Genomic DNA, 72,089 nt, shown 5'->3' with positions numbered 1-72,089 from the left:
GTAAGGATTTTTATTTCTAAAATGTTGGGTTGACAGTGATTAAAAAATGAAACCCCACTGTAAAAAGGTTATCATTGAAAGGTCATATGTTTTTTCTCCCTCTGTTCCTGTGTCTTGTCAAGTCGGTTGTCTCGGCGAGACACACACAAACAGCTTGAAAGTCCCTCTCTCTGAGGGACCTTCTGTTCATAATATATTCAGCCTTAACACTGTAGCTGCTTGAGCTAACGTTAGCTTCAGAAAGTGACAGGACAATCTCCTTCACAACCCTAAATGATGGAGCTCTCCGTTTTGGAACTTTTAAGGTGATCATGGCGTTTACATGATGGGATCAGAAGTTGAACTGAGAGATTCTAAAAACCTGCTTCACCAGCTATCTGTTGTTTACTCTCAAAAACTGCTGTGCTACATGCTAACTAGTCTTAAATGGACATGAGGTGACCACCAAGATGGAGTGGTGTTTCTTTCTTTATAAAATCATCTTTGGCCTAGCGCGAATGTACAGACAGTGGCATGCAAAGAACCTGACAACAGACAGTAGTTTCACCAACTGACAAAATTAACATTAATTAACTGACTAATTTTACTGCCTAATTATATCTCGTGAAATCTGCAGTCACAGGCTTAGACTTTCAGATGCTACAGCCTCTTAGGACCCCTTTTAATTATGTAAGTTATATTTTAAAATGTGGCTCTTTCGATTAGAAAATTGCAGCCTTTAAAACTGCGATTTTAATACAAAAAAGATGAAGTGTTCTACCCTACTTATGGGACTTGTTTAAAATGACAGTGAAATAAAAATTATTTATAAAATGTTGTTATGGTCATTTTCGGTAACAGTAGTAGTAGTAGTCGTCATTGTTGTAGTAGAGGATGGAAGGTTTTGTGCTCATGTTAAATATGGAGTCTAGTAAATGAATAATTTTTATATGTTAACCTGCCACCTTCTATTGTGTGGCGTGAGCATTTGCTTCCACTGGCAAAGAATTGATTTTATCTTTTGTGTGTGTTAATGAGTGTGTGTTTGACAGACACTTTTAATCACACTTTGAAAATAATTTGCTTGGGATTCCATAGGATGAATTTGTAATTTTCACGAGCTTAAGCATACTTTAGTAGGCCCCGAAACTCTGCATTCAATTAGGAGGAATCCTCAGCAAATCCAGGTAGGCTTTTCAATCAGTACACGCCTCCCCTAAAGGAAACCTTGTAATCTACAAATAATTAGTGAAAACTCACCCATGTTCTTATGCAAAATGACATGGTATGTATATGCTATCAAAATCTGCACCTTATACTGTATATATTTTGTAAGCAGATATAATGTAATATGTGTGGGAGAAAGACATATGCAGGGAAAAAATAACTGGAATCTAGCCAAAAGCTGAGTTACTCAATGCCTGTAAATGTAGTCAAAGTAATATTAACTCAAATGCACTGCTGCATGACATAACTTTATTTCATTAAGCTGTCTGTGCTTCTCTATTTAGAATCAATTTTGCATCTGTTAAATGCTAAATTCCCTGTTTACTGCAAATAATGTAATTCCCTTAAAATACACATAAATCATCAAGTTTTGGGTGAGAGAATATCTGGAGTTAAGGTTATAGCACTTGCTGTATTTTGCTGTATTTCCTTTGTTTACATGTCACACACTGCAGAAAAATGGAAACTCTCCAACTGGTGTTGGAGAACAAGCTCATCTTCAGTGATACTTATCAGTTCACCTGTTCAATTCATAACTTAAGAACTCACCTATTTATATGGAAATGTTTTTTTTTTTCCTGCCTCATTCTAGCTTCTACCCACATAGTCATAACAGTCTATCCTGAAAAGCCTGACATCTTCTCCATGAAGCTCCACCTTGCTACTGTTTTGAAAGCTCTGCTCTTTTGACTCAGACTTACGAATGATTTTTCTATTCAAACTTTCTATTCATTTGACCCATTCACAATTAAAACCAATCAAAGGTTCTATATGTATACCTGTGTTCATTTCTAAACTTCCACTATATCAACATGAATACAGCACATTCAGAAAGTATTCAGACCCCTTCACTTTTTTTCACATTTTGTTATGTTGCAGCCTTATGTTGAAATCATTTTAATTCATTTTCTCACTCATCAATCTACACCCAGTACCCCATAATGACAAAGCAAAATCAGAATTTTAGAATTTTTTTAAAATGTATTAAAAAGGTAAAAACTAAAATATGTCATTGGCATTAGTATTGAGACTCTTTGCTATGGAACTTGAAATTTAGCTCAGGTTCCCCCCATTTCTCTTGATCATCTTTGAGATGTTTCTACACATTGACTGGAGTCCACCTGTGGTAAATTAAATTGATTGGACATGATTTAGAATGGCACACACCTGTCTATATAAGGTCTCACAGCTGACAATGCATGTCAGAGCAAAAACCAAGCCAGGAGGTCGAAGGAACTGCCTGCAGAGCTCAGACACAACACTGTCGAGGCACAAATCTGAGGAAGGTTACAAAAAAAAAAAAATGCTGCATTGAAGGTTCCCAAGAGCAGAGTGCCCTCTGTAATTCTTCAATGGAAGAAGTGTGAGACAACCATGACTCTTCCGAGAGCCGGCCGCCCGGACAAACTGAGCAATTGGGGGAGAAGGGCCTTGGTAAGAGAGGTGACCAAGAGACTGGCTGAGCTCCAGAGATCCTGTGTGGAGATGGGAAAAACTTCAAAGTACAGCTTTCCCAACCAGAATAAAATAGCATTTAAAATTAATCCCTATTCAGCTTTTAATGGGAATATAAAAACCTGACTTTTAAGTCACGTTACTGTCACTGTGAAATCATTTGATCATGAAAATTGGCTGAAAAGAGAATTAGAGGAAAAAACTACAGACAACAGCAGAGCAGATCATAAAACACCTTTTTTCACTGTCAAGACATTTATAAGTTAAAGAGCCATTAAGTGGTTTCAACAAAAATGAACAATTAAAACACTCAGAAAGGCAGGCACAACTACAGATACTGTGGTTGTAGGATAGTGTGAAACAAGGAAAGAATAAATAAACATGAGGTAATTTTATCTGGGATAACATGGCAAAGTCATAGCATTGGAAATAGCATCTGTAAACAAACCTGCTCCAGATGTCACCTGATATCCTATATTTGAGTCAGTACAGACATACTATGTCTAGTCTTGTCATTATTATTCCACACACTAAATGACAGTCACAATAGAATGAATGACCAGACTGTGCTGGAAAGAGTTTGGAGAGAAACAGGTGACATAAAAGAAAAATCAGTCTCTACGGTTAGTTATTATCTGCATCTATTTAGAGATTTTTAAAACCATTCTGCGTTTAAAAAATGTATTCGTAATTTAAAGTTTCTGACCCAGAGTTAAAAGAAAATTATTTTTGCTTCAACTTTGCACCTGAAATTAATTTCCTCATTGCTTAGTTTCAGAGTTATGACATGGCCACACTTAACAGCTCTATAGTCATGTTTTTATCACAACACAGATGTGTTGGCAAAATTTAAATTAAATCTGTATTTTGCAAGCCTGGAGAAACCTTCACTCCCTTCAAATTATGCGCACTGTATTCTTTATGTAAACAAACACTGGATTTTGATAATGTGCCCTCCCCCCGGCCCCAAGAGTGTCATAATTTGTCAAGGTGAGGAGCCTTTCACACGCTTGATGAAGGGCTCCATTAACTGTTGAGGTTTGCGGAAGGGAAGGAAAGGTGAGTGGAGCAGAGAATACAGCCGAAGAGGAGGGAAAATAATTGTTGGGAACAGTTTTCATTTCATCAGGCCCTGGAGTCCAAGGAGACAGAGCCACAGTGATGAAGTGGGAGGGAGTGGGTGGGTAGGTGGGGGATGGGCTGGGTGTGGGATTAGGAATTAATTGCAGGGGGAAAATTATTACTGAGCTGTGAGCTGAGGGAGAGGGGAAGGAAGAGATGAGGTGTGAGCAAGGCTCAGGATGGAGCTTTGAGATCAGGCATGACCATTGTAAGAGTGAAAGGTAGAGCCTGGGACTTTTCTGAGGAAAGGTATGTGCAAACACTTCTGAAGATAATGATTATACAAAATGAACAAAGGACTTTTTTTTTTCTTTTTTAAAACTTTTCTTTACTTATACTAATATAGGTCTTCTTACACATGAATAATGCTTATGTTAGCATCAAGAGGACATGATAATTTAGTATTATTAAGACTTAATGTACTGAGTCAGTGCTAAAGACTAACTCTACACAGCTGCACTGCCCTGTATGGGTTGAAAGTCTCTTGAATCTCTGATCATATCCCACATCACAGCTTTGAATACACCCAGGTGTGATGTTGGAGGGTGTAAAGGCTCCATTCTCCCCTGGCATTAAAATGTGATCTGTATCTGAATCAGGACATCTGATCAATGGGCATTAGCATTTACACCTGGTACCAATAAACCTTCACGTTATCTCAATTCTACCAGCATTATGATTGGATCTCAGTAAATGATCTTCTCAACAAACATGATGCCATCAAAGTTAAGGGAATCAGTGCCATAAATGAGAATCATTCATTTTTAAAAACCACCTTTTGTGAGGGACACAGCTCAAACAATTATCCTTTAACATTTCCTTATCAAGATAGGACATTCAGACACAACACATGTTAATGCCAGGTGCAAATGTGGTAATAGTGCCACACTACATCAGTGCTGCATACGCTGTGGAAAAGGCAGAGTATCACCTCTAGTTGGCACAGCAAGCCAGATTGCTAGACTGGGTGAAATTATTTTGTAATGTTCATTCTTCAGGGATAATGAAGGAAAAAAGACGGAATAAAAACGATAGATGATATACAAGCCACTAAGAGCTTCTTGAAATTTTAGGCTTGTTCTCAGCCTATTTCAGTCAATCAAAGGATAAGGAAAACTTGACGAGAGCACTTCTTGTGGTCGATGACTCAGTGCAGGCCTAGTCTGAGGGAGAAATTCAATTACGCACAGTTGCCATCATCTTGGCCTTCATTTAACTGTCATCGTGCACTTTCACGGGGAAAATTCAAACATTTCACCTCTGCTGATTGATGGCAGGTATTTGGGCGACTGGAATTGCTGTTCTCACCTCAGCTGTAAAACAAGCCACCTCAGCAGATAGTAATTGCTCTGTGCTCTAAGGTTCATCAAAGCATTAAGTTATTGGCTTGGTTAAAGTTATTAGTCACATAGAGGTAGAAACTGAGCTGAGAGGATCCCTCCATGTGAATAAAGACTAAGAGAGGACATGAGTGATGCTCAACGTCAAATCAACTGTAACATCACATATACAGTGTGTGAGAATATCAGGGCTGCTAGCAGAAGTCCTGCTCTTCTTTTCATGATTAGCTAACGTTAGCAGTCGACAAGAAAAATTACTGTAAGAAGCAAGCCTAACATGCAGTTAGGTTCCTCCTGGTGAGAAGCTGTCAATACACTGTTACTTTGGGGATGGGAGTTTTCCCAACCCTAAATCGATTGAGCTTTACATTACATTTATTTTTCTGGGCAAAACCAAAGTAAAACTAAATAAAGATAACAATAAAAATATGCTTCTGTCAGAATACGACTCAGCTTATTTACCTATAAAGGTAAAGACTGATGGTTTGGTGAGGCTTTGTGGCAAGGGCTCATGAATTGGTATGAATTCTTGCATTAAAAACATTCATTCATGAATGTGATAATAATTGATACATTATCAGAAATGTACAAGAATTAACAGTATCTTATGCATGCTTAAATGCTAAAACACTACATTATTCATTGCAGGAATTGTCTTCCATTATCGTGATGACTGAGTCTTTACAGGGTGAGTTCATCCAAACTCAACTGTCTTACTTGCAGGAAGAAGCAGTTGAGCTTGAGTGGGAGTGGGAGCATGAGATATCCTTCTATGCAGAGTCAAAGAGCTGGGGTTTATAATGAACAGAAAATAGTTCTCTATAAAAACTATTAGATCTTCGTTGTTGTGTTTTTCAAATGTAATATTCCAATGCTTTGAGCACCACAAACCCAATGTCATTTAGCTCCACTGTTTCACTTTGGTGCCAGTGTTCTCAGAGGTGGAGATCCCAATCTTACCAAATCAAACACAAACATTCAGCATGGCTCATAGTGGTGATTTTTTGCTTTTATATTCATATATATATATATATATATATATATATATATATATATATATATATGGGTTAACTTACTTTTCAAGCATTCTCATGTATACCTTTTACCTTAACCATACAAGACTTGGAAGGATGGATTCAGCAAATCATCTACACTGCACAAACTTGTTATAAATTGATTTTTTTAAACTGTATGTGAGTAACTGCATATTCATGAGAACTGATCATTAGCATAACTGACACCCCAAAATTGGTAATCTATGTCTTCAGGGAAATGAACATATACAAAAATTTCACCCAAGAGTAAAAAGAACTTCACAGAGCACACCTGGAAGTCTTTCTGTCGGCAATCAGAAGACAAAAGCATAGAACGTTTGGCAGTGAAAGTGATGATTTTAGGAGACCCTAAGATTCAAAAGAATGAAAAATATTACTATAGCTGTCAACACGGTGTAAGTGCACGGCTTTACCATGACAGAAATGAAAAGAAATGGTATGACATGAAGTCAGATGCCAAGTTATGTTTTGCTAAAGTTAAAATATCTGTGATTAAAATGGGAAGTGGTCATAGAGATGTCACAGTAACAGAGATGGATGAGAGGATATATTCAGTACTTTCCATTATACGGTAGATGATGTCAGACTGTCAGGTGCTGAAACTGGTGGATGTTCACCTCATCCGTGACTTGCATAAAATGTGAGGCAGCCGTTTGAGTATATGACAATTTAAAGGCCCAACAATAATGGTGACATTTAAAACATTCTCTTTTATCGTATTTGACCTTAACCTCATGAATGTGTATCAATAAATTAACACTGACACAGCACACATAGCTTTTCCTAATGTGGCTACAGCATGCTGCCTTTATTTCCCACTGTTCAAATTTTCTAAGTTCTATTCGATATCTGTACATGTCTTGTAAAAAAGGTCAGATTATTTCAGAAGATTTGAAATACAAGAAATTTGGTAAATGCCACAAGTTTTCCTAAATTACTTCTAGGTGCCACTCACCATGAATTGTTTCTTTGTTTAACTGTATCATTTCTTATACCTACATTAGTTACATAACTGTGAACAGTGACTTTATGGTAATTTTCTCACATACTTAGTGCAGTATTTGTGCACAGACTTTGTTTTGTATAGTAGCCTATGGCTTGTATTGCTTTTATCGCATCCTTGAAAAAGTTCTCCAAATAAAGGGGATGAAATCTGTAACACTCTACAGTCCTGGCACTAAAAAGGCTTGTGCTACATGCCTGTCTCAAAGTCATTTAGGCTTATTTATCACCCGATTTTACCAGTTACACTGCCCTCAAACTGGAAGCCATTGTCTTGAGCGTTTTAAGAATGCATACATTATCATTATCCCTTTTTGTTCCATCAAGGTAAACTGTTGGTCTCTGGGAAAATTTAAATGTACTTAAATCTAATAATTGAGACAAGGAACATCCTAGTATGCGTGCTCGGACATATGCTTAGAAATTGTGACTGTCCAGATTTAAGCAGCATGTCTGCTAACCCTGTCGGCAGGTGAATAAAGGTGAGACTCCACAATACGACAGGAGGCAACTTTCCTGGCAAGAGAGTCAGGAACAAAGACATAAGTGTAAAAAGGAGAAAAAGAAATGAAAAAAGTGATATTCAAACGGCTCTAAAATTATGGTGTAATTTCTTGAATATTGGGTTGACAGACACACCTTCTACAGCCCATTACAATAGCTCTTTCCTTAAAGCATTTGTATGGCTTTGGTTACCTTGGATACAAAAGGTTGAAAAGGCTTTGTCCCAACCAGCACAAGGACACATTTTATTGTTATTGATGAGGATATTAATCATATGTCAAAAGGTTGATAAAGGCCAATAAATTAATTGATTTATCATTCTGATTTGGCTGTTTGATGGAGAACTGTGTATAGGACTCTGACATTGTCCCTTTTATTTCAAAACAAGTGCAGCAGCTAAATTGATGGGTGATTAAAATGGGACAAGATTGATGGTTTCATATCAGCATAGTTGACCGTGACCATGTAAGAACATTTTATGGGCTTGAGAATCCTTTTTTTCTAGATCTTATTCTTCCCCTTTAAGAGCTATTTATGCTAAAGATTTTGCCTTGACCTTGTTGCTCTGTAACACTGTTTGTCAAAAATTTTAGATACTATCACCCAGTGTCTAATAGGGCCCTAACCCACAGGTCAAAAAATTCAAATACACATGATGTGAAACTCGAAGTCACTATACCCTTGTAAATGTGAAATGAACTGTATTTAAACATCTCTTTATACAACTGCATCCAGATTTGCAGAGAGCACTTTAACCAGACAACAAGCCAGCTTTAATTTTGGCCTGTCATCAAGTTACTCATGGACCACAGTAAAGTAAAATAAAGAAATTATCGGCATTTGATCAGCTTTGTTTTGTCCAATACTGAGCCATTAACATGCACACGGATCTCGATACCAATCCTTATAATCGGGTCAGGGCATATCTAGTATTAGCGCAGAAAGTTGTGCCTTATACTCCAGCGAGGATCCGGAAAAATGAAGTGATCTATTGCGTGCCCTGTCAACCTCAGTAAACTATTCTGCTGTTGTTCTCTTTATTAACACAGACAGCTAGCAAGCCGTGCTGAAGACAGACATGCAAATGCAGCTGCCTTACAGTGACATTAACACAACAACGACTGTAAAGTCACCAGTGAGTTTGTCACTCAAGTGAGGCAAGAAAGGCACAATGTCACCAAACATCAAGTTTATGATTAGGCTACGTGGACTATGTTCAGATTTATTACAACAAATTAGGGGTTTGTTCTCATCCATTAAACCAACCAGACTGGGTATCACAGCACTTATTCTAATCCGAAAACTGTCACCTGTTTGCAAATCATTACTTTAGATTTACTTTGATTCCTGAGACCTTTCCCCCCTCTCCATATCCTCTAGTCCCTCCATGTGTTCACTGTAAACTTTGGAAAAAACGTGATTATATTGTCAACAGTGCTGCTGAACAGTTCATTTCCCACCTATCAATCCTCTCCTGTGGTGCCATAGAGCAATATTGTCCTGTTTACATTCCGAGCAATATCACTGAGCAAAATGTGCCAACCTGACAGTCTTATCCTCTGAAAACAGACATATCCTGTTGCAAATGCATGAAGGATATGTCACTAATATATTCCTATATCCATTTAATCTCTATCAGTGTTCTAAAACTCACAATATAGCATAGTCTATTAGTACTTACAATAAAATTGCATCCCCTTACCTACTTCCTATAGGTAATTAGTCAACCTCCATGGAAAGTATTTCTATTTTAATAAACATCAAACTTCCAGTTATTCAGGAAAAGGTCCTTTTAAAAGGATCTTTTAATTCCATCCTCACGTCTGTGCTTGTCAACACCTCGTGGACGAGCACACCTTTGTTAATTACCATAGAAAATTCAACACCACTCTGAAACGATGATGGATCACAATATGCATCCTTCAAGGCAATTATTCCTTTGTAGCACATGTAATTAAGTAGCGAAATATGATGTAGTGAATTAATTATGATTAATGAAGCTAATTTGAATGGACAGATTAAGTGCAGTGTTTTAATGCGCTCATATTTTACCTTTTTTATGAAAGCCAACTCGGTCTGAACGTCCTCGCTGCCTCTCACCACACATTAGTCTCTGGAGACCTGAAGGTGACGGGAGAGAGATGGTGCAGTTGACAGCCCTGCAAGGAGTTGAATTTAATACTCAAAATGTCTGGGTATTTCATAAGCACAATCCCACACTGTCAGTGTTTGGACAAACATTGATATTTTGTATGATAGCACCAGTGGACAGTGTGAATACAGAATATCAAGTAAGCAAAAATACCCTTTGCATTACAACTTTGCGGGCCGTCTGACCTAAAATAGTAGAAGATTTTTTTTCTTTGACACTTTGTAATACTGTTGTTTTCAAAGGGTTCTTTCATCATCACCTTCACTATTATGATTAATAGTTAAAGATTATTAAAGAAAGGCAATACTTTAGATGTTTTTTGTCTTTTACCACGTCTTGATCTGAACTGTGAGAGCTATCATGGTGTAACACACAGCTGCTGATGCTGCCTAATCAAATGGCCAATGAAAAAGTTCTGCAAAATAGTGATCTGTAACTCACAATGATCATCTTTCATTTCCTCATCTTAAAATTCTCATTTGAGTCATTTGAAACACTGAGGATGATAATGGCAAAGACAATGACAACAACAATTAATAATACACTGAGGTAAAACAACCATGGCGAAAAAAAAAACCCAAAAACTTTTTTAATTATAGAAAGTAGACAACCTAAACGCCAGTTAACACATAAAATGCATATACAGATATATAGAAAGAAATCCTTTTGGGACAGATGTCCCTAATATGGAAAAGTAATAACTAATTCAAAGTAAAAGGAAACCTCTAAAGGTGAGCAGATCCTTAAAAGCCTTAATTGATGTTGCTGTACTACAGAGAGAGACTGCAAATTTTGGGTCCAAAACTACATAAAGCTGCTTCAATGACTAGTGAGTTTTTAAGATTCTTTGGAACTGAAACATTAACGCTACAGTATAGTCACATTTTGGTCCTCAAACACGCCTTTGGACAAGCACTAGGATCTTACCAGAGCCTGACAGGTACTGGACTTTACAAGAGTTAACAAATCTGGTAATGATGAAACATAACATGAACAAAGACTTTTAATAACAATCCCTGAAATTAGGTTACCGAAGAAGATATAGAGATATGTACCATACTGGGCATTTAGCAGTTGAAAAGTTACCTTGTCAGTTCTCTTTAGTGGACAAACATGTTAACTAGCACATCTTTGGCATTTAATTGCACTTTCTTCTTACTTGTCGGCCAACATACAGTACATACAGTATACATACAACACACGCATAGGTATAGTGGTATATGCCAATACCAATAAATCTGTGATAAAATAACAGATTCCAATAATATTGGTTGGCCTCTAGTTCTTACAAATTATTCTAAAACCAGCTGGAAGCCTGTCAAGGACTTGTCTTTGCTCCAGTTCAAACTGTGGCGGTGGTTTTCTGCACAAGCTCTGTAGACTTTTTGGGAGGACTTGAGAGTCTTCACTTAGCGACTAAGTGCTCAACCCTACTTGGAATAGTCAGGGCTTGTAACGATTGAAATGACACTTATAAATTTGCAAACCAAATATTAAAGCTACTTGTAGTTGTGTTTTCAGCTTCTCAGTTACCACAGTAGGATCCATCCCACATACGTAGGCACAGAAACACCTTTTAAATGGGACTGCATCTGCCCAACCACTTATTCAGTAATGTCCTTGTGTTGCCAAGCTCCTCTAGCATAAGACGTGCACCAGTGGTTGTCATTAATAATATTGAAAACTGACATTTAAACAAACATTTCCATCAAATATGTTCTTGCAAAGCAGTGACTGAGATCCAGTGGTTAGACATATCAGTTGAATGGCTAACAAAGCCTGTCAGACTAGTAACGTTTTGCCAAGAAGAAAACTGTATCAGTAGTTAGATTGAAAGAGCAAGTTGTCAACAGCTTATTCAAATACGACTAACATGTCATTCTTATGAAGTTGTCTGATCTTGACAGAGGTAGGTTTATATACATATATCTATTAAAAGCCTGTCAAAAGAGACAACATATAAAAAAAGTGGTGCTATTAAAAAGACTTGCTTTTATGTACAGTGTAACAGTCCAGTGTAGTGAAGGACCAGGATCTTTTTTTAGCTGGTGCAGTTAAATCAGCAAAATCTGCAATTCCAACTGGAGGTTAACTGGTTCACACTCAGAGTAAAAAAAAAAGTCTTTTGAAGTTCACATTTGGTAACAGCTAACAAGTAGTCTGCCTGACACTATGTTCATGTTTAAACAAGCAAAAGAAGAAAATTGTAAAAAAAAAAAAAAAAAAATAGTGTAAGTCGCTATAAACCTCTACCCATGCTGATCATACAAAAAATGGTCCTTTCTTTCCAATTCCTACCTTTTGAGAGACTAAATACCATTCAGTAATGGTTTTCTAGGTATGGTGATAGAAATTAAGCATGAAGTCCGTTATATGTCCCCATGTTTACCTGAAAAATCTTTACCAAAAATGTGAGATGAATCGTCAGACGGGTGGCAGAGCTTTTTGTATGCATCCATTTGTTTAATTCCTGGTAGCATGGAGACAAAGGTCAAACAATGTCTGGAAGACAATGGCCTTTACTTCAGTATTTCTCTTTCAGTCACGACTGTCGCTCTGCTCTTCCGCAGTCCTGCAACCATGTGTTTGTGTGCCTGCATGCCATTGTCGAGCTGCGTGTCAATGCTGCAACCTGTCTGACACTCCTGTCAGTAGTTTGCTAATGCCGTCCACTATAAATGACAGGTAGACGCATGGGGTTGTGAATTAGAATTCACCTCTAATCACTCTCTAATTCAACTCCTGTCACTCTGGAGGCTTGCTCACAGCACTGTTTCTGCCACATAAGCACTTTGTAGGTGAATGCTGATGTGAGGACTTAGAGCACAAGAAACCCCTCCAAGCACAAGCACACACACACACACACACACACACACACGCGCACACAGCTGCAATTATAGACTGAGAGTTCACATTCACTTGAACGGTGTAAACAAACACCCGTCAACTACGTGCACAGTCACTGCTTTGACCCATTGCCAAACAAACGTATAGACATTTATGTGTGATACTATTTATCATATATATTTTATTAAATTTTATTATATATTAGTCTGGTTTGCTCTTCTGTGAAACACAATACATAAACTATTGAGTTTCTTATTTTCTTTCTCTACAAACCTTTCTTTCTTTCAACGGCCCTACATCCTACATCCTTTTTGTGCAGTGACATTTTTCAAGCCAGGAAAGTGGTTTTGCATTTTAAAGCAATTTCAACATTCATTTCAACACTCGGGGTTCTATATTTAGTGCACTGTGGTGCTAAGAGCTGAGGCAGAGTTAGCATGTATTGTCTGCCAAGCATACTAAAGCATTAACCTGCTCTGTGGTCATTTAAAAACTGGGCACAGGGCAAAGTTGACCCACAACAATGTATTTGCTATATTAACATACATTAGAGTGATTAGTACACTGATAATGGCAGTAATGTAATAATGTTGACAAACAATTGTCAGAAAATTATGCTGAACTCAAAAATCGTCTGAAGTCATTGAAAATAAATGGAGTAGAACAGCTGCATTTACATTTAGTGATACTGTGACAGTGCATTTTGTGATACAAAAACAGCTGAAGAGAGGTCAGTTCACCCAAATGATACATCTATAGTTTATACATTCTTTTTAAAATTTTCCCTTAGTGATAGATATAGCCAGATTTTGGTGTTGCCGCTTGGCAGTTTCTGTCAATCGTTCTCCAAAGGACTCTTTCTTTAATAGAAACTAGGTCCAATGAAAACCTGCTCTCAGTGAGGTCTGGAGGTAAGAACTGAAAAGATAAGTTGATTTATCAATTTGTAGATCAGCTATTTTGATGATTTATCCATTATATTTGTAAAACTATGGAAAAAAACGTTTCCTAAATTTTTTTTAAATGTACAACAGATCCCTGTAATTCACCACAGTTATCATGTGTGGTCTTCATTTTATTATATTTTAGGCTAATAAACTTAACTATGTAACAAGATAACAAGGTGCTCATAACAGCTTGTGGTTGTCAGACCTTGATAGAAAAACAGTAAAAAGATGGAGTAAAGAATTTGATGCAGAAAAATGCTTGTGAGACTTGCAAACTAGTAACAAGAGAGTTGTAGCAGTGTAGTGTGTGTGTGTGTGAGTGTGTGTTTTGAGAGAGAGAGAGAGACATTTACAAAAACACACAGATGGGTGTAGGCAGGTTGCTGCAGTAACTGTAAGTTATTAGTCACCAAGGACTGAGTCTAAACTCCATTTGTCACCTTGAGATGCTAAACAGTGAGGTAAACACAGAGCCAGGATGTGCTCTAGTAGGCATCATCAGTTAGATTACACTACATTATAGGCTTAGAGGGACGCCACTATCATTACAATGCAAAATGACAGTTACATTTCATCTCCCACGAGCCTCAAGATACCTCCTCCAAGGGCAGAGCAAAGGTTTTGTTGCATAGTTTATTCAAATGAGTCATCATTGGCATTCCAAGTACCAGCCTTACATTTTCCTTCTGCTCTGTATCAACCTTACATCACACGGTGTGTGTGGGATTAACTCAGGGCATCTTTTGAAGAGATTAGACTAAAGTTTCAGTTATCTATTCAAATGAGACTCTGGACATTTTTGTAAGCAGGCATTAGCTAGCATGGCGACAATTATCATTTTAAATGTTTCTTCTTCTAAAATAATCTGCCAAATCAATCAAATCACAGGGCCAATTAAATAAAAACTAACCACATGTGAAGCAGCACTCACACCTCTTTAGAGGGAGTTCCTTGCTGTGCCGTTAACAGTAAGACTTTGCACCTGCTGGCAAGTACTAAACATGAAGCAAGAAGCATGGGCCAAAAACCCTGTTTACTAATTAATATAATTTAAGCAATCTGTATATTTTAAACATTTGCATGGTTTATACGCTTTGGCCTCTTGTGCCACAATGTCAAATGGCAGTGCTGTGCCCATTGTTAATTGTCATCAGGTGACCAGATACAGCAAAGTAATTGAGCAGTATCAGTTACCTCTGGGACTGCTTTGACATTGGCGGTAACAGTCTGAAATTGCCTCTCGCTCTGCAGTGAAAAATTCGTCTGTTGCCTGTGTTATTTTCAATATGTTAAATTATTTTTAAAAAAAAATACTCCACATAGTCACTGTGAGAATGACACTTTGAGTTTGATTAAGCCTCACTTTTGTAGAAAACCTGCTGATAGCTTGCCAAATGTCAGTCTCCTACACTTAACTGCAATTTTACTAGTTTTCACTCATGTCCAAGAGGACCAGTTCCACCTCCAATACACAAATTACATTCGGGACAGTCAAGTGTTATTTATAAAGTATACATCTGCATCCATGTGGCCTGAATAGTGGAATATGTTTCGCATTAACATCTTCCTGTCTGCTGCCAACAAAATCAAAAACTTGCATGTAAAAAGTGTCATATGGGTCAAAGGCTATATTTTCAAGCATCTTAAAGTGGGGAAATTATTGCCTGAATTCAGTCATTGCAAATGCTGCTATTGATGATAGCTGACAGGGCAGTTTCCAAAACTTCATCCGTTGTAAAATACTGTGTGGGAGTCCATGCAGAAAACTGCATATTATATTAATTGCATATTATTCCAGTCAGGGAAGGGCGATAAGATGTAGAGCTATTTATTAGTGATAACAACAGAGTAAAGATAAATGTGTAAATACGAAGTAAGATGTAAGACTAGTCTGTAAAATCATCCATTTGACATAATAATAACACGATGGTGCATTTCCCATTTAAATGCTCACACAGCAGCATACAGGAAAAAACCATCACTGACAGATATTTTATCTCTGAAACAGATAAAACATAACTTGCAGATAACACCAGACCTTGTGTCCACTAGGCTACCATCTGTGGATTAAAATTGCTGACAGGAGATTGGGAAATGCAAGGATGAGGCAGTTCAGTAAAGTGAAGGAAAAGCTCTGCAGGTGGGATTTGTCCCTATGATAACATTTCACCTTTCCATGTCAAGAGAAAGACGCAGGCCTTTACCAAAACCACAAATATCCTTGCCACAAACACAAAACAAAAATCCTCTGAAAATGGATGCTGGGCACCTGAGGTTTTCAGAAGTGAGCCAAACTTAGGTGCATCCCCCTACATCCCTGCTTTAAATGAAAAAAAGAAACAAAAAGAAAAGTGCTGGTGCTGGGTGAAAAGGGCAAATGGACATTACACAAACTTTAGACAGGAAATATATCCAGCCAAGGTGACAGAATGGTCAAAAGGGCACTGTGGAGGCACTTGATGAGCAAGGCTATTAACGCTGAAAAAGTTTCAAAATTCAAGCATCTGGACATATTTGACCCGCTGTAGTAATTCATTGTTCAACTTATAAAATTGTACATCTAATTTGTATATGTATGTGTATGTAGCATTCTAGAGAACTTAAATTTATGAATAATGAATTACTATAACATCCAATATTGTTACTAGATTATTATTATTTGAATAGTTGTGCTAGGGCAACAATCAGTTGTTTAGATATTTAAAAAAAAAGGCAATTTTCAGAACCCAAGAGCCCTGATTTCAAATGCATCATTAACAGTAATTTATCACAATGTAAAATCTGTTTACTGAAAGTATTGTTGGTGACCATCAAATTTCTCCGCCTTCAAAGACAACTGCCGTCGGCAAGTTTAGTCAGCTGCAACTAATTAATGTAAATTCTGTGAGCTTACCAAAGTACAAAATGAAACTCTTGGCTGTTGTCTGATTAATACAACATGCCTGTATGTGCACTGTTTATGTTTGGCAAAAGATAGTTTCCTTCGTAAAGAAGCTTTACACTGTATTATTTTCTTTCAGTCAGAATCTCAGTTAAAGTTTTCGGTATACCATATTGTTCTTTCAGGCCCATCATGTTAGAAGCTCTAAATCATGACTCCCTGTATTCAGCATTGTTAAGCCTATTGTCCCACCAGTCTGTGACGCTACTGTAAACTGAAGCAGCTAAAATGCAGAGTTGTCAACAATATCACTCATCAGTCGGATATTAAAGTGTTGTCAGATGTGCCTCGCCCGCAGTTTGTGATTTTTACAATAAATGCAAGATGCAAGCTTTTTCTTACTTTGAAAAAAAGTACATGACCTGAACAACAACCAATTATATTTTTTAATGTAGAAATATGTTTGTGATTATGCTTGGTGTTATGCTTGTGTAATACTATGCATACCAGCAGCACTGGCCTGGAGTTTAGCTAATTGAAAATAATAGCAATTTAAATCGCAACACTGGCTAGAAAAATTGGAATTTGATATTATCCTCAAATCATTCAGCCCTGAGTTCTACATATGCATACCCATATTTACGAGGACTCAGTTCTCCTGTTTCTTTGTCCAGGGCCCATTATGTGTTATTACTGCATATTTTCACAAAACCAGGAGGAATAATACATCTCCCAGCTAGTTCCTTTGTTCATGTGTTATGTGCACTGACTGAGATGTCACTGATTGGATTTGGGCAAAATTATAAGTCCCTGCCAACTGCAGCATTTCAGATCACATCAACAGATATTTACTGTTCAAATCAAGGTGACATATTGAATACTGATTGGCCACTGGAGGCATCATTTGTGTGAGATGCCCCATTTGCTGTTGCCTTGTGGATTCCTGGAGAGAGTTAATTGAACATTGCTTCAAATAGCATTAGCACTGAGTATTTTGCTGCTTAATGACATTAAATTTACTCTGATTGGATGTTTAGGGACCATGGTGTGTTGATCACCAGATTTTCCTCTCTTTTAATGCCATTGTTTGTTCTCATATACACACATACAGTACCACACACACACACACACACACACACAATGTATCAAGTACATATGATATCAGTGTAAGAGCCTTAAGAAAGCTTTCAGTTCTTACCTGACAGATTATATTTTTCAATACATTGTTTGTATGCTGAATCTAGAGAATACAAGATAACAATAGTTTAACAATATCTGGAATCTGCATAATAATTTTGATTACCTGTTTATCAGAATACAAAACTTGTCTTTTGCCTATGATTTGACATGACAGTGCACAAAAATGAATGAAATGTAGCAGTGTAAATGATAGTGTTAGACACTCTTGACTGTCTTTATATCAGGATAAAGAAGGGGTAATTTATTCCCTCAGAAGCTGAGTATGCCATAACAGAAATAAGTGGAGAAAGTTAATTGGCTGTCTCCTGGCCAACTGGGATCTCTATGCACTTTAACATGCAAAGAATCACTAATTATAGGACACAATGCACTGCTATCTCCTGGCTCACTGCATACTTTGCAGGTCAGACAATCAGATGCTCCCTGTAAAATCACAGCAGAACACATCATAGAGGAGAGGCTGTAATTAGCCTTCACTCTCCAATGACATGAAAGCCTGGATGTTTGAAAACATGCTGACTGATACTATTAGACAGAAAGATATCAACCCTGTCTTCTAAAAAATACATTCATATGCAACTAATCTGCATTTGCAAAGAAGTTTTTTGTAATGCCACCTGGAGTATGTTTCAATGTGTTGCTCTGTTCATCCACCACTTTGGTCCAAACTGAAATGTCTCAATAACTGTTAACAGATTGCCATGAAATCTGGTACAGACATTAATTTCCTCTTCAAGATGAATTGTAGTCACTTTAATAATCCCTTAACTTTTCATCTAGCTTCATTATCAGGTCAAAATTTGGATTTCTCCAACACTTTTGGTGTTAATACACTTTGAGTAAATACAAGATAATATACAATATATTTGTCAGGAAAACATAAACAAAGTTGGTTGCAAGTATTGATAACTACTACTCTCAACAAGTCCTCCAACCTGAATGACAATATGGGTCATTTGTTCCTCTACTCTGATACAACCCATAGGAGCATATACAGAAATAGCGCCCTGACAGAGGCAGGCATACCGGACCTTTGTGGTCATGGTAACAATAATAAAGATGTGGTCAAGTTTATGGAACAGTTACAGTTTACTTAGATTTAGGCAAACTACTTGTTTAGGTGTGGTAAGGATTAAAATAAGTACTTCCTCAAGGTTAGATGACCTCTGTCGTCATGGTTACAATAATAAACATGCAGTTTAGGAACTGTCATGGTTAAAACGAACGATTATTGTTTTCAAATTGGTAATGAACAGCAATCTCCTGTGTCCTGTGGTTTGTGGTCCCATCCATCCACCGCGACCTCCTACTTATTCAGACTTTGTCGCTCCTTTTACTACAGCACCTTACTTTCTGCTTTGCTATTTACTAAGGACACTGGAGGTTACCTAAAAAATAAAACATAACTATGGGTCGTAATAAGCTGTTGCCACAGTTGACCTAGGGGCTTGTCTTTCGGCTGGACTGCAACAGTGGTACCAGCCCTATAAACGCGAACGTCTGTGACTGACTAGTGAATGAGTAATAAACTTACACCATTGGTCAGGGGCCTAGTGTTCAGATTTCCCCATTGGCTGTTGCTTTTTCAAAAGGAATTGGCGGAAACAGTTTCTATTGCATCATCAGGGGGCATTTACAGGCAGTGTTGCCAACTTAGCATTTTTATTGCTAGACTTAAAAACTTTTAACATCCCTTTAGCAACATTTTTTTTTCCTCATAAGTACCTAGGGACAAATCTAACACCGTTGTGGAAAAGCCTTAACTAATTTTGGTAGAAGAGAGTCGCCAGCATTGTCCCGCGGGCATGAGGTCGGGCTTTCCCTCCACAGACACACCTCTCTATGCGTTTCATTCAACTAACCACATGGCAACTGAAGCAGACGTGAATGAGCTTCTAAGTTTCTCTCTGAGTGATCATTTTACAAGTTAATAGAGCTGAAATCAAAGCAAAGCCGTTGTCTCTTAATTATGTGTCTGGTGATTTTGTTAGATAATGTCGCTTTTATAAAATCAGGACTTTAGCAGAGCAGAGCAGCAGCTTGGAAATGGCTTGGAAGTAACGGCTGGTTAACATGTAGTCTTAATGGGCCACATTTCAGTCACTATTTCATACTTGTTCTGATGTCTGACAACAGAAAAACATGTAAATGAGAACAGCTTTATTGGGAATTTGTCTGTGCTAAAATACTGTATATGTCAGCACAGAGAGTAGGAGAAAAGCAAACAGATAAAGGGTGGTCCCGCCATATACTAGCTTTAGAAGTAGTCTTGTTTAAAGCAGGACAGTATCAATGCGGTTGTTGTTTTAGTGAAGTCAGTACAGTCCCACAAATGTTAATGTGCCTTTATCTAACCAGTTAATGGGATTGTTGTGATTCAAGACGACTAATGTAGCCAACAACCTTTCATCCATGGAAATTATTGACTGAAAACAATAATTTTTCACTTTTATAACAAGTTGATAAACTTTAGATTTGACATAAAGTTTAGCAAGATTAGAAATCACAAGATCAACTTTTGAACCAAAGAGACTACAACAATGGAAAGCTTTAACATCTCCAGTTCCATAGAAACTAAGCGAACTCCATGTGCTGACGATGGTGATATGTGATGCAAATTTCTGCAGCATTTTAGTGATGGATTACATTAAACCTAAAAAATATGAACAAGAGTTTACCACAAAAAAATCTATGACTTATGCAAGCAAATATTTTAATCACAGTTGTGGGGTAAAGTTTCAGCTTGAAAACTGTAAACAAAAGCGAACAGACGACAAATCTAATAACACTTTCATCAATTAATTTTTGGAAGTAATGGATGATTTCTACGTTGTATAATTAGCTGTAGTAGAGTAAATGCCATTTCATCTTCACCATAGTTTGGAAGAAGAAACTTCACGGAGAGAGGTCATGGTTTTGCTCTTGACCTCTGTTATTCACAGACTTTTTAATGATCGGAACTAAAATAAAGTCTCTTTGAAGACACTGAAGCATGGCTCTTCTTATTGGTGTTGTACTTGGACAATAACGAGGTAATGTTTTCTTTTAATCTTGATTAATCTATTGGCAAAAATAATATGTAAGAAAAATGGGATATATGATTCTATTAAGAGTCACTTAAGGGTCTCAAGAGATGATTGAAAAGATTGATTCATTAAGTTAATATTTTAAGTTATAACAGGAAATATTCAAGAATTCAGGAGTGAATGCCTTGTATATGTCCATTACAGCTCTTTCAATTTGTTCTCTCTATGGAAAACACTCCCACTCTATTTTATGTGAAGTTATTTACAGTACAAGACATTATGTTACTAACTATAGCTGGATCATAGGAAATGAGAATCAAATTTGATGCATAATTATGTGTAATTTATGAAGATATTATATTCATTTTGATACCCTCAGTCATTCTGCAGCACAACGCAAACTACAATGTGTGCCCGCACACACACAACCACAGTTTTGTATACTCTACCGAAAAAACTGGAACAAGGCTTTAGACTGTTTCTCTATATAATGCAAATATTTTTTTTTATAATTTAGATTTGAACCAACTAATTCAACAAAGGTTTGACTACATAAAGGCAATGGGTGATGAAGAAATTTGTAATTAGAAATGAATTTGAAATAAGATTTATAATAAAAGAAGATGTAAAAATAAACATTGAATTTACTTATATTTTGAATAACATATACATTTTCAAGCACCCCCCAAGCTCTTTAAATTATTTCCCAATCATTAGAAAAAGCCATTTGGGCACAAACCTGGAAGTGAATTGTCGTAACATTAATTTATACTAGATGCAACCCAATAACACAGGGTAAGACCATATTAGTGGCCCATTTGATCTGGTTATCATCTAACCTAGCCACTTGTTTGGTAGACCTGTGTCATTAATTTGCCTCTTTTAGTTACCTAGATTGCCACATACTGTTGAAGGAAACAATTTATAATGACAACACAACTCAGTTGAGGATGGAGACCATCACAACCTCCAGCTCAACCTCCAGACAGGACCATAATGTTGCAGGTCAGCGTGGTTATACCCAGCTGGGAGCATGTAGCTGAAATACATATCATAACTAGACAGAATAGCAAGGCTACCCAACCCAACAGACAGAAAAGAGCCATATATGTAGGGTTGTGCACCTTTCCAGTAAGTGCTTTGTCTCGTTTATTTTAACAGTTGGGCTTTTAATTCCTCAGCTCAGCCCAGTAATTGCATTTGGACTCCATGTGGAGCCAATCTGACTTCTGACCCCTCAACATCACTTGCTCTGTAGAAAGTGTAGCATGAGCTGGCACCTAGATTTTGGCCCCTGATGCAGCCTGAGTAAAATTACAGTCTTCAACCACCTGAGTCTGCTTGAAATGTCAGCAATTCACTGGCTCATGAAACGGGTGGGGGAGTGCAGAGTTAAATGTCAAGTAACGCTTTTTAAACTAATTGCCTTCAGTGTCTTTGGAGAAGCCACTGTGGGCTGCAGCTGATTAGAAAAGGCAGCTTCATGAATCTGACCAGCTGATGAGCAGATGGGTATTGTTGCACTCTCATGGAAAAATCTGAGTGGTTTAACAAGATTGTAGCTGTGAAGGGCTAACTGTGGTGCTGATTTTGTGTTACAGCACATTCACTTTAAAAGATGCATGGTTTGGTTTTACATGATTTTGGTAACAATTTTATTTTTCTACAGTAGGGATTAAATCATTTTTGTCATGCCTTATGTAGTGTGCAATGTCCACGTGAATGCACTGATAATTTACTCTTATTTGTACAAAAAAAAAACAAATCCAGTGTTTTCCATCTGAATTTTCAACCATTTCTCAGGGCATTTTTGAGTTTCATACACAAATCCTATGTTCATCTTGATGAAGGAACAAGTCACCAAAGGGCATGATGTGGCTCATCTAACTGTTTTTGGACAACAGAGGAGGTCAATGGCAGACAATAAATTATATCAGGCTTTAGCTATACATGCAATACTCGTCAGTGGGATCAATACATTGCTGTTGTTTGGCTTTTAGTTATGATAATAAATACAATAAGATGACGTAAAATATCACCAGATGCATTCTTTAACCTCTAAAAAGTACTGTATGATGTCAAACAGGTTTTGTTTTGTTTAAAAAAAAACAACTTCAGAATACTTTGACAGTTACATGTATGAGATATGTGTTTTGTACTATTAAGAGGTTTTGTTGTGACGTCCAATCTCCTTTTGTATATTTGGAAAGATACCAATTTCATGATTTTTTATAAAAAGGTTTTATTAAATTACTTTGTAGAACTTTCTCAGGTGGGTTTCATTTTTTTTATTTGAAACAGAAAGTCAGTGAATTTAAATTAGCTTCTAATTAGCTTTTAAACTTCTTGCAAATAAAGTTTGGGTTATGTTTCTTTTGTAGTGTTTTTTTGCTTATTAATCTCTGGAATAAGGGCCGTCCATTCTAAAACGTATAACTATAACGGTATCACTGTAAGCATCTTCCCTGATGACCGATCACGTTCTGGAAACACTGGCACAATGCTTGCACTGTGCGCTCCAGCTGGGTTGGATATCAAAACACTTACCACAGAATCTAAGGGTGAGTCTGATGGCATCCCAGAGGTCCTTGTTCTTGTTAGCGTCTTTATAAATTGTTTTATCAAACAGGGAAGGGTTTGTTTTTTTTTTAACCCCAATGATTAGTTTCTCCGCCATGACTTCTGCCATGTTGAACGTGACGCGCTGTAAATTCTGATGTATTTTGGTTGGCTGTCAGCACTGTCATTCATCAAATCGCTCTGAAAGTGATCCCAATGATATCGTTTGCCACTGACATTGTAAATATAGTTGTGGTGTGGAATTATGTGTCCTGTCCAGGGTAATAACAAGGTGCTAAAGGACAGGACAGAAAGAACTAACATCAGACAGAGGGCAGAACAAATTTGGCAGGGTCCGGTACAAGACAGGACAGGACACAGGGGACACAGTGGGGGAAACCTGGAGCTAGACAAATGCAGTACAGGACAGGACACGTGGCAAGTGCAATGTAAGGGCAGTGTAGTTCAGCAGAACAAATTAGAGCAGAATAACAGGACACATAGCAGAAAGCTATTTAACTTTTATTCATGTTGTAGAGGTTCAAGTGTTTTAGTGGAGTATAAAAGCATGCTTTTAGTGGCTACATTACTAGATCCCCCTTTTGGTTTGCGCAGATTTTCTGCTTTTCCAGACAGGGAGTTGTGTTCCTGTGACTTGTAATATGTAGCGCACAGACGGGGCAGAGAGGTAGGCACTCCTCACATGTGAAAAACATTTTTTTTCCTTATCTGCGCTGTATTTTACCCATATTTTTTTTCTTTCTAAAAATACGATTTTGTGATTTAATCTAAGGGCCTGTCTATAGATACGTTGTTCGCAGGGCTGTACCCATCTCTGGATCACCACTTTGCAACCTGAGTGTTCATGATAAGCCAGCGGGGATTCAGCTGCATTATCAGATGAAGATATTTTGTATTTGGTGTTTGGCTGAACATCTTACTATCACCTTGTTCCTTTAACAGCTAATCCCTCTCCCAATTTAACTAGAATGGGTCACTTTGGCTTTTAAAATTTTCCTCTAAATTATTTTATTTTGAAATTTTATTTTGTAAAGTGTTTGTAGGGCTGAAGTTGTTACTCGATTAAAACAACCACAGGCATACAACTGGAACTTCACCATCCCCAGGCCAGCTGGTGGTAAGCAACCTCACCCACACATCCACAGCCCCACAGAACAAGGAAACCGAGCACAAAATACACAATTGTAAGCTTAAATACCTAAAGACTCCTTCACCTGTTACAGCAAATACAGTTTTGCTAAATACATCATTAATAAAAATGAGATGTTACATATTATTGCGACAATATCTACCATTAATATATGACTAGTTAAAATAAATAAATCATTCTCTGCCATGGTCCTTTCATACTACATATCAATGTTGATATGTAGTGCTTACATTATGTTAGCTGGGAACAGCCCAAGTGGTAACGTATAACAACAATAATGTTACTATAAAAGTCCATTACTGTACAAAAAGTCAAACTATACAAGTCAAACTTCAGCAGAGGACCAATGTAAAATAAAGAACTTCTGTTAAGGAAAGTATCACATTTTAAAAGCAGCCTTCCATAACTAGACTAACATTTTCTAAATAAAATAAATCAGTGAATTTTAATTCCAAGAACACCTACTTCATGTTTGTGAAAAACAAACGTCCACTTGAGCCTACATGATGTCATTTTATGGTGCAATTTTCAGAGGAATGGAAAATGATTCACTAATTTAACAGTGAACAAAGTCCAGGACTGCAATCTCTTTTGGTTTCTCACACAGATCTGAAATGAATACCAATTTAGGGCCTGGAATGCAAATTCAAACCACATGAAATACAAGAGATTGCTTCTTTCAGCAAAGAAAAACAGGAAATGATTTATTTTTGTGCAAATAAATTCACTGAGCTTAATTAACCAGTGAGTCATGATTTGGGTTAAGCCAAACTCTCCCAAGCTTTCAGAACAATCTCATTTTCTAGGACAACTGATTATTTTTTTTCCCTCCCTTTTCACTCAAATGATTAGTTTAGTGCACATCTGACTCATGATCTCCTATCTTGACTTAATACAGAAATCATAAATACAGAGGGGGAATTAAAATTTCACTCAACTACACTAATAACAGTAAGTAGAAATCAGTACAAGATACAGTCCTGTCCAAAGCATGCTACATCAAAATAAAACACCGAGTAATAGAAAACAGGAATTCTTAATTGAGTTTTATGATGGAGCATCAGAAGAAACGGCTTTGGCATTGTATTAGATCTGGTGTTTAATATGTGCAAAAAAAGATTGAGAAAGTTGAGTAAATTTATATTTTGCAGTCACAAGATGTAATAGAGTTTAACTTGGTGTAAAATTTTCTAACAGCTGTTCTCGACTGTACTTAAAGTGGACATGAAGCAACTGATGTGTTTCTGCCATGTAAAGCTACTTATATGTATGCATTAGAGGGATATGCTGTACCTACGATAGTTACATGTGCAATCAGAAATATTCAACCACCTCACCTCAAAAGACAATAGTGATGTGGATGAAAGATAATGACCATAAATGACAAAAAACCTCATTAAAACAGCGGTGTTCTTCTTTGTAATAAACCTTTATATGCAATCAAGACAGTGTCAGCGGAGTCTCCTTCATCCTCTTCACATCATCAACACCATCAAATAGACTACATCACCAAAGAACTTCAATCAGATTTAAATCTGGTGACTGAGAAGGCCACTCCAGGACCTTCCAGGATCTTTTTCTCAACCAAGCTTTGGTTGACTTGGAGGTGTGCTTGGGATCATTGTCTTACTGGAAAGTCCAATCGCCACCAAGGTTTAAATTTGTCAACAGAAGGCATTACGTTCCTTTTTAAAAAGGCCTGGTATTTTTTGGAATCCATGATGCCAGGTACAAGATCAAGATTGCCAGTTCCTGCCGCAGAAAAACAGCCCCACATAATCAATGACCCACCTCCATGCTTGACCGTGGGGATGGTATTCTTCTGGTCATAAGCCTGGCCTTTCACATGCCAGACATACCGCTGGTCCATATGTCCAAACAGGTCTAGTTTGGTTTTCATCAGTCCATAGAACTGTCTCCCAAAACTCTGTAGTCTTATCCAAATTCCGTCTGGCATATTCTAGTTGACTTTTGATGTTCCTTGTGGTCAAGAGTGGAGTGCGCTTGGAGTCCGGCCATGAAGTCCTTGTTTATTGAGTGCATGTCTTATAGTTGCAACTGAAGCACTTGTACCAGCCTTCATCAGGTCATCCTGTAGGTGTCTTGCAGTCACACGGGAATTGCTAAGAGCACTAATGAAATGTTGGGCTTTCTTCCATGGCCAGGCAGGTTTGCAGCTGTTCCATAAGTTTTAAACATCCTTATTATGCTCCCAATGTTGTCTCTTGGAATATTACATTTTTTGTAAATCTTCTTTTACCCAAGGCCCTTCAGGTGTGCTGAAATAATCTCCTCTCTCAGCTTTTGCGGAAGCTCCCTTGTCTTTCCCATGATTGCAACTCACCTTGAATACCCTCATGGGTGGGGTTTATATATGCATCACAGCTGAAGCAAATGAAGGATCATTACAGAGTTCCCAAAGGCTTAATTATGTTTCAACTCCACTTTAGGCCATAAAAACTGTCAGAAAGCTTTGAAAACAACAATATTATATAGGGGTTGAATAATTGTGACATTGCTATCTTAACAAAATATACTGTTACACACAAATACTACTGATTTTATGTATCACTCAACTCATAAAGAAGTAATCCGAAGCACAATCTTGCTCTTTGAGAAAACTTTAACTGATAAATCCTTAAAATCTTTGGGGGGTTGAATATTTCTGATTGCAACTGTAGGTACGAAGGCCACGGTAGCTACGCAAGATACCAAGTAGAGACGCTAAGAACTGTGCCTGGCCAGGATGGGCTGCTTTTATTTTCTCATATAAGATTGTGATGCTAGTAAAGATTTTTGACAGTGAGGACAACAAGGAACAAGATGAAAAAAATTAAATTCTCCTCTTCAGTAACACACATTAGCAAAGCCACCTTGTAATGGCTGCTATTTGCTTAAACTACTTCTGAAGCGATTTAATTATGAACATGAAATAGGCCTAAATTTCGAAGTGGTGAAAAAAGGACAGCCTTACCTCAGCACTGCTACATACTGGTACAGTCCCGTCCAATTACTGTATCTATTATCCCCCATTTTCAGAGGTGCCTCCTGCTACCCCCCCCCCCCCCGGCTGCTGAGGATGCCAGATACCTCAACTAGCCTGGTGCTTCTGGGAGGAGCGGTGATTGAAGTACACTCATAGAGTCACCATCTGGAAGGGCTCTTCAGACAGAAACACCATCTCCCCGTAGACAGACTTCCCCCTGCTGCTGCAGACCTTGAACCACTTACACATGTCTTTTTTGGGGTGGTTTGATCTTCCTCTGCACTGAACCAACAGCCATCCTGCATAACAACATGAAAAAGAATGAAGACACAGAGCTCACCCAGGGTCATGTCAGGAAACTAGTCCTCCTGGTCCAGAGGCCAGTGTGCAGTAACAACCAAGCACAGTAGATAATTGTAAGAGACCTCCATATACTTCTATTCACCAGCTGGTGAGTGCCAAGGCAGCGTTGAGCGCTCTGAAGTTGTTAATCCCTCCACTGTTCACCTCATCACCTGCAACCATTCAGTCTGCGCCTCTCAACAATACCCAATCTGCTCTCCAATACAAAGACTCAAACAACCAAACGTGTCCTCAGCTGTACTTGTTTTTCAAATCCTATGTCAATTGCACTCCTTCTTGGCATTTTACTGTGGTAGAAATCATATTTTCTTGTAATGCATTATTGTTTTTCACAGTAAAGGTGACCCTTGTACTAGCATATAAGCTCACCAAATGGCAGTGTGTAGAAGGGTACTCTATATTATCCATCAGACACCTCATAGCTCTTTTTTTTAAAACTCTAACACTCTTTTTAACCCAAATGGGGACAAGTGTATTCCACAGAAAAACAATTTTGGTGTTGCAAACAAACACCTTTCCATTAGCAAAGTTAAAAAAGGTTAAGAAAAACAAAATTCAAGAAGAAGGGGAACCCCTAGCAATAAAGTACCCCTGCTAGCTTGAAAAGTCTGTTGAAGAGACTCAGTCTTAATAAGGCTCTTAGATTAGTCTGATGCAAGACAGTTTGACCAAAATAAGGACTCAAAAGATTAGCCACCTGACCCCAAGGCTAACTTTGAATTAAGAGCCATGTTTGAATGGTAACATTCAGTGACACATGCTGACCACTGGCACTAAATGATGAAAAAGAGGATAACATGGCTCATAATTCACCATTTTCTATCAAGTATTGTGTAGCAGGTAATGAGAAGGAAAGTCTTTTCAGAGAATTAATTTACCTATTGCAAATATAAAGCAGTGGAGATTAGTTGTTTTTATTTGTTTAAGGAAATTATCCTGAGCCTAGATGCTCCTGTTGATATTAATATGACAACTGCCTTGCCTTTTCTTTTTCCAAACTAGGTTTTCATGGGTTTTTTGTTTGTTTCTGGGGTTTTGGTGTGTTTATTTGCTTATGATGTTGTTCTTTTCTTGGGTTGTTACACTCTTTGCTGAATTTTCCCCGCAAAAATTACCTTGTCACTGTTGAATAACTACACAGATCTAAAACTATGAATTATTTGATGTTGTTAGAGGGAGAAGCATTTTAGCAGCACCTTAGTTGAAAACACATCGTTGGAATATTGAGCTTTTGTATAATTTTTAAATCACTACTGACTAAATGAGCTAGCACTCCATATTCTGAACTCATATGCCCTCTTAATCACTCTCCCCAGGCGAGTGTGGTAGCATAATTTCCTGTTCTGGATGAGACTTGTCTGCAGCCAGTGCTGTCCAGGCCAAGGCAATCTGCATATTGGAAAGCTTGGGGAAAGGGCGATTGGATTACCATTTGGCTGCCAAAAGAAAAATTCTTCATAAAAAATATAGTAATGTAGATCAATCACATCTGGGTACAAAGTAAATACCTATTACACGAAAAGCCAAGTGTAACCAGAGGTGTAATCCATCTGATAGACTATTAAAGATTTAAGATTCCTAAAAATTAGGGTTTTCCTGCATGCCAGCCCATGAATTATACTCCAAATCGATTCATAGTGCTAGAGAATTGGTATTTAAAAATGGATGATACTTTCGTCTCAACAATAAGATTTAATTGCACTCATTGCAATTCATTTGGCGTGCTGGTGTGCTACATTCCTAAGATTACAAAGCATGTCTGAAGTGTGACGGGACAGTGAGTCTTATGTTCTGATGATGTTGCATATACTCCATAACATAATCACATTGTAAAGAAGGAGAGATGGCCGAGAATTACCCAATTAGGAGAAGGTCAGAAGAACAAAAACTGAAAAAGAAGTGCTATGATCAGGCAAGGGTGAAGAGCCATGTTAACATCGGTGAGGCTTTCGAACTGGGGAGACCGCATGGTCAGGCCGGGAAAGAAATTCAGCCCTGAATTTATCCGCTGGGACCTAGCCTGCACCCCGAATGACAGGCACACAGAGGGAGCTGGTAAAGAGAGGGTCCACTGGCCCACTGATGTGGCAGCCCCCTAGGATTTGTCCTGGTAGTCCCGATGGCCGGTCCAACTATGGTGGAGATTTTAAAGGCATAAAGATGGATGCAGACGTGGCTCTCTTTCTGCTTGACAGGTGTGTAAAACATTTGCTTTGCCATCTTTCACAGAGCCAAAAGGTCACTATTGTTTTGTCCCCTTTGCTAATGTTTGTGATAGCTAATCCCATCTGGTTAGTTAGCAAGTAGGTACCAGTGTCATATTTGTGTGTCCAGTAACGTTAACATTACTTGTCCATGGACATTCAGTACGCTTTCTAGTTTGCAAAGATATTCTATTGGTGTGATGTTAGCTATAGTAGCAGGAGAGTAGTGAGTATAGTTGTCTGCAGCTGATGCGCTGGCTCTTGGAAACTATCTCATCCTTTCTGCATGTTAGCTTCACAGCAGCAACTGTGTCGCACAATGTGCGAAAGGGTTTATAGCCATGTAGACCCTAAAAACACAAGTTTGCTAGCAGAGTGGAATTATTTGGTTGGATGCATAATTCTAAATCCTATTCCAGGTAACGTTACCCTCCTTGTTATCTTAGCTACAAACCTACAGTATTCTCTTCTGTCACTGTAGTTTTGTAAAAACAATCTAAAACAACCAACTCTCGCTAGTTTTTATTCAGTTGTTTTGGTTATTGTGTTTGTGTGCATGTAGTTTGTTTGATGACGTTTTACATTATAAGATTTGTTTTGCTTCAGCTATGAGAAAGAATATCCACTTCCATGCCGTATAAGATGCACTGGATTCCCCGATTGTGTCTTTGCCTTGGCAATGCACGTCCATGAATTTGAAGGGGGGAGCCTCTGAAGGAACACTGAAGGATGGGTGTATTTGTTTTGCTGTTGAGTTCAAATATCAACAGTCTTTCTCCACCTTAAAATATACCAAATAATATTTTACTAACATAAGGTCACGTGATGAAACTTCAGCCAAAACCACGAGACGCAGCTGAGAGTAGAGCTGAAGTGCTTGGTCAGTTAACCAAATAGTTGATCGACAGAAAATTGATGGTGAACTACTCTGATAATCAGTTAATCTTTAAACTAATTTTTTCAGGCAAATATACTACAAATTGACTGGTTCCAGCTTCTTGAATGTGAGGATTTACAGCTTTTTTTCTTTTTTTTTCTTTTGTGATAATAAACTTAATATCATTGGCTTTTGGACTGCTTAGTTGAAAGCTCCAAAAGCTAGTAAATTAATCTTTGAGATTGTTTTGTTACATATACTGTTTCCAAAGGTCAAGAAATAAACTTCTGTGCTCACAACTATTTGTAATTTTAAGAATAAATAAATGAAATGAATGAATAAATAGAAATCGCTTACACGTATGGGACATTTTTTACTGAATGTACTGAATTTGAGCATTTGTGTTACTGGCTTACTATATATTCAAATAACTTTCATTTAACTTTCATCTGTCAAACACAACTGTAGATTTGTGGATGCACCAATATAGAGCTCTGTTCATTTGTACTCCTCTCTGAGCCATTGAACCAGAGGAATGAAATCATGCAGAAGGAGGAAAACCAAAAAATACAAGTTATAAATTGCTATAATTGAATAATAAACAATAAGCAACAAATTAACATTTGTTGCTTATGAATAAACTCACACCACATGTGAATTTATTTTCCCATGTGGTGTGAAAATCAATTCACTAGGGGAAATATTGCTGAGGTAAGGTACTATAATTCCACAACACACTTTTATTTGCTTTCATTCTCAGCAACCTGGAGCCAAATCCATTTACGTGTTTCTGTAAGTAAGAAAGTTTCTTCACATTTTGAACAACAGCAAAATGTTCTGTGTTGAATTAACAATATTGGTTTGGAGTTACCTAAACACTACAGTATCAAAGTATTTGCAATAGTAGATTTTTAACTCTCAAGAATAGTTAAATAGTAGTAGTAGAATTTTTAGTGTTATTTCATGTGTGTTAAGCCACATATTTGACATGGCTTTGGGTCAGATGTTGCTACAAACTGTTTTATAATTGAATTTCTAAATCAAAGGTTTTACTTTTCTCTTTTTAATTTGATGTCTGATTGCTCTGCATAATAATACAGTATAGACAGAAAATGTAAAACACTCATCTCATCTTGTCTGAATCAAAACACTGGGACACTGCAGTAGGCAACAAGTACGTACAGCTGGGTTGATTGTTGGGTAGTAGATTAATTGAGTCCCTCGCGTAATTACTCAGACAGGACAGCGAGCAGACACAGATCCTCAGCTTCTCTGATTATGTGGTGTTTGTGCTGTGAAAGGGGTCATTAGTCACTCTCACCACAGCAGCTGGACATCTTCCCAAAATACTTTGTGTTTGTGTGTATGTGTGTGTGTGTGTGTGTGTGTGAGTGTGGGAAAGAGATAGAAATGAGAGAGTAGGAGAAGGAAACGTGAATGCGGAGACCACATAGAGGTATAGAGAACAGTATAACATATAAAAAGTAGCTTGATGATACACTCTCCCAAATCGAGGCTGTTAGACTTCCATAGCTTAGAGGTGTTAAATTTTCTTGTTTAAAAACATACAAATGACAAGGAAAAAAATAATATATGTCGAGCTTTTATATTTGTTTTTTGTTTTTGGTATACAGTGTACCAGACCTGCATTCTTTCTCACTTCATTCTAAAATATCATTTAAATATTTATATTAAGCCACGTTTTTTGTCATTGTCATCTTTTATTTTTATTGCTACAGCCCTAAAGCCCTGCCTCTGCTCTCACTTGGCACGCTGCCGTAGACAGTCTTGGCATGGTCCTATCCAATTTGGTGCTTTGCTAAGATAGATATGTTTGCTTTTCTTGCTTCTGACAGACCCCCTCACCTCAAAATAAATGTATAAAAAAGCTGAGCTTTCTTTTCTCAAGTTAGCAATGAAGTTACAGAGCAGGTTCAACCAGAAACATCACCTCGTCCCAGCACTCCTCACAAATGCACCGTGTTTCTTGCTGGTCTTTTATACAGTCAGTTTTCTCCACACCCCCACCATGGCTCTCTAAATCAAACCATTCAGTGTATTTCTCACTGTTTCTATGGTAGCTGCTATAGCAATGAAACTGTTAATCGACTGTTGACCTCGTCAGTGATCAACAATTGTACATAATTTCAAGCCAAAGAAGCCCATATGAAAGTGATATTGCTGCATGAAGAAGTTGACCTTTTGCCTGGGAAAAGCAGCCCTAGCCTCATTATAGTATGATATCATATACAATACTCTGCAAAAGTTTTAGGCACTTTAGATGTTGAGAATCTTATCCATAATGCATTACCATCAGGGAGGCGTCTGATTGGTCCCAAATTCGATCCTAAACACACAGCCAGAATCAAAGAATTATCATAAGAGACAAGAATAATAAGGAGTCCTGCAACAGATGGTCTGGCCCCCACAGGGTTCTTTCTGCATTTTAAATGAGGAAAGGGTGGTCACACCGTGTATTGTTTTGATTTAGGTTTTTTTCTGTTTAATGCACTTTGTATGACGTTAACTGATAAATAAACTACTTATGGCATTATTTTTTAAATTGTCCTCACTTTTTCCCTCACAAGTCAGCTAGAAACAATAAAAAGCCCGTGGGGAAATGGTGTTTTCAACCAACTAATGAAGCTAACGTTAGCTTAACTAGCTAGCTACTTCTGATCAAATCGGGCAGTGACAGTTGTAACTTCAGCAGCAAAATCAACAGTCACCAGTCTGCAGTCTCACTGAAATCAATTCTTTCAAAAATTACTAAGGATTTTGACTCGTAAACTTAATATGTACCATGTGCGAATCGAAACTTTGACAGGCGTAACAGCAGTGACTAAGCGGCTGGGGCGTAACAGCCAATTGACATGAGCCATTTCACAACACGACTATGGTATGCTAATTTAATAAACTTATACTGATGCCCAATGATGAAGAATTTATTAATGATTAAAAGCCTTTATGGTGCTAAATCATTGTATCTCCATGAATGTTTTTGAATAACTGAGCTATTTTTCCAGCATGACTCAAGTAAACATGACTCTGCTCTGTTTGATCAAACAATTAAAACAACCTGTGTTTACTCTTGAACACAAACAAACAATTAATGTTGCAATTTCTCTGGTGATGACAATCTCGACAGGTAAAAGTGTGCTGTTAAAAAGGAAATCAGTTGATACATTTTACGTTTTTCTGTCTGTCACGTACAGTATTCTCAGAATGTAATACAGTAACTTAATATCTACCATGCTGAAATTGATGGAATAAAAGTTAAAAAATGAACACAGAACTTGCATAAAATGTATAAATTCTTAACTCGCATATAAGATAATTATGTAAATCAGACATTATTAAGACTTACCTCAACACATATAAGGATTTGCATGAAAATTACAGTCCTTCAGATACATGGTTCATATCAATGCACTTGCTTATTTCACAGAACCGTCCTTCACAAATACAGTACAGCTGTACAGTTACAGATTTTGAACCTTATTTACCATTAAAACTTCAGCATAAAAGTTACTGTTTTTTTTTACCACTGCCATTGACATGAATATAGGTTATTTTCCAAGCTTCAGGTTTGATTTAATTTATGATATTGATGAGGGTTACAAAATATAGTTACGCCTTCTTTGATTAATATAATGCAATTGTTCATTAATATAATGCAATTGTTCATCTTGCAGCAAAAATAGAGCATTTTTAATTTTCCTGCACAGTAACCTTGACAAGGATCCCTGAACAGTAAATTAATTAACCCCTGGCTTGTGTATTCTGGACATTTTAATGACTCTTATCAGCAACTGAAAATAGCCAGAATTTATTTTTGTGTGCGACATTAAACACTGAAACACTGCAACAGTATTCTACCACTTAACTTCACCTCATATTCAGAAGTATAGAATGACCTATGTCCAAAGCAAAAGCAAAGAACGACAAAACAAGCAAACAAAAGGAAAAAAAAGGTAGGGAAAACAAATGATGTGCCACTGAGAAATTTCAGTTGCGTTTCCATAAAATGTAGTTTAAAATGAATAAATATCAAATATATTTTCTATGGCATATGATTTCATACAGGGTGAGGTTGGATTACATTTTTTTGATTTTTAGTATGTTTGCATTTAATGTGACGTGCTCAGGTGTCAGCATCTAAATGTTAGCTTAGGACCAAACAACAGCTAAGCCCATCCGGGGCAGATGAAGCTGATGCTGAGCTACATGTGACAACATAGAGCTGAACCTCAAAATTTAAGTCTCACTATTCCTAAAATGGCCACTGAAGATAAACTTCTTTGATTTGGGTACCGACATGGCCTTTGTTCTTGTACAGCCCATACACCAAATTATACTAAACAATTATTTGTCCCACTAGTGGTAAAGATATACAAATCAATGTTGTCTCTTAATTTTTGATATCTTTGATATATAACAGCCATCACAGGGATGGCGATGGACTTTTACTATCGCTTGATAAGCAGCAGTAACAATTCTTTGGGAGTTTTAGTTTCCACCATCATACTGTGCTTGGTGTGTTGTATACATTGCTCTCTAACACAGGCCCATTGAAAACCTTCTCCCACAGACTGTGGATGACAAATCACGTGTATGACTCAGAGTACGCAACCAATAAAGATGATGTTGTTTATTTAATTGCCAAAGTTCCCAAACCAACTCTCTACTGTATTGCTGAGAAGATTTTGGTCAAATATGATGTAAGAAATACTGTTACTGTTTGTTATTAGCCTCATGAGCCTTTGTTATTAGCCTTTACGTGGAATCTACTATCGAGTTTTTTGCAAAGACAAAGACTGAAGGGAAGCATGGGTGTATAATTGGCTGCTGTAAGAAAATGAAAAATTTCTTGAAATACATAGAGTATAATTAGAAGATAGCATGACCGTCTGCAATGTGATGGATGACCAAATGCCAGATGTGATAGGTAGGACACCCACTAAATCCACTTGTGTGTGTTACAGTCTGTTGTGTGCTCCTGTAGAGTACATAAATAGAAACTCTATCACAGTGAAATGCATTATTAATACTGTTTGAGGATGGGAGAATGTCTCCATGTTGTTTTTCTTTTTCATTTGCTTCAAAATCATAAAAACCGCCTCCGTGCAATGGTGTTCCAATGACCCAGGCTGGTCAATTCTGGCTGCATTGGAGAGGAAGAAATTACTTTTCTCTTGTCATGTTAATATTTAATGGAGTAAACAAATTCAAACAGTAATGTAAACACATTCTGTCTGGTGTGGTAAATAGTTGGATTCCCTCTTGATTTGGTCTGTAATTGGACATAGGTACAGAGTGTGTAGAAGAAAACTTAAAAAACACTATCAGAAATAGATTTATATATAGTACAAAGCCAGTAAAACAAGAGTGAACACACTCATTGAGATTAAGTCTGGTCAGTCAGATTTCAGTTGCTGTTAGAATGAGACCACACTAGATCTCTGGAGTATGCTGGACTTCTCACCTCCAAACCATAAACTCAGCACTTTTTTTAATCAGTCAACTGGCTATCCAGTCAGCACTGAGCTGTAACTCTGTCCACTACCTGTCATCTCAGCCAGGCCACTTCTGCCTAACAACCCGAGGGGAATAATAGCTGCCCCTTCATCACTGACACTGTCCAGTACAAAGAGGGAAAGAGGGATTTGAAATGATGGAAAGAAACCACAGAGCACAGAGCAATGCCCTCAGCTCAGCTCAGATCAGCAGATTTGTTGATTTGTTCTGCTCTGGCTCTGTTTTTAAACATTTCATGTGAAAAAACAAAACAGACACACACTCAAACAAAAGACAATGAGCAATAATCTGTGCTTGTGCTTGTTGTTTAGTAATCAACTGTACTCTGTATATTGGGGGCTATATCTATTGGACTTTGTTCTTTACATATATACACACACACACACACACACACACACACACACACACACACACACAAATATTAAACATTTTTTTTAATAAATGTGTGTTTGTGTGTGTGTGTGTGTGTGTGTGTGTGTGTGTGTGTGTGTGTGTGTGTGTGTGTGTGTGTGTGTGTATATACACACACACACACACACACACACACACACACATATATATATATATATATATATATATAATTTTTTTTTTTTTTCCTTTGAAGCTGAAATGCAAACAATCAGTTTTCATTTGAATGAGTAGTGTTTGTTTAAACAGACACCCTGTGCAAAATGTGGGCTTTTCATCAGGTTTGTAATTAGAAAAATTTAAAATGTGAAACTTTTTCTACACAGTCCTGTAAATGAGTTCTGAACATCGCTTCTATGGCATTTGCAGGTTCAAAAAAAAGGAGGTTTTATTTTCAGATGCAAGAGCATCTGAATATGACACTTGGCACATGATGATGCACCTGTAGTAAAAATCTGATACTAGAAGCCAAGGAAGATCAAAGCTGGCATAAAATGGAGGGAAGCCAGTTTGGCAGTGTCAGTCAGTGATGTGGAAAATAACCTCAAGCATCTAATAACATGCATAGTATATATGTTGTGACCATATGCTGCGGTCAGTCTTGATCAATATTAACTGTGACATGATATGTCAAGGTTTTCCCTACGATTACAAGACTTAGGTGCAGCACTTAAGCCGATTGAAGAGATAAAATACACTGAGAGTTCTGAGAGAAAGGATACCGTACTGGCCCACATATAAAACCTTTTTTTTTTTATTAAGTTTTCATTATATCACATTTTGAATAGAATGAGTGCAAGTGTGACTAAGGTCTTTTACAGAGTGTTGCAAATGAGGAAGTCGGTTGATGCTGGTTTTTAACACGGGAGACAACTATTTGTTTCCCGCAACCAAGTTGTTTTTTTTCTTTAACCAAACCAAACTTTAACCATGGCATTGTCACAACATAAAAATGTTAGTTATTATTTTTCAGCGGTGATTCGAAACAGTTTATCTGTGGCATATCACCTGCCACTGTAGGGGCACTAATTGAGGCGATGCTCCTGTGGATTGAATCAGAGTGTAGGAACAAACGACCTATATGGTCGTTTAAGTTGGAGGACGTGTTGGGACAGACAGCCAGGAGTGCTGCAGACATTCACCAAGAGGCATTCCAAGAAATTAGCATGATCTGTGTAGCTCTGTTTGACCACACAGGGGGAAGATTCAGGAACTCAACCAAAAAGGAAGAACACAGTAAATATACTGCAGTCTTTGCTGTGAGAAGTCCAGCAACAACCTGCCCACTTGCAGGAGAACCAGCTTGCAATGCAACAGCAACATCACCAGGAAGGCCACAAAATTGTGAATAGGTGCACAGAATAAAGAGATGTCCTGAGTACTTTGCTAATTTAATCCATTTTTTTTTTTAGACTGGTTCAGATAAGAGTAATTTCTATCTTGAAGGTCTTCTGAAGTCCTGTAGTGTCCTTTGAAGGGATATCAATGAATAATCAATGACTGATCAATATACAAAAATATAAACTATCATCTTATAATGCACAAACCCGCAATATTTTTGGTATCCCATCTGTGGGGATGTTTTCAGTGGATGCACTTAAGGCCAGTTTTCAGAAGGTTGTAATAACTGCGCCGAAACATACCATGAGCAATCATGATGAAAGTCTGATGCAGAAACAGCACAAACAGCTTTATATAAGAAATAGTAGAGTAAAAAGTATTGCATAGCTTGATTATATTTTGGAAGTTTGAGTTCACTCAAACTGGAGTAAGCACCTATCACAAAGCTTTCCATCATACCGCTACACTATAACTCTATACCTTCTTAAAATTATAATTACAGTAACTTTGAATATGATTTACCCCAGACCCAACAGATAGGCTGATATTCATGAATAAAATCAGGACAGCTTATATTTGATTTCCTACATCATATCTAATTTCCTAAATCATATATTTATTTGAAGATTACAGAACTTCTTGATGATACATAAATGGAATTTCCTCTTTTTTTAAGTGCCCGTGAAGTTCCTTTTCAGAGTTGATGAATTGCTGCACCAGCTGGGCAACAGCTGAAATTACTCACTGCAATCTGACCATGCAAGACCAACAAATTCCAAGTCACCAAAGTCTGTACGTCCATTTTATACTGCTTATCAATGGTCAGGTCGCAGCAGCAGCAGCAGCAGGCAAAGTAACATAGTTCATATGCTCTTCTCTGTAGCTACGTCCTCCAGCTCTTTCTGGGAGATTTATGAGGCATTCCCAGGCCAGACAGGATATGTAATCCCACCAATGTGTTCTGGGTCTGCCCAGTGGTCTCCTCCCAATTGGAAACTACCAGAACACGGCCAGAGGCAGGCGCCAAGGAAGCATCCTAATCAGATGCCCGAACAACCTCAGCTGACTTCTTTCAACGTGAAAGAGCAGCGGTTCTACTCCAAGCTCCTTCTGGATGTCTGAGCTCCTGCCCCCATCTCTAAGAGCTCAGCAAGCTCTTTAACACAGCAGACCTTTTATGTCACTTTTTTCTCTATATCATACTGATTGTACTCTTGCTTTCAATACACACATACAAGCGATATGTTCCTGTATACACAGATGACATCATCATCTATGGCAACAGCTGGCTGAAGCATATGCAGGATTTGAGGGCTTTTATGGAGCACTTAAGATTGGCCAACCCAAGGAAGTTTGAAGTCTGACAGATGTGAGTTACCATATGGAACTTGGGCTGTGGGCACATTTCAATACAGATGCTTCAAAAAGTATTTGGACCCCTTCACATTTTGAAAACTTTGTGTTGTAGATCTAATTAATTAAATTTAACTTTAATTAAATGGGCAAAAATGGTAATTTTATCCACCATTCTACACTCAATAACCCATAATGACAAAATGAAAACGTGTTTTTTTTGCAAAACTAAAACTGAAATCTCACATTTTAAAAAGTTTTCAGACCATTTGCTGTGGCATTCCAAATTGTGGTCAGGTATGTCCTGTTTGCTTTAATCATCCTTGAGATGTGTCTAGAACTTGACTGTAGTCCACCTTTGGCAAACTGAATTTATTGGGAATAGTTTAGAAAGGCACATACCTGCATACAGAAGATCCCACAATTCAGACTACATGTCAGGAAAAAAACCAAGCTATGATATCCATGGAACTCTCTGTAGACATCTGTGATAAAATAATGGCGAGGCATAGATCAGAGGAAGGGTATACCATTTCTAAAGCTCTGAATGTTCCCAGGAGCACAGCGGCCTCAGTAATTGTGAAATGGAAGAAGTTTGGAACCACCAGGACTGTCCTTGAGTGGCCCAGCCAAAGCCCAGACTTAAACCCCATAGAACATCTGTGGAGAGACCTGAAGTTGGCAGTTCATTGAGGCTTCCCATCCAATCTAATGGAGCTTGAGAGCATCTGTCGGGACAGTTAGGATAAACTGCTCAAATCAACGTGTGTAAAGCTTGTAAAGACTTAAAGCTATAATTGCTGCCAAAAGGGCTTCTACAAGGGTCTGTACTAAATTAAGAGTCTGAGTACTTTTGTAACTGAGAGATTTTGATTGTTAATACATTTGCCTAATTTAGGAGTTATTCTGTTTTTAATGTTCAACAGTGTAAAGTCAAGCACAACACAACATAAAGATACAGTATGTCTTGTCAACAGGACGATAGTTGTTATGTTCTGCTTCTTCCTCTTTGGACCCAGTTAACCTTGTATTATAATTTCACCCCACTGAAGAGACTACACTACATGAGAGATGCACACATTCAGATTAGCGGTTAGTATCTGACTTTACATCAGTTTAATTTAAAGTTGAGTATAGAAACAAAAACACAAATGGTAGTTTGCTAACTTTCTGAAATGAGGTCAGCAGCCTAAATTGGGCAGTGGGTGGATGTGAGAGGAGGAGAGCACTGTTTGAGCTGGGGAAGTTTCCAAATCTGAATAGGATATTTGGAAAAGCAGAGATAATGTGATTGAAGTATTTCTTACTTTCCTTTTTCTTTTTTTCTGTATTTGGATGCAAAGATAGCATGCCTGTAATCATGAAGAAAACATATTCAACTGAAATAACTTGACTGGCTTTTCTCACGTAACTCAAAGGAGAGGTGGGTGAGGTTTGTTTGAGCTCTATGTCTCCCTGTCACATACAAGGAGATGTGCGAAAGAGACACAGGCAGACATAGACAAAGCTGTTTATTTGTATTCAGTCTGTTTGTTCCCCAAATAGTCTTTGTTACTGTTTGTCCTTGGAGGTCTGATCTACTGATACACACTGCAACGGGAAGTTGACTCGAATGGCACTGGATGAAGAGTGCATGTCCTTGGGGACACTTTTTGAAATAGGCTGATACAAAAATATACTATAAAGTCTAAAAATAAAATTTCATGCCATTTGATTTGCACTTTTTAAATTCTCCTCCCAGTTCATAAATATCCTGGGTCTCCATCATGAGCCATAGCCAGGGTGGCTGGGCAGGTTGTAGGTCATAAGAAAAGGTACGTAATTATAAAGATGTTCATAACCGAATGATCAGTGTCTTCCAATGTGAAGTTAAATGTTAGGTTAACAGTTTTTGCAGGTCTGTCTAAATACAATAGCCGTGTGCCCATATGAACATTGCAACAGTTTCTGTTTGATGTAATCATTTCTCCAGTTCATGCTGGCCATTAAAGGATCCCTTCCTAACATTCTTCAAATATTAGTGATGAAGACAAAATCCACAGTCCTCCTTCCATGCAAAAAATGTACTCAAAAGTTTATCTGAGGCTTCAGCTGTCCAAATTATACAAATCAAGTCTTTTTAGTACAAAATTCCCTCCATTTTGTTACTATTTACTAGGGAAACACTGTTCAGGGAAACATGAAGAGGGAATTTCATTCTAAAGACTAACTTTGGAAGATTCCCATCTGCATCAAACAACCAGAATCTGAAATTTGAGGTGTCTGAAAATTTTAAGCTATGGATAAAAATATATAAAAAGTTCTCATTGTCATTGAATATGGTCCCTAACTTTAGCTTGTAATTTCCCTTCTGCTGTTAAGCTGTGCAAGGTGCCAGGCTTCAGTATCATGCAGTAAAAACACCTGTTTAACATCAGTTACATTTTTTCCTGCACCGCCCAAAAATGATCATCGAAAGAATCTTCCTTTTGAGTGATTGCAGTCCCCGTTCACACTGTACAGAGAACAATCACCTGGAGTAATTCTGATACTGAAGAAAAAGTCTGAATCTGATCATTAGAAAACAGAATCCTAAATTATTAGGAGGGCCTTTTTCATTTATGGACATTTATCTTCAATGGAAATTTGACATCCTCTCATTACTGAAAAAAAATAGTTCGGATCCTATCATGATATCTGTATGTTTCAGTTTGAGTTTCAAATCTGAGAAGAAGTAGTATTACATTTGCAGAAATATCTTAATCTGGTGACATGGGGGAAAAGTGCAATATTGCTGCAAAAACTAGATTCTGCTCATATCTGTTCAGAGCAAATTATCAGTTCGTATCCGAATAATGTCTTTTTATTCAGTTACATTCCCAGTACAGAGTAGTTCAGAGAGCCAATAAGAGATTTTTATAAATCCATTAGCAATTAAACTTTGGGGAACTTCATCTGTCCTTGACCCACTCACCATAATTTTGGGATCATACATTGGCAACTGTTACATAAAATGCATCAGGTATATTGACAGTGAAGCCATTATCAGGGAATAATGTTGGTCCCTGCAGCACAGAAAACAACAGGAAATGTCAATAAAATGAAACAATAATATTGGAAATAGTGGGATTTTTTTCATAGAATCCCCTAAATTTTGAGATTTGTCGGATTCTGTGACTTTACCGATGAAAATCCTATTGTTGTACTATAGTTCACTTCCGATTCACTTTACTGTCAAATAAATTGATCCTCCGTCAGGGAAAAATTCCAGAGGAGTATCTTCACTGTCACTAAGCTATCAAGGCACTGTGCTCTGCTTGATATCCCTTCATGTGGGAGTGCCTGAACTATGTCTGGGAAGACTGAAACAGTGAAAATATTGGAAGGAGCTTTATTGTAGGTCAGCCTTGAAGATGATGCCATGTGTGAAGACCAGTGATGCGAAAACACATGAAAAGGTAGATGGAAAGAGGCTGCTGTGGTCCCCAAGGAGGAAGACACAGGGCCTCATATTGCCATGTGTCAGACCTGGCTCTCACCAGTGGTAAGTGGCATACAGCAGCAGCAGTGTTGGGTATGCGTGTGTGTGACAGAGTTGGCGACACTGCATTTGCCTGCAGAAGAAATTATGTTATATGGGAAGATCAGGTTAAGGGTGGAAAACAAGAACAAGAAAATACATTTTTTAAAAAAAACCCCGTAACTGTGTAGAACTCCCTGTTTTAAGGTCAATAAATGAAATTTTCTTTTCTATAATCTTATTTTATTTTAAAAAAAAACCATTACATATTTTATATATTATATATTATAAGATTCTGATGCAGCTTGAAACGTTTTTTTCCCTTTGTGTCAGATCATTTATATGCTTATGCAGAAAGGACAGGCACTGTCTTAAGAAAGCACCTACTGGGCGTGTGTCTCTAAACTTTACAAACAACCTGAGCTATGAAAACAGACATATTTAAACACATTTATTTCTGCTTTAATCAGACCATTGCAAAACTTTCCTTATCGTTTTGATGTGCTCCACCAAGATTCCCAGTTCAAGCATATACATAAACAAGAAAACAGCTTTCTGCAGATATCAGGCTGATCTGCTACCCACAGTCCATGGGTAGCTGCAGGGGATAGCATTTTTTAATAAGCATAATGATGATGCTGTTGTAAGTGGTGCAGGTTTTTTCTTATTCTTCACAACTGTTTTGCATATGTAGTTTAGACATTTTGCATTAGCCAAGGAAAGTTTTCTAAGTGGGAAATGTGTTTACAATTTAGCCTATAATGTGCACTTTAAATAGTTTTATATTTAAGGAAACAACAGTGTTGCTCACTTGGTGAATGTAGAAGAAATTTTTTCCAAGGTTAAATACTGAGAAGAGCTTTATGCAACATTGGTGCTTCATTTGCTGTAACCGAATCACGAAGATTTGAACGGAATCGAAATCTAATCATATAAGGAGATAAATGCTGACGTCCAGCACTAATATACAGTGGTGTCAGACAGGGCTAACTAACACTGCTAACACTGTATTTCCAAGCTATAGTGGTAGCCTTACTAGCTACTAATTTAGGTGGTTGACAATCTTCAGGTGTAATGGCCTTATTACACCCCGTTATTTTCTGTTTTTTAAACCCGTAAAAGAGAATAATAAGAATAATAAGAAACTCACATTTGTATATGGGAAAATATGGTAAAACTGCCTTGATTAAAGCTTGTCTCTGAGCTCGAAGAGCAAGAGCAATATATTCCAACTTTGTTGAGAACGTAACATTCAGACCTCGACATACACAGTTTTCAAAATTCCTGACTGCAGGCGAAGGAGCAGAGCTAGGCCTCTTGCTACATGCTAAAACCATCAGGTTTGGATTTGCTGAGGACTAATATCTTTGTATGTGCTGTTTAGGTGTTTGGAGAGGTAAAAAAATAAACTTAAGTTCTTATATTTTACTTTGAGATTTGGCTTGCAATTATGCAGTTTTCCACAATGCCTACAGCATTGTATTCATTGTTGCTGAGCCAGAATTTGTAAAGTTGTTAAGCTATTGGTGTTTAAGTTAAGTAATTTATTTTTTATAAGGCTGTGTTTGTTCAACTGCTGGTAAAGCAATACATTTGTTATGTATGTTTTGAGTAATATAAATATCATACAGAATCTGGATATGGTGTGTAGCTTGTTGACACTTTCCCAGAGTCCTTTTTATGTCCATCAATTTATTGTGCATATATTTGAGTCTTTATATTGTTTATATGAATTGATTAATTCAAGCATTTGTAAAAGGCAATTAAGTCTTGAAATTGACTATAAATACCATGCATTCCCACCTTTTTCATGTGCATATATTTAACACATACAGCACTGGCAAGAATTCTTGGCATAACCTCCAGACACCAAGTGAAATAAATTTGTTTGACTATCAATCTCACCTGCTTTTTAGTTGACATAGCATTCTGAATACCAGATGCTGAGTGATCATTAATTTGAGTAAGGTTTTAAGTTTCAAAGCACGTTCTAGAGTTAAAAATTAAATCATTCCAGTTCAAAAAAGACATATTACATACGAGTGGTGGATTCAGAGTCTGGCTTTCGCAGTAACTAGTGTTTATTGCTTAAAAAGCCTCCAATAGATAAAAATTTAAAAAACATACAGAATCTCCGCTCCTGTTTGCAATATACAGTATTAAAGAATGATTTCTGGAACTACGATGACCGGTATTAATCTGTTTCACTCTTATTCCAACTATGAGACCGACTCTTGCTCTCAACCCTTACTATGACCACTACCAGAAAAAAATTATAGTCTTTCTCTGTAAAAGGAAGAGACTGTCTGTCTGACAATTGATTAAAAGATCTTAAATGTGATGATCAGAAAAATGATAATGATGTAACATGCAGGCAAACACAATAGGAACCTCAAAGAAGCACACACAGATGCAAATTCTTTTTCAGTCAAATGCAACAATGCACACTTTACCTCAGAAGTCTGACAACTGTCATTTCTCTAAAGGCTGCTAGCAAAGGCAAGAGACAGTGTAGTCGTAGGTGTGAAGGATCAGGTTTTGGCTGTGATAATGAAACAATGATCGGTAAACAATGAGGACATTGCCTTTGGGTGTAAGGAAAGTGGAAGCTATAAAATGACAAATTCTAAGAAACTGGAAGCTTTTTCCCTGTAATGTCAGCTAACAAGCATAACATCTACTCATCAAATGACTGGTCCTGCATCAAGGCAGTGATCTCCCCGAGCCCACAATCCCCCATACAGCAGCACCCCAACATTATTATGAGGGGTATCTTTGTTCTTTAACACAATCAACAATTTCACAGAGTGAAGGACCACCCCAGAATCTCAGTGCAGGGACACGCAAGATTTATTTACGAGTTCCACAAAATCAAACTCAAAATCCAAGGTTGTGTTCATGCTGCCAGTGTGTGTTCTTTCCCAGGGCCAACAACTTGGTGAGAAGCAAACTTTAGTTACTATGGTGTGTTGTGAGTTGTGTGTTGCAGGGACCTAGCCTCACTGCAAGCATTACTGATGGTACATACCTGTATGGGTGCAGGTATCACTAACTCCATTACTATTGAGATTTGGGTATTCAGGAAACATTTTTTTCAATCCTCAATCCTTTTATTTTAGTGTTCATGTGAAGTGCTGTAACTATTTGTCAATTGACAGAAAATAATCTTTAATTTTCATAAATGATTTATCATGAAAGTAATTCATTTAAAAAAAACGTGAAAAATGTCAACCAATTCCACCTTAATATGTATGATTATTTGCCACTTCTGTTTTAGATCATGTAGTAGGGAATTGAATATGGTTTTGGTGGTACTGAAGATAAGGAATACACCACCATCTAAATTGACTAATGTGCTGCAGCTGAGCAGCTAATTAGCAAACTAGCCTGCAAACCAACGTTAGCAGTGCACTTCTCACAGGTGAATGTTTGTTTGGTTGGTGATTCAACAAGCTAAGGTGCAAACAAGATCTGTGTTCATGTCTGTAGGTTAGATAAGAAGGAGGCTTTAGCAGGAAAACTAAGGTGGTTGTTCAAAGTCTGTGGCTCTTCTGTAGCTGGCTGCTGTCTGGCCGTTAGTCAGTGTAACCTTCTACCTATGATACACCAGTGACCTTGCAGCTTAATTTAAATACGGTCTAAAATTTTATTTGCTGTATGGAAACAAGTACTTCATATACACAGGCAGAGAAATAACACTGCTTGGACAAAGTCATTAAATTGCCTGGACTTTAAATTCCCCCTTTTGGTTTCTGATTTTTTTCCTCAAAGGAGAACACACCACATGTTATTTCAAGAGCAGATATGTATGCTGTAGGGTGACAAAAAAATTCAATTTAATTTCAGTAGATATTTAAATAAAGTCTTTGCGATCGGCAAGAAAATTTAAGTATTCTTTCTATTGAAGCCAAGATCCCTCAAATCTTAAGGGTGTCAATTTCCTACTACAAGTTAAGGTCTTTACACTAAAGTATCAAGTGCCGCAGTTAAAGATGACTTTTTGGAGAAGTTGAGTAAGTGCACTCACTTATGTTTTAAATATAAATGAGGATTATTTATTGTTAAATAAAGCCAAAGGATTCCATCCTAATATGAATAAATTACACTGGCAAAATATGTTTCATCTCCACCTTTAAATGTCCAGAGGAAGTTCATATCAGAGTCAGTGATATTGGATTTCATATAATGATGAGTTAAAAGGTATATAGACCCTTCAGCAAGTTGGGAGAGAAACTGAGATTCCCGTCCTTCTGTCATTCAGTTCTAGTGATTGTGTACTCACCGTAGATTCATATTCTTGTTCTTTAGCTGAAAAGTGTTAAACCCGGCAGGGTTTTCTGCTGCAATAGCACATCTGCTTCACAGCTCAATAATGTTGCATAGTATATCTACAAATACGTTACAGTTAGAACCTACAGTTCATCCACCCATTAAAACCCATACACATGACATTTCTTTATCTGGTTCATTTTGGAGATAATTAAACCAATTAGGGGGCTGGTTAACTTTTGGTCTGTATACATAGGGTTCCCGCTATTAGGCTTCTTCAGGCATCTCCATGAAGCCTGAAGGATGTCCTCCACCAAAGCATCACGTCCTGATAAATATATTACATTTTGATATGCACACAGATGGTGTGTGAGGTTTACTTTCATTTTTGGGCAGTTTTTTTCTTCTGCTTTACACCTGTTCCTAAGCCTGCCTCCAAGGTGTGCGAAAGCTGCCCACATGTTATTTATAGTTTAGGTATTCTGTCTGTACATGTATTGCAGCACATGCTGCTGATTGAACCGACAGGATTTCATTCACACTTCTAAATGAAATGCCAGGGCCGCCCTGCAGTTATGCACTAGCACTATCTGGGGCCATAACAGGTGCTGTAAGACACAGGGCTCTGCAACCACTTTTCCGCTCAGTCTAGAAGTACAGAGGAGGCTACGTTGGTTGGTATTTCTCTGCTTACCTTGCAAGATTTCAAAATGTCTTTTTATCGAAGTACTTACTATCAGTGGGGGAGTCTGATAAATGTGCCATATACTGGTTGAACATGACGTAAATGCTATGCTATTTTCCTTTGACTTTACAGTAGTACAAAAAGAAGTACGAGCCAAACTAGTTTTTCACTGCAAAGGAGTGAGAGTAGACTTGGGAACTATAACAGATAAAAAAGGGCATACCCACAGAGATATGAGCCATAATATAGACTTGGCTATACTGTTTGTATAAAATGGATTTTATGCATCTACAAGGATTGTGTGAGAAGACAACTCCACCAATTTAGCACTGAACTTCTATAACATTATCGGACTAGTGGTGGACAATTCTGAAAAAAAGGATCAAAATCAATGCAGCAGAATCAGAAATATCACCTTTTTTACTGCACACATTTTTCTTCCTTGTCAAAACCTGCCACCTACATTACTAACAATCAAACGGGACTACCGACAGTTCAGTCAGATATTGGGGTGCATTATGCTAGTAGCAGCTCACGTAGCCTCAAGCCTCTAGCCTCAAGCAGAGATGAGGAGTGAGCTACAGAGGTATGGTAAGCTCACTTCTTTTTAACTTCACATCCCCACATTTTTCTTAATTTCAAACTTGGCTTTATACAAAATTTAACTTTTTCTTGACTTGTACACAGACTCTGATGTTTCCCTTTAACCAGTTCATGTTAAGAAAAGAAGGGCAAATAAAGAAGACACATTCCTTCAAAGGCAGGGCCAAACATACTTTTGACATGGTTTGATTTCAAGAAAATTACAATTATCTCAAGGCTGTACAGACAGACAGTAGATGCCAGATGTGTTAATACAAGCAACTTCAATGTTACCTCAAAGATGTTAAAGAATGTACTCCAACAAGTAGAAACAAGTAGCTGAAGCAGTGGTCTAAAATGAACAATGCAGAAGTTGTTGTCACAGACAAAGTCAGTAATTGCTCTCCTTAAGATAAAAGGAGCAACCGTGCATGTATGTGACAGTGTCAAGTCCATTTAATCTGTTGCAAAAGATGGCGTTAAGCAAACAGAGAAAACACTGGGTCTGCTATAGGTAATATTAGCTCCTAAAAAGGGACTGGAAAGAACCAAAGGTATGTGCCAGGGAGAGGATGAACTTTACTTCTACTCTTAGATAAGTACTAAGTAATAGAAAAGTAAAAGGGCAGAGGTGTCACATATTAGTGAACTCCAAGACAGGCTAGCGAGGGATGGTGTGATTTATCATGGCATCATTCAAGACAGCCATGTGCCCTTTCACTCAGATGATCAATACCTGACAAGACCTTGGTATCATTCCTTTTTGATTGAACACAGTATATTTTTTTCTTTTTACATGCACAAAGGTATTTACAAAGAAAGCTGAAGTACAAGAACGATTTTACCCACCATGTATTGTAATTATTTCTTTATTTAAATATGCCTATTAAATTGCATTTCATTAAAGGGCAAAAGCACCACATCAGCCTTTCATTTAACCCTCGGAGCACCAAATGCTTCTGTGCCATCCTAATGGACCCGGACTCTGACGGACAGAGGTGAAACTTACTGTCTCGAAGATCAAACGAGAAACCTTCCAGTCATGTCATGATTTTAATTAACAACCAGCCTGCCCTACGCACTTGTACGTGATATTTAAAATGTTGTCACGCCTCAGTCATTACCTACTGCCACAGGAAACTTGCAATTCACATCTTTCCCCAAAAACCGTCTTGTGTACTTGCAGAAAAAAGTCTCCCAAAGCCATGCTACAAATTTGACGTCATTCATTAAATTCTGGAAAGGTTCAGGCTGAAGGCACAGGACCAGGAAAGATGAACTGCCTGCATGCAGTACAACAGAAGCATTAAGCAAGAAAACAGTACCATGGGAAAAAGTTAGTGAAAAAAGTGAACTCTGATCTCAAAGAAGTGGAAAATTGTGATGTGGTATCTAATCACACTTGAAGTCTACCGTGTACTATCAACAAATACTGTTGGTTTCTATGTACAATATGTACATCCATGAGGTATAGAGTAGAGCTGAAATAATTAAATGATTAATCAATCAATTGACAGAAAAATTATCTGCAACTATTTTGCTAATTCATTAATTGGTTTGGGTCATTTTTCAAGCAAAAATGCCATACATTCCTTGGGTCCGGCGTCTAAATTGTATGATTTGATGCTTTGACATATATTAGTTAACTGAATCTCTTTAGGTTCTAGAGTGTTGGACAGAAAAAAAAAAAAAAACAAGCAATTTGATGATTTTACATTGGTCATTAGATGATTTTTAGGACATTTCATAGGCCAAAAGGGTTAATCAAGTAATTGAGATTAATCAGATTAGTCATTTGTCGCAGCCCTAGTATGAAGATGTTGTTCAGATGTATTGAATACCCCAGAATGATTATTGCATATAAGTGGGAGTTATTGAAGCCATTAAGTTAAACTACATACATAACTCCTATAGAGCCTCACAGCTCTGCAGATGTCCTCTATTTAGACATTCAATTTATTTCTGCTACGTAACCTTGCTAAGTACAGTTGTAGTTTCTCTCACAAATGTTGAATTCCAAGTGTTGTATCTAATTTATCTATCTAATTTTTTTTCCCTAATTTATCATACAGCTGTTTTTTAAGAACACTTCCACAGAGCTCAGAATATTTGCACTAATGTCTACTTCTGCATACGAAAAGTTGTTTTGATGGATTTATTAAGCTTGTGCATCTTCACATACAGCCATGTCTGCAGTTCGTTGGACAAATTCTCCCACAACCTAATAATGTCCATATGCTATGAAAGATTTCTGAAATTTCAGAGAATCAGTTTGAATAAATTGGCAATTTGTTGGTAATCAGTATTTTAATCTCATGTCTACAGAGACATTTTCGGGGGGATTTTGAACTTTTCCTTGAGTTTTAATTAGATTTGATGCATTGGAGGCAAAGGGGCTGTAGGAGAAGCAAGTGTTTACCATCTGTTTGAGAATTTACACATTAATGCAGCCATGTGTCGGTCAGGATTATGTCAGTTCTCCATAGCTCTTCGAATCTTGACTATGATTTGTCTTTTAGCAGCATACCAAAAAGGACCATCCAATATGCAAAGGTCAATATTAATGAGGATGAAGAAGACGCACTTCTGGCTTGGTGATGCCACAGACAGACGTCTTTACCTTTATAATCTAAATAGCCTTGGCCTTCTGATCTTTTCCCCTCTACCACTTGCATAAGAACAGACAGAGAGAAGGCAGAGTGTCAAAATAAATCTCTAGTTTAATTGTGCTTGGTTTGTGCATTTAAACGCAGTCAACACCTGAATTAAAATGGAGGCATTTATTCCAAAAGTAATCAGAAGAACTCCATCAGAATAAAAGTGCCTGATGTAAACACCTCAATCAAAATGAAAAGGCTCCAAAGGAATTCCATTCTATTTGAAACTGGTGGTTTATCTTATTCACAATCATTTCAATTGATGTAAAACTTTTGTCGTATACGGTGCATTCAGAAAGTATTCAGACCGTTTCACTTTTTTTTTGGTTTTGTTAGGTTGCAGATTTATGCTAAAATTTAAATTCATTTTTTTCCCTCATCAATAAACACTGAATACAAAGCGAAAAAAAGAATTTTAGAAATATTTGCTAAATTTATTAAAAAGGAAAAAGCGAAATATCACATTGACATAAGTATTCAGACCCTTTACTCAGTACTTAGTTCAGCCATCTTTGGAAGCGATTACAGCCTTGGGTATGACGTGACAAGCTTTGCACACCTAGATTTGGGGATTTTCTGCCATTCTTCTCTGCAGATCCTCTCAAGCTCTGTCAGGTTGGATGGGGACTATCAGTGGATGGCCATTTTCAAGTTTGTCCAGAGATGTTCAATTGGGTTCAAGTTAGGGCTCTGGCTGGGCCACTCAAAGACATTCACATAGTCGTTCCTAAGCCACTACTGCATTGTTCTGGCTGTGGCCTTAGGGTCATTGTCTTGTTGGAAGGTGAAACCTATTCTGAGGTTCTGAGTGCTCTGGACCAGGTTTTCATCAAGGATATCTCTGTACTTTGCTCATTTCAGCTTCCCCTCAATCCTGACCGGTCTCACTGTCCCTGCCACTGAAAAACAAATCTGAGAGTCCTTTAAGTGCTTTTTTGCAAACTCCAAGAGGGCTATGATGTGTCTTTCCCTGAGGAGAGGCTTCTATCTGGCCACTCTACCATGAAGCCCAGATCAGTGGACTGCTGCAGTGATGGTTGTCCTTCTGGAAGTTTCTCCCATCTCTGTGCCTTGACAAAATCCAGTCTCTGAGCTCTGCAGGCAGGCTCCTTCAACCTCATTGCTGGGTTTTTGCTCTGATATGCATTGTCAGCAGAAAGACCTTATATTGACAGGTGTGTGCCTTTCCAAATCATGTCCAATCTATTGAATTTACCACAGGTGGACTCCCGTCAAGGTGTAGAAACTTCTCAAAGAGGATCAAGCGAAATGGGTGGCTCTGAGCTAAATTTCAGTTTTCATAGCAAAGGGTCTGAAAACTTATGTCAATGTGATATTTCTATTTTTCCTTTTTAATAAATTTGCAAAAAAATCTAAAGTTCTATTTTGCTTTGTCATTATGGGGTATAAAGTGTTTATTGATGAGGGAAAAAATGAATTTAAATGATTTTAGCATAAGGCTGCAAAATAACAAAATGGGAAATTCTTCCAAGAGTTACTTTCTAGTTTGAAGTATCAAGATTCTTTCACTGCATGCTCAACCAACATATTGATAATTCAGATCAAGGCAGAAGCTGCAGTTGGCTCACCTTCTTCTGTTTAATAACTGCTAATGTAATACCATAGTGTTTGTTACAGAATGCACAGTTATTAAGCAAGAAGGGGTATCAATAGTGTCAAGTGTTCAAAGCAGCTCAATCCTTGTCAAATGTTTGCTAATGGTGAACTGCTAGATTTGTTCTTGCACAGCAGGGTCTTTTTTTCTGATTACTGGTTGTAGAGGATAGGGGTGGTCCGGACTTGGACAATAAGCTTCAGTGTGGATGCAAGAAACTGCATTCATATACCTCATCAGCCCACACCACTGTCAGTCCTTCATCCCTTTTTCACCTAAGGCTCGTTTAGCTGGTGAGGAAATGGTGGCAGTTGTCTCTGCCATTAAAAGTGGTTGACATGACTGGTCCTGCAGTAAAAGATTGAGCATCGCCCAGATCAGCAGAAATTGAGTCAAATGAAGTCCCCCATGATTACAGAAGTCAGTGTTGAGTGATTGAAGAGCAGTGGACAATAAAACTGTCATGAAAGAGTTAGCCTTTTTATTTAGCTCCTACAGTTGACGACACAGTGTTTACCAGCCATAGGGATGGCGTTTGATAGCATTTTATCGAATCCAGTTGCAAATCCACTTATCAATTACGAATACTTTCTAATCCCCAATCGAATCTATTCAAGTAGTTTGTTTGGTGGAGAATGAAGACAAAACATTTCTGTTTTCATTTCAATCAGCATTACAAATTTCAACTGTTTTGTGTAACAAAAGATATAACCTAATATTTAAGGATGTAGCTTCTTCTAATCATGTTGATAACACAAGTGGTAATTTTAATTGTGATTTAGGGACCAATTACCAGACAAGCATCACACTAACACTAATAGAGACTACAGTAATTAACTATCAAACTTAAACCATGGACATTTCACTGTGCTTGAAGGGTTGTAGGACTTTCATCACATATTTTATCACTCTTATGCACATTAATTAACCCTGTCCTGACACATTTTCTCTTTTGCTGCATGGGAAAGTTATGTTTGCTCTTCACTGGTTGTCCATAAATTATACTTCTTTATGCTTTACTAATTATAATTAATTCTAATTCTTATTGTTTCACTGAATATCAGGATTACAGTGTAAGTGCAGCCGAGCACTCATCTGTCTCAGGTTATTAAAAATGCCACAAGTTCTTACTTTAACTTGTTGGACGGTAGATATTTAAACAAAGGACTTGTCATTTTCCTCTTTGTCATGTTTTGGTGTGTCATGTTTGTTAACAACATTGTTGCAGAGTTATCACACAATTGTATATGTCATGAGTTTTTTTTTCTTTTTTGGCAATGCCTAGAGTGTCAGAGAGAGAGGAAAAAGAGGACAGAGTATATGAATTAAAGATTTGATAAGGGATTTATTGGCCGTGGAGCTTAACAAATCCCAGTATTTTATCAACTTGGAACTGGCTATCGGAACCCATCCCTAAAAAGCCACCATGCTGGTGGGCAGAAAACATGCTAATGCCTTTTCCTGCTAGCAGGTAAATGCATTAAAACTGACCACCTGAGAAGGGACATTTGGCATGACATTGTAGGGCTGGCAATATGGCAAAACATTTTATCATGATAACTTTTTTTCATATCAGTTGATATCAGTATGAAAAACATGCTTTTTTCATATACTGCAATATGATTGGTTAGAAATAGCTTTGTTGATTGTTGATTGTTAGTATGTTATCAATGTAATTTAAACAGTATATCAAAGTTTCTAATTTTCTTAACGGGGAAATGGTTCTCTTGATCAGCGTTTATATCATCTATATCGTCCCACCTTGCTCTTTAGCCGTTTAGAGCTGAGGTGAGACAGGTGGTCAGTGGTTGAGAGTGTCTCTATTTGGCTGAAGTTTTGTACAGTGTTTGTTGGTTCGCCTACTTATTTGGACTTCTGCGCTTGTCTTTGGTAATGTTAGTCTTGGGGTGATGGTGAGCAAAATATACACAAAATACTTCACCTTTCTCTTAAAAACTAATTATTACAGTATTATAATAAACAATTTAGCCAAACAGATTAACTGCAAAATAAATCTAGTGCACACTTTACACCAACTGGGTGTTGCACTGTGCACTTTGCACTTTGCCGATAGGTTCACCCATTTTTGCTCCCGCAACATAATGATATTAACAATGTACAAAAATCAATCATTTGCGAATTGATTCAGAATCATAGAGGGTAAAAATCCTATGTGAATCGATTTTTATTCTGCACCCCTATTAGAATGAACCTATTCTTACTGATAACAAAATGAATGACATGGTTATTGTAATTATTTTAAGACTTTAGTAAGGTGGAACACAATGGTCCCTTCTCCTGTACCTTTTGTCACATGCTTTATATCTAGCTAGTCAAATCGGACAGCGTCTGTAGCCTACTTGTTTGTGAGATTTTTAAGAGTAAGTCAAGAATCCAAAGTGATTCCAAGTGATTGATGTGTGTCATTTATATCCTGGACAAGTAGATTTAATAAAAGAGATATAAAACATAAGTAAAATACTATTGTATTACCCAGTTCACACTAGAATGGGTTAATTTATGTATATATTAGTATTAGAATGAATTTGGCCATGACACATTGCGGCAGATAGTCTACTTAAAGAAGCTCTAAAGGGATAAATTAGTTGTCAGTATCGATTTAAACCTTAACCATGTAAACAATGAAATCGCTTACAATAAATACAAACATAATGACAACTATAGTGATCTGTAATGTTGTCGTTGTGGTGTAAGGAAAGGGACAAGATCATTCTGAGAAAATAAAAAACAATGCATGGGGGGAGAGAGCAAAAACCTTCATTGGTATGTGCAATCTTAACCAGGAGATGGCAAAAACAAAAGAAAAATGAAGTGAGAAAGACATGTACTGATAGGGAGAGGATGGTTTTGGCAAGAGGCAAGAGACAGACTAAAGTCAGAGAAAGAGAGGGGGGGGGAAGAAATGCAGAAGAGTGTGACAGCTCCACCCAGTGGTTAATGAGCTACACTCTTTTAGGCATAACAAGAGGGGACGTCTGTGGCTCTCAATATGATGTAGAGGGGCTGTGCAATCATACTTATGGTGAGCAGAAGAGCTACAGACACATACACACATACACAGCCCAGCCACACATGCAGAAAGTATTCACACAGTTGCGTCGACTTCATCGTATTGGCTATGTCAGCCAACTGAATCCCCGCTAGTTGTGGGTAGCCTTCATGAAGTGTTGTTTATGTTACATTTATACATTACGTATTTATTTTTTATGCTTTAATTTTAAGCTGTATTGTAAATTGTACATTGTATACTTCTGATCTGATTTGTTGTATAGGTATTAGGTATTTCGAATGAAAGAAAATGAATTGATTATTTTTCAGAAAATCAATACTGATGAATCTGAAAAAAGAAAACTTAGCGTCGAACATGCTTCTAAATTTCAATTGCTCCAGCAGCCTCACTTGCTCCTGCATTTCTATTGTGAAATCACAAACTTTGAAAAACTTTTCAAAAAAACGGTTAAATTTGTAATCAAGAAAGAAAGAAAAATACTGCTGCCTCATTAACCACTGAATTCAGCTCTTAGGTAATCGCCAAAGAATTTCTATGAACATCCTTATGTTCTGTTTATCAGTCGTATACTCACAGACTCATGAGCTGGCAACAAGCAACAGTTGTCCAGTCCATTTCTCAAAAGAAGTTTTCCACTTTGGTATATATTATATTATAAAAGCAACTAATTTCCTCGATGACAGCGAAACATAGAAGTAGCAAACATAACTGTTCTGTAGGTTTAACTGAGTTTAGTGGACACTTAAATCAAGAGGAGTAAGCATGAAGTCACACAGACTGACATTGATTGGACAGTTTCTGGTGACTAACCCTGTATCATCAGCGCATCATCAGGACCCACGTGGGGATATCAAATTCCTGTGACAGACATCAGGTTATGTAGCACTTTAATGCTTCTTATGTGTTATTTACCTTCTCTGGTGTCACAGAGAGCTCACAAAGAAATAACTGATTATAAGCAATACTGGTATTATTAGACTGCCAATCAACCGCACACTGGAAAGGTAGAGACAGGATGAAAAGGAGACGTCTTGTACATCAGTATTATGGGGTATTACTGTGGGGTCGTTATGTCACCCATTTTTTTACGCACTTCAACTGCCAAAGTACACAGAGTAGGATAAAAGCACAGGAGACTGTAGCAGCTGTAACTTTTGAAAAAAACCCCAAAAAAACAGAATCATCCATGGAGAGAAGGAAGCTTACATTTATCTTAATCAGTTTTAATAGCATTACATTTTCCCAGTGGCTTCACATATAAACAATGTGTTTTAATGAACATTATTAATCCCTATTATTTTTATTATTAACCTTGGTATTTTCTTATACTGCAATTAAGTGCCTGAAATTTCATATATTCTGATGTACTTATACTATAGATAACTGATGAAACTGAAAAGGAAAAGCCTTAATATCACAGAAAAGCACATATTTTCAAATGGGCTATTCTGAGTTCAATTTTCAGGAACCCAAAAGGAAATAGATTTTTCAGTCCTTCTACCACAAAATTAAAAAAAAGAAAAAAAATTATGAGCCAGTTGTTTGTCTCACAAAACCCGGCTAGTGTTTGAAGAGTGATTCAAAGTTTCTGATTTATTTGAAGCACATCTTTCATTGTGAGTGAAGAGTGAAATTACTTCTGTACAATTGCCTCTAAATGTGGTTAACTGGCATAATACAATTTTGTAGTGCTAATGTGTAATGCCATAGATGCATTTTTTTGAGTAAATGATAGTGCTCTCTATTTACGCGGCTAATAAATCATGATAAATTTAAACTTACAGTCGGTGCTAAAACTTTTATCCACAAGCCTTTTCTTAGTAAAAAACATGGTTTTAACTTGTGTTTGTAACTGTATCTAAAATGCAAAATGGTCTGTTCTAATCTTGTAGTTTTAAAGTTATTGAAATGGGAACAGTTACAAACCTCTCAAAATTCTTTGTGTAGGTCATTGTGTCAGTAAATTTAATGTGTTGGTATTGCTCGGTTCTATCTTCTGCATACAGACCTGCAGGTGTCCTTCTGGTTTGTGATGCTCATGTGCCTCAAAACTAAAGAATTTCCACAAAGCACTCCTGTTCTTTGTTGACTAACAGTGGTTACTAAGGCTCTGCACAGATGCACAGTTGACACTGCAAAAAATGGGTGTAAAATTAACTCTAAAGAAAATGTCTGACACAGTGCACAATGCTGCCTGAAATCTCAACAAAAAACCTAAGGTGTGCAAAGAATTCATCATTGCTCCACAATATACCAGTGGCACCAACAATCACGCTACTAGTTTATGAAAGTGGCATGCTACAAAACTATTATAGAGCTGGAAAATAACTCCTAAAGTTGTAATATTATGTCTTTACAACTAAAATTAACATTGGGCACAGTTCAATAAAATTCATTTCAATTTTATCTATATATCGCCAAATCATAACAGGGGTTATCTCAGGGCACTTTCCATATAGAGCAGGTCTAGACCCTACTCTTTATAGTTGTATCTACAGAGACCCAACATTCCCCCACAAAAAGCACTTGGTGACGGTAGCAAGATAAAACTCCCTTTTAACAGAAACCTTGAACATAACCCGGGCAGCTGTCTGCCTCGACCAACTGGGTTGAGAGAGAAAAAGGGCAAAGGGGGGCAGGAGGGATGAAAGAGAACATAGAACAGTACAGGTGCCACATAAAGATGTATAATGATAATGACTCATAATAAAACTAATAATTATAAAAATAGGGTAAATAAAAATACTAATACAAGTAATTATAATAATAATGATGATCCTGATCAACACCCACTGCTTCAATTATTATGATTATCATTAATAATTGAAGCAGTGGGTGTTGAGCTTGATCATGGGGGCAGTTACTGGTTTGTAGTCACAGATCCAGACTCTGCAGTACAACAAGAGGTAGAAATATCTAGTTTTATTAGTTTTTTTGTTGTCTTAGTTTAAGAGCAGAAAGTTGCTGGTCATCCAGGTCTTTATGTCCTAAAGGCAAGCTTGAAGTTTAGCTAACTGATTGGTTTCATCGGGCTTCATTGACAAGTACAGTTGGGTATCATCTGCATAACAATTGACGTTTATGGTGTGTTTCCTAAAATGTAATAATATAATAATATGATAATAATAATAATAATAATAATAATATAATATATCCTAAAGGAAGCATATATAATGTGAATAGAACTGGTCCAAGCACAGAACCTTAGGACTTAAACCAGCTTAGAGTGGTTCCTTTAAGTCCAATTAAATTTTCCAGTCTCATTACTTGTCTTGTTAGATCTTAGTGCTGCATTTGATACAATTGACCATCATATCCTATTACAGAGACAAATCCTTTGTCCGATGCAATTAGAAGGGCATCTGTAACTTTCACCAGTACTGTCTCTGTGCTATGATGAACTCTAAATCCTGACTGAAAATCTTCAAATAAACTATTATTATGTAAAAAGTCAGAACTGGTTGTTGACAGCTTTCTAAAGGATCTTACAGAGAAAGGGAAGGTTAGATATGGGTCTATAGTGGGCTAAAACATCTGAGTCAAGAGTAGGCTTTTTAAGAAGAGGTTTAATTACAGTTGTTTCAAGATAGATTCACCTAGAGCTGCAACGAGTATTCGATTAATCGATTAGTCTATCATTATAACTAAATCATTTTAGTCATTATTTAAAACCAAAATACCAAACAATTGCTCCAACCTCTTAAATATGAGAATTTGATCATTTTCTTTGTCATACGTGATAATTGTACTAGTAGACAAAACAAGATATTTCAAGACGTCGCCTTGGGCTGTGGGAAATTATACAGGGCTATTTTCACAATTTTCTGACATTTTATAGACAAGGTGATTAATTGATTAATCAAGAAAATAACTGTAAGATTAATTGATAATGAAAACAATTGTTTAATGAAGCCCTAGATACACTAAAAGTTACTGCATGAGAGAGAAATGGTGAAGTTGAGTATTCCTGCATTCCATTTTAAAGACAAAATTTCACTGACACATATATACTTTATATGTACACCATTTAGCCACAACATTAAAACCAGTAACTGGTTTTAACACTGCTGCTGTTCGGTGTTAGTTTGTTGTTTCTTAATGATGTGAGTGGATGCATGGTGCTTTATAAAAAATAAAAATAAAAAATAAAAAAATGAAATATCACAGGGTTGACAAGCAGCTGTGAGATTAAAGATCGTAAACACCACTGAGTGCTTAACAAACACTGCTGGCAATGCAACAGTTGAAAGTACCGCTCCTGGCTTCAATGAAGATGAAGTGAGACAGATGCAGATGATTAAAGCAGATACATGAAAGTTAAATCATGCATACATGGTTTCTTTACCTTTGCTGACATTTCCTTTTGTCATTTGGTGGGTGGAAAAAAGCTCTTCTAACTAAGGATGGAAAACAGCATAATGATGATGCTTTTCTAGTTTAACATACTTGGCATGTGCTCACTGGTTTGGAGTCTTGAATTCTGCTCTGAAAGAAAGGCACTGATTAACACTTAACATGTTTCCTGACCCAAACAACACATCTTCAAAAAAAACTGGGTATGCAATCCTTTAAAAGATAAAAACAAATGTGTAAATGTCACAATGTTTTCACAAAAACCAGACCACTGCCAACCCTAGTTATACCTTGACCTGCTAATCCCAGGTTATTTAGAAGCTGATACCATTGACAGCAGCTAATTAAAGCCTTAAATATCATTTTAAAGGCCAGCTTGGCAAAGACTTTAAGATGAGAAAATAAAGTACCTAAAGAAATTAATTCAAAGGGGTTAATGTTGTAGTTGTATTCAAGTTCAAGGTGGTATATTTGTTGTCATGGCACATAATTATAACTTTTATACAAAATCATAGGGTTGCTGCTGACTATTTCTTTTGTGCTACGTTGTGCAAATTATATTATTTGTAAATCGTCTAGTATTGGAACCCAGTAAGCTAAAGGGATAAAAGAACCCATCTTCCTAATGTGCATTGTAATGGTATAGACAAAGGACTCTGAATCACATAATATACTACAGCACTTTTTGATGAAAAATGTACTGGCTATCTACATATCATTATGTCCATCAAAAAGAAACTGCACTACATCTGATGGACACATGCCTGGCTGTGGGTCTTACTGTTTGTTGCAGCATACTTATTTTGCGGACACAAAAGTGGGAGTAAAATGTGTTTCCTTACTTCTTAATTATCTAAAACAGTGTGCAAACATATATTACAGGCCAATACACCAGTTTAGAATCCCTTTATACGTGACATTAATGCATGGAATTATATTTACATCTATATATACAATTCCAGTGCACATCACTGTAATAACTTTAGAAACCTATGAAGACTATACGCAAAAATAACAAACCGTGGCGGGAAGTTACAAAAATGAAACAATCAGGGAGTGTAGTTGCTTTTTGCCTGAAGTATGCTGAAATGTCTGTAATATCTGAAATCATGAAAATGATTTAGTGGAAAGGGAATATGAGTGAAAAGAAATCATAGGCAATTTCAGTGATTTAAATATAGTAACTCTTCCAAAAAATACATAGCCACAATACTCAGGTGGGGAACAATCAAGACCAGGTGTCTCCTGTCACTTCTTCCTGACAATTTTTGACAAAATAATTCATAGTAACGGTAACAGCTGCATAAAACCACTTTAAGCTTCTCCTCACTTCTTGCCTGCGGCATGCCCCTTATCTTAGATAAATTGTTTCTTTGAAAACTGAGAACAGGTGCCTCAAACAACATGATTTGCCAAGCATTTGACATTTGTCTATTGGCTGTAATTATCAGAGAAGGGAGAAACATGTGTTGCTTTCTCTGTGGAATTTTTCAAATTACACAAATTTCAATGAGGGAACTGGAAATGCAAATGAATGCATCAGTGATAACAAAGTTATATACTTATCAGTGTCTGCTGCATGCTAAATAATATCTAGACACAGTCTTAGCATGAGACTCATTGCTCCTCATTGGTGTAGCAGTGGCATGAACTGTGTCGGGAGGTTTTAACTCTTAATACAAAATATAACAGGTAGACAGAGAGAACAGGCCAAGATGCCTTTGCATCATGCAGATCATGCAGATGTCATTGAAGTGAATACAATTATCCTCACTCTTTCTCACACAAAAATTCTAATGGGATTGTTTTGGCCAAACAACAGGTGTTTCAGCACTTTTGGCTTAACGTCACCACTAGGACAGGCCATAGGAAGGAGGATGCTACCTAGTTATTACTGGGAGTGCATAACTTTTACATTTTCAATCAACCTAAATTTATTTATTCAGTCTGTACAGTCCTCAAGATTTTTTGTCAAACGGAATCCCACTCAGAGGACTGATGCTGAACTTGCGTCTTTTGGGGGAGAGGTGAAATGCTGAATCTAAATCAAATCTGGTTGCCCTTGACTTTGCACTTCGAGATAATGGATCAAATGGCTATGTGTAATGTGAAAGGTGAACGAGACAAACGACACCAACATCAAACTTTGGTGTTGGTGTCATTTTAGTTTGGTTTTCCAGGCTGCAAAATCAGTTCACGTAAACCTCAATTCTAGTCACAGAAAGCAACTCTTTTCAGCAAAAAGCTCTGATAAACTCATTTTACAGTACCTGCTGATCACCAAACGACAGACAGGTAGCGACTGCTGGTGGACATACTGGAGAATTTAGCAGCTGAAAAGCTAGATAATTTTCTCAGGATTTTTCGGAAACCAAGGCAGAGCTAAGATGAGTAAGATATTTACGAACAATAACTAATGATAACACTGTTTGCATTGCTGCAGCCACATCAAGTTACATTGTAACTCTTTTTTGTAATGGAAAATAGGGAATCTTTGATAAAATAATGCCCTAAATTTGCTGTCACACGTTCAGGTCAAACCTGTGCATGGTTTTTACAGGTGGGCCATTGCACTAATAAAGTCAGTGGCTGCAGCATAGAACCAAAGCCCTTGTAAATTACAATGAAAAACACTGAGGATGAGAAAGATACACCAGTCACTTCTAACCCCCAGTTCACTTTTCATGCAATTAATTCAAATGTGTTGGTTTCACAGAGTTCCGTGATTTGAATAAAATTCCAGCAAATTTAAAATGTTCACAAAGTTAGCTTTTGAGGCGGGTACAAAAGTTTCACACTTATACATAGGTGAGCTGTTCCCTATTTATACCACTCAACTCCCTCCTCTCACTTTCACTTTGACATTTATTACAATAGGTTACAATTGCTGTCTGAAAAGCATAACCAACAGGCTTAGACAGCCTGTGATTATAGACTGGAAAGTACAGCCAACTAAAGATATGAGATACTGAAGTGACCTAAGCAGATCTGGCATGTTTGTTTGACATATCTGTGATAGGATGTGTGTTCGAAGGACAGTGACTGCAAATAGAACCTGCCTCGCCCAAAATTGTGCAAAATAGTGAGAGAGTGGTTGCTTTGTTGACAGGAATGTTGTCAGACACTTATAATAACAATCTGAATCTGTCAGTAGCAAAAACAAGCTCTTTTAGTGGACATACTGTGACACAGACAAATGTCCCTGATGACTGTATTGCAGCCGTTTCATGGTTGCCAGTTATAGTGTTATCTCTCAAATTTTGGTCCGATTCCAGACATTTTGTCCCTATTAATCCCTTAGATCCAAAACATTGGGAAAATGGGGCCCAGGTTAAAAAGTAATTTAAGCACAGGAAATGAGGTGTGTAAATTGTGCTCTGCATGAACTCCCGACAATGGTGTTAAGACCAGTCTAAAGTCTAGTCTAGATTGAAGTTGCTTTCACACTCATCATGTTTGATTTGGTTCAAACAGACTTTGGTGCATTGGCCTGGTTGGTTCGTTTTTTTTAGTATGATGTGGAAGTCGCAGAGCCCTGGGTTAAACAACAGGCCCGATTCTATCTGAAAAGGAGGCTCTCGATCAGGTTCCAAGCAAAATCTGGAGCAGTTTGTCTGTGGTGTGAAAACAAAACAGACCAAACAGGATTCCGTGACAGTGGGTATGTGATTTTACTGGGAGCCCACTATAAAAGCGAGAAGTGAGCAGTGTGAAAGTGCTACTGAAGCACCCAGACCATTCATCCAAACTGACTCCGACCTCCGTTTGACCATCTGTGTCCTCAGAACCTGCTGTCCTGTCAGCAGCAGCTCCAGCAGCTGCTGTTCTCTCCAGGCTGACTGAAAACAGAAATTTACAAGACGTAAATTGCTTTAAAGTAGGTACATAAAAGAAGAAAATAGAGTTGTTTTTATTTATTGATTAATGGATTTTATTTCTTCGTTCTCTGTGGCAGGAAAGGGAAATCTGACTGTTGTGAAAACAGAAAGATCATAGAAACACGGGAGACCTTGATCAATCGGTATAGATACCGTCAATAAGTTCACAACATATAAACAGCGGGGGATTCGAGCAGCTGTCAGTGGAGATTACACTACACTAAGCTTGGCAGGGAAAAAAAAAAGACAGGGGTTCTGTGGTGATGTGCATCACATGTGTGTCTTAGAGTCCGTGTGCATTGTTACATTTGATAAAATGGAAACATATCTGTTCCGTGAAATGGATGAGTGATGGAGCGTCAGAAACGCTTCCAAAAAAATACTCGTGTTGCCTTTCAGTATGGATTCAAAAGAAGCAACTCTCGCTTTCTTGTTAGCAAAGAGCAGTTAACAAAACATTCAGCAGCCTCTCATTGTCAGCCGGCACGGAAAATTGCTTTTGCCAGTTAAAATGACAAATTTCGGCGGCGGCAGATTGTATCAGCTGTCACTAATTGCTGTGAATTCAATGTGTAACATGATGGCAGGCCAAAATTAAACTTCTCTGTTGTCTAGTTAGAGTACTCTATGCAAGCCAGTGTCTGTACTGAGCCAAAGATCAATTGCAAGGGAAGAACCCTCACTTTCTGGCACCACTGTACAACCGCGAGTAGACTGAGCATTTTTGTGGGTCTAAAGAATCCAAAGGAGTGATACGTCCTCTCTAGTGTTCATTAGTATCTGGACTAAGTAGCTCATAAGGTGTGCCAAATTAATTAGTCTATAGCTGTTGTTTTAATTTTACAGATGCATATTTAATCAGGCAAGTCCATATGGCTTTGTGACCTCTTGGTTTGTTTGTAAAAAGCATTGTGAACACAAAATAGACCAAAAATAAAAGGCAATACTGTATAATTTTCTTCCTCCATCCATATCAAAGAAGACCAAACTACTTGTGTGAAAGCACAATTTCCCAAAGCTGCCTCTGTTTATATACATCAGGGGCATTTTTCTCTTCCTTCTATCTGAAACAGCCATTATGGAAACAGATCTTTGCATATCTGTGTAGTGTCAGGCTGAAGGGCACACGATTCTGGCTTAGCAAAATCATCCTCCATTCTTTGCTTTCGCTGTTACGGCAAAAAGTATGTCAAACAGGAACCAATATTTGAGTGAATAGTGCAAAAATTAAAAAAACTTGTTAAATAGCTAATCATTATCATCAGTGACAGTGCTGAGGCCATAGTTCAGTGACTGCACTGTTCTGAAATTGTGCAGTTTCATGTTAACAGGTGAATGATTTGTACAGGCCTTGAAGAGGCTCAGCATAACTCTTCCTTGCAGCTTTCCATCATTAACTCAGTAGCATTCTGCTGCTAATTGGATGGCTGGCTTCTTTCTGGTTATTATGTGTTGAAAAGGGACTTTGAAAGAGGTAACACAGTAGACAGCCAATGGGGAGGGAAATGGCAAAAACCTACTGGAGCCAAGTAGATGATTATTATTAATGGCCAACATCTGTTAAATGAGACAAATCAGGCTTTTGGACATTCCTGAATTTACTACCAGGAGGCTGCAATTAAATAGTCAACATTCAGTGGTCATCGTGGGCATGTTCACCAGTACTAGGTTTTATGAATCGTAGCTCATCATTTCAACACATGATGGACACCTGGCAAATATAACAGATTAATGGTATATATACTGGACATATGTATGAGACTTGCACTGATTAGACTGCGTGTAAATGACTGCAACAGCCTCGATGTGTTGATTAACAGCACCTGTCTTAGCTGTTGACAAACATTGGCATTTTTACTTGACCTTCTTAATTTTCATCTTGAAGGGACATTTTTATTGGTCCAGTTTATTTGATATATTTACAGTGGCCAATGACCACTAAAAAAACACCTGATATACAGTGTGTGATTTGGTCATGCAATAAGGTGTTGATGTTATTAGTTGATGGGTGCTGACTAAATGCGGGCTTGGGTCACAATGACAAGAAGATTGGTGGAATTTTGCAAATGTCCCTACACTGAACAGAATGGGGACTTTTAGGAAAGCTAGGTTGAAAATAAGGGAGTAAAAACATAATTTGCCCACACAACTGTCTCGTGAAACAATAATAGATCATGTAGGACATTAGTCTGGTAAAAATTCCTAACATTTGCTGGTTCCAGCTTCTTAAATTCGAGGATTTGCAGTCTTTCTCTGTTTCATATAATTGTAAATTGAACATGTTTGGGTTGTGGGCTGCTGATCGGATAAAATAAGCAATCTGCAACACTGGCTCCAAATAATTATATTTACATAATACTGTTTTGCGACTCCAAAAACTTTTTGAGAAAAATATGATGCTGCCAAAATTACATTTTTATCAACATACTGAAGAAATGTTTTTAATGAACGTATCTCCAAAATCCCAAAATGTCCATAATAAAATTATCTGCAAAACACTGACTGACAACATATTTCAGTTTTTATCCCTACAATATATGCTCACAGAAACTAAAGCATGATTTTATGATTATGTTTAGGCACTGAAAACCATTGGTTAAATTAGGAAAACATCAAGGTCTTGGTGAAATATTGGAAAAGTCAGCACCTAATTTCTAGGAGACAGGGTTGCAATTTTATGGCACCATTTTGGGTTTTGGAAAAGTGTGAGAGGCATTAAGCACAATTTTCGGACAAAGAAATTAATTAATGGGTGGAAAAGTTAAAGAAAGATTGCTGATAAAAAAAATGATCAACTGTTCCAGAACTCATTTACAGTCACGTTCAAAGAATACGACAGGCTTTTGTGAGAATCAACCTTGTTGCAGGAAGGGGTAACTAACCTCAGAAACACTAAGCTACTGGGATTCAGACCAACGGACACAGAATCTAGAATCAAGTTATTAAGAATTCAACAGCATGAGTGAGGCCATAGCGCAAACAGAAGAAAAAAATATGGCCTGAATTAGAGACCTTCAATTCCCACAGCACCCAACAGTGATCATTAGCTCAACAGAGCGACTGACAGCTCATCCCCAAACGGTGGCAGCTCTCTGATACTTCATTTCTGCTGCTGCTTGTTTGTTTGCTTACTCAAGCAGAGGCCTGACATTCTGATAAGAAGCCGACAAAGAACCCTCAGGGGAAGATGGAAAATAAAAATGGCGTCAGATATTTAGATCTTATCTTCAGTGTCTTCAGTGTCTTCAGTGTAAAGGACTGTAAAGTGCAGGAGGGGAGGCAGGGCAATGGTCATGGAGGAATATATGAGACAGGAAAATAGACGCAGAAAAAGAGAGAGGAGAGAGTGGGAAGCATTTTCATCATCTTTACACTGAGATTAATGGTAGGGGAAAGGAATTCCAGCGTGGCACGTGAGCCGCTAGGACGTGGCGAAAAGGCAGCATAACATCTGATAAATCCAGCAGGGTCCTGACAGCGTTAAGGAGCACTGCAGGGTGAGCCCGTTTTGCTATCTTGTTGTTGTGTCTAGTTGTTCTGCCTTGGCGTGGGTGGTGCAAGTAAATCTGTATCTCTTAAGACTTCTGTTGCTCGGGCAAAGTGCTAAGAGTTGCAGTCTGAACAAAATGTCCTTTCGGATTTTGCTAACAGCCACACAGTGCCCTACTAAGAGGGCACTGTGTGGCTGTCACTCTGTGGTCATTTGTGGCAAATATTTTTAATATAATGCAAACATGTAAGTGAGTTGCTCATTATGAAATTATTCAACAAATCCCATTAAAGACCGAAATCAACAACATATTCAACAAGCCTCTCAATACTTTGTCTTCCCAAACCCTGTCTGTAGCACTCGCCTACATTTTTTATCAACTTTTATTTTGTTGAGAGCTTTTTTCAGCTGCAGGTGATAACTTGAGCTTAATTAGCTAAATGAGCCAGTGAGTCTTTACAGCACCAGGACAATGTACATGGAATTGACGCAAAATAATTCACACCGCCTGGAAAAATTTATTGTTGGTTTTGGTCATTTCATGTCATCTATTGACAATAAGAAAAATAGCTGTTCATATTTTTCTCCCGTCTGTAAAACTGAGCACCAGCTTTTTTACTGTATAGTAAAAAATGTCCCTCCAAAACTATCTAAGAACAGATGACAGACACTTACAGTCCTTTACAAGTGTGCCGGCCTGACGGGTGAGTGAACCAGAGGACATATCCAATCACATTGGTTTGGGACTGACAAACAACCCCCGTCAAAATGTTAGTGCCTCCTGTGGCAGATATAGAAGCTGGATATGTCACACAGGCATACAGGTTAAACTGTGGTCTGATATGGCCTCACCATCTAATACAGGGCTTAGGACATTTATCTCTTTTATGACAGTCCCCGGCCCCTGCCTCCGCTATAGCTCTGGTCCAGGTTTATTGTGAGGTACATGGCAGATAGCTATGACAACGGAAATTCTATCTACCACAATATGTTTGCAATATACGGTATCATGTATTGGTTTTTATCGTATCAGACCACAGCACCACAATGCCAGAACAAAAACTGATATATAGTGTTTTTTTTTAATCTCACGCTTTAACATGAAGTTGCAATCAAATTATCAATATCATGAAGGATAAACATCTAACACAGACACAACAGGGATTTATAAGGTAACATTAGTATCATCCCAACCAAACACATAAGTCCAGGAGGTGAATAAATAACACAAACATTTTACAATATAATACATTTCAATATTCAAAAAAACAAACCAACCCCGTATCCCCAAGAATTACGCTCAAATAGGAACATTTTGCCCCTCTTGATTTATGTTTGATGCCAACATTCAGTGCTAACGCAGAACATAGTATGAAGTTTTCTGGTGAAGCAAAAAAGTAAGTGTATGGTTGCCCTGGAAATTAGTTAGCTAGCGGAGGTGGTGGGTCCTGCACCCAGAGAGATTAGATCTTGAAGCATTTAATATCATTATCAATCTAGTTACTAAGTGACAGCTTCAACAATCTCTTCACGTTAAATATGCGGCCTTTGCTGTGTGACTCCAATTTTCCCTGAAGTTGAATAAGCCTAATTATATTTTCTCAAAAACACCGTAGTTTCTTCTGACGTTGGCACAGGCGCTCTTTATTTCAGACAAGGCAGAGTGTCTCCACTAAAAAGGGTTTTGCAGAATTGCCCGATATTAACATTCTTGTCAGGTGACAGCATTAAAACCACAACAGAGTAGATTTATCAAGAGTTCAACATCTCTCTTCAACAGTGTCAACAAAAACTGAAGCATAACAATGGTAGTGCTTACTGCATGGTCGTGTAATTGGATTGCTTCCAAGTATACAGGTGTTCTTGTTATGTTATCTGCCATCTTCAAAACCACCGCATTAGTGGAAGAAATTTGAAATGAGACAGGCACTTGATGAAGTGTTGTCTGTGTACAATATAGCCCTTTTTTGTGGTAAATGGGTCCTAGGGATATTTCACTTAGCGAGCTACTTGCCAGGTTGTATAAATACAGGATGGATGTATGCCATTCTCTTGTTACACCGTTACATAGCTATATGTATTTGATTATGTGCCATGCTTTAGTACCTCTAGACTATTTTTGTGGTTGCACATTTGCTCCTATTTTTGAGCCCAATTTTATCCTGGCAGATATCATCAAAAAAGATTTGTTTCAAAAATTATATACTGGTTTCCTTTTAAGGCCTGTATGTAAGAGGTTAAAGTAGGTGAGACATTTCAGAGAGAGGCAGGGGAAACAGATGTAACTGTACTCAGTAAGATGTAGTTTGTAAAAATGAGTGAGACCGGCAGTTGTGTGAATGGCAGAGCAATTGAGCAGGGACCTCAGTTAAAGAAGATTTAGGATCACTCCTTGGTAAGTGTTTAGCAAAGGTGCTTTCCAATTGCTTGGAGAGATAACACTGCCAAATTCTTATTCATAGAGATGCATAAGGATTTATGTGACAGATGTATTTCACTTCAGATTAGCTGTATACGTGGAAGAGAAAGTTAGTGCATCTCTATATCAAAGATAAAGCCCCTTTTCCTAGTGGTACATTGTTGTTGTCATGCAATTGGGTAGTGAGAGGGAAAAAACAAATGGGTACTTTGTTTTATTTACTATTTGAGCGTTTAGGAACAGTGAACTAGAGTCACGTCTACTCTATATATAGGTTTCCTTTTAAGGAGTTGGAATTTAGTCAATGCATTAAAAATGTCTACTGACTGAAATCAAGAAAAGGGAAGAAAATAAATCTTAGGGAATTATTATGACCAAGAAAACTTTATAGCTAAGTGTCACGCATTGGTGGAAATTTACAAGGAGGATCCTTAGTTTCTCACAAACTAATGTCCAGAACGTTTCCCCAGGGTAGAAGTCCCTCCGGGGCACTGTGATTTGCATTTCCACAGCGGCGCCAGAATCCTGGGAAGATTAAGCAAATTGGTTTACGGACGTATCAAAGGTGTGACGGTTGTCTTTCACATCATTTGCAGGCACAACAGTACAGCATGATGATGACATATACAGCGACAATGGGTATTTTTGGGCTGATTCATCCTGATTGTTGTCAGCCACCAGTTACATGTTTTTAAAAATGCCCAGGTGTATAACAATGCTGCGGAAAACGCTAGCATACTCGCCCAATCAGTGACGTCAGTGCTGAAAGCCACAGCCCAAACTTTCCTGAAACTTCAGAAAGTACTAATTGTGATGGGCGTTTGTCACCACTTTCTGACATTTTAAAGACAATTAATTAATTAATTAATTAATTAATTAATCGATGAATTTGAGGAATATTCAACAGGCTAATCAATAATGAAAAGAATCATTATCTGCACCTCTATCTATGTCTGCATAAATAACCTAATTGAAACATTTAGCCAATCTTATGCCCACACATGGGTATTACTATTTGACAGTTGCATCAAGAAGTAGGTATTATTATTATTATTATGGATAAATGAAGTAGCTTTTCATGCAAGAGCCAACGGATAAAATAAATCTGATCTGAAATAGGTAGCAACATGTATGCGCACTGATCACATAAGCAATGCTCCTGAGACAAAACAGAAGCTCTGTGAACACGATGCTTCAGGAAGTGTGTGTGCCTTTGTGTGTGTCTGTTCCAAATATCAAGAAGTGCCCCCAGGTTAATATGGAGAAGAGATCAAAGCTGACCAAGAGCCATTCACACACAGAGGCCACCGAGAATGGCCCTACTTTAGCACCTGTCCTGTGGCTGGAGCTCAGCTGACATTTAAAAGGAAGGAGCCAGATTGCTGTTTCTTCTCTCTTTTCACAGCTTTGCAGGAACTCCACTTGACAGACACAACTCTCAGACTAGCTCTCACTTGGTTTCATGTCAGGCCACTTTACATTTTTTGCTTCTGTGTCACATTGCTCTCCGGGTTCAAACAACCTGGATGATATCACGGTGTGGTCACTGCATTTGAAGTTAGTGGTTGCTAAGCCATGTTAGCATACAGACAGCCTATTCCCGAGTCACACTAATACAGTCAACAAGTCGTCCAACCTGAACGACCACACAGGTCATCCCTGTCCTCTGATTCGACCCATAGGAGCATCTCCTGAAATAGTGACCCTAGGGCGGCAGGCGTACGAGACCTTTGTCGTCATTGTTACAGTAATAAAGGCAGTTAAGCTTAAGGAATGGTCACGGTTTCAAGTTTAGGCACAAAAACGACTTAGTTAGGTTTAGGAAAAGATCGTGGTTTGTGTTAAGTACTTATGTAGGTTAGAGGACCTTTGTTGTCATGCGTCATACAATAACAAACATGCAGCTAAGGTTGTGGAACGCTCATGGTCAAAACAAACAACGTCTATATATTTTAAAGGGGAAACAAACAGCGGTCTCCCGTGTCAAAGTTCTGTGTTTTGTCTACCCATCTCTCCTCCTTACGCTGACTTTGTTGCTCTATATACTCCATCGCCTCACTTCCTCCTTTGCTCT

The sequence above is a fragment of the Xiphias gladius genome, chromosome 15, assembly GCF_016859285.1.
Source record: "Xiphias gladius isolate SHS-SW01 ecotype Sanya breed wild chromosome 15, ASM1685928v1, whole genome shotgun sequence".
In the NCBI taxonomy this organism is placed as follows: domain Eukaryota; kingdom Metazoa; phylum Chordata; class Actinopteri; order Istiophoriformes; family Xiphiidae; genus Xiphias; species Xiphias gladius.
Note: the sequence above shows the minus strand (reverse complement) of the source record.